The sequence below is a fragment of the Pterocles gutturalis genome, unplaced genomic scaffold, assembly GCF_000699245.1.
Source record: "Pterocles gutturalis isolate BGI_N339 unplaced genomic scaffold, ASM69924v1 scaffold16984, whole genome shotgun sequence".
NCBI lineage: Eukaryota > Metazoa > Chordata > Aves > Pterocliformes > Pteroclidae > Pterocles > Pterocles gutturalis.
The window spans coordinates 537-72,625 of record NW_010136083.1 but is presented as its reverse complement, the minus strand read 5'-3'; the positions used below and the strand labels follow the sequence as shown (position 1 = coordinate 72,625).

General features: G+C 37.1%; 1 protein-coding gene across 1 annotated transcript; it reads left to right on the top strand.

Moving 5' to 3' along the window:
• Positions 1 to 41,461: 41,461 nt before the first annotated feature.
• Positions 41,462 to 71,561, top strand: RXFP1 (relaxin/insulin-like family peptide receptor 1). Its single transcript, XM_010082175.1, has 17 exons — positions 41,462 to 41,601; positions 54,568 to 54,672; positions 55,445 to 55,550; positions 56,924 to 56,995; positions 58,584 to 58,655; positions 59,685 to 59,756; positions 60,734 to 60,805; positions 61,566 to 61,640; positions 61,923 to 61,994; positions 62,961 to 63,032; positions 63,784 to 63,855; positions 65,065 to 65,136; positions 67,269 to 67,337; positions 67,577 to 67,806; positions 69,067 to 69,477; positions 69,980 to 70,198; positions 71,260 to 71,561. Coding segments are annotated over exons 3-17 (1,884 nt in total). The 5' UTR covers positions 41,462 to 41,601; positions 54,568 to 54,672; positions 55,445 to 55,548.
• Positions 71,562 to 72,089: the final 528 nt, after the last annotated feature.

Sequence of the window (72,089 nt, the reverse complement as noted above, 5' to 3'; positions counted from 1 at the left end):
CACGCTAGTGTGGTGTGGTTTTGTAGCTGAAACTGTTCTTTCCCACCTTGCCAGTCTGTTATGTGGACTTCCACCCCCTGCACCTTCAGCAAGTGTTTTCAGAAAGTAACCCCACCTTCTTTCTGCCTTCTGTTTGTGAGCAATAGGCTCCTCTTGCCTTTTTCTCCTAAGACAAGTTTTCCATTTTCCTGATCATCCTTGTAGTTTTTCTGGGTAACCAAATCCGAGCAACTTGGAATGGCACTCAGTGAGCAAGAGGAGTTCTGAACAGCACCCTCTATAAGATTGTTAATACCTTCCTGCTATACTGTACTAGAAATAGTGCCTCTGAAGAAAAACTATAATTTCATTTATTTTTTCAAGGCTGCACATTTCATTATTAACAGGGAAACTGTGTTCCTCTCCTGCTTTTAGATGGTCAAAGTGTACACAAACTAAAACCAGCTGCAATGATATAATTGAGTTCACCAGGTTAAACGTATTTTTAAAATCCCCTAAAGCCACACAGTTAAAGGTCAGGAAAAGATGCTTTTTTCATTTACTCAAATTGAAATTATTCTGCATTTAAATCTACTGGCCAAAGAACATCATTATATTGGTTTTGGATAGAATGACCTTCGTTTCAGTCAAATTCAACATTATTTCAGTAGTGGTAACTTATAACATGCCTGAAATTTGCCACAGGTTTCTTTTGTGTTTCTGTGGGCAAATTGGTCAAAGTAACTTGTTTATACGTTCTGAAATACTGAAACTGTTGATAGAAAAGACAGCAGAGCTCTGAAGTTGATGGGACCAGCTCTCTGCTATGACTTGTTTCCTACAAAGCCTTGGTACAAAATAAGTTTATCAGTGGTATTTAAAAAAAAAAAAAAATCTAGTGCAGTTATGTGGTGCTGTTTTCTGCCAGAAAAGCCTTTCATAAAATCAACATAAAACTTGGGAGTTTTATACAGCAGAGGAAATGGCAACTACTAATTTATTCAGTTTTAAATTTGCGGTTGATTTTCTTTTAAATCTCTAAGCTGACGTTGCTTTTAGAAACTTCCAGATATTCTTCATTATATTTATTATTGTCCTCATCCTAAAACCATGTTACATTTTAACGTGCAGCTTTTACCCAGCTATAAATCAGCTAGTCACATCACAGAACTTTGGGGATACAGAGTTATTTAGGTTTCTGTACCAGATGTAACACTGCGTAACAAAACACATTGTCTCTAAAACAAAATTGTCTAAAAATTGTTACTCCCTCAAATGGACATTCTTGCTTTGACTAGTTACTGTCCAAGTGGAGGAGCATAAGTAAATCATCGGTGTTTTCTGTAACTGGCATTTGTAAGACAGGAGGAGTCACTGTCACTTAGCAAGGTGTTCAACACCTCCTCGCTGGAGATCTCAGCAGACACCTAAACCATCGTTATTGATGAAGGCAGGGCCAGCACGATATTTTGGGCAGAAAATGTAAAGCAGAGCTTGTAAGAAGGAAGCAGGGCTGAACAGAAAGTGGAGAATTATTCAAAGCATGAAGTACTGTGGATAAAGACGTGAAGTCTAGGATCTAGGGAGACAGAGGAGTTTAAAGTAAAAGGACTAAGCAGGCAGCAAGAGGTAAATATGATCGATATAAAGTGCAGACAGTAATTCAGGGAATTCCAGGTTTAGACAAAATAGATGAAACTGCAACGAGGGAGGATTTTAGCAAAATATTTCAGAGATATGATTGATCTAACACCAAGACAGATGATATAACATGGTGTCATTATGAAAGAAAAACTGGTGGGGAAGAAGAGACTAACAGAAAATTTTTCAATGTAAGTCTTAAGCACAGCAAACAGTTGAAGAGTAATAGGAGTTGTTTTTTTCACTTCCCAGAAAGGATATGGTGATTTACCTTAGTAAGAAGGCGTGGAGTGACAAAGACAGAAGCATTCCTGGAGAGAAGACAACAGAGATGAATTACACATGAGAAGAACAAGGCATTCTGGGGTGATGGAAGCACACCTCAAAATTAATTTGAAGAGGCAAGTAGCATTAGGAGGAAGCAGTTTCAAGGTATAAATAACTATGAGGCCAAAATGGAAGCAGCAAAGCTTGGAACCACACACAGGAGGAAACATAGGTTCAGCCCTGGTGGGTGTGAGGAGAGTGCACCCCTCAAACCAAGTCCAGGGGAGCAGGTCCCAAAACAGGCAAACAGCAGGTCCTGCAGCTTTCTGGGACAGATGGTTCAGAGCCAAAGAGCTTGCCTTTATGGCAGATCTGGGTGAAGGCACTGGGGACTTTATTTCTGTATGATACACAAGCCCCTCTACAGAGGGTAAAAGGAAACTGGGGAAAAAATAGAAGAAAGGCAGGGGCATGAAAGCAAGAGAGCATGGGAAAGGCGAAAGCAGAGGAGAATATGTAGGCACTGGTAAAAATCTGGAGGAAGGTTACAGGAAAGAAAAAAATGGATTAAAAAGTAAGGGAGTAGAATAAGGAAAAGAGGGGATATAGGAAGAAACAATAGGTTTCAGTGGTAAAGCTTACTGTTTCTAGAAATACTCCAAGAACTATGAGACTAAGAACAGTCTGTGATCTGGTGTTTGAGAGTGAGATGGAGCTGAATAAAGGGAAAATTAATCACTTGTGAAAAACAAAATTCTGAGTTATAATAAATGGTTTGATTAAATGTTGCTCACTAGATAACTTGTGCATGCAAGACATGCACAAGTCTTCCTTATCTATAAACCATTTTGTTAACCAATTATTAACTTCTGACTGTTAGATTCTGAGAGGCAATGTTAAAAAGGGAACAGGAGACAAGTCTTTCCTACCATGTCAGTGCCAGAGCTCTGTCCAAGGCTTAGTTGCTGACATTATAAATTGAAAGCTGGCCAAATGGCAGCTATGCCTGCTCTTTTTGCTTTCTCTCTCCCTTCTCCCCATCCTTTTTAAGGTTAGCAATCACACAGAAGCAGAAGGACTTGTTTACAGAGGCCACACTTCCATACCACCTTAGTTTCCACTCCTTCTGAGAACATTCAGTAGGTGCTGCAGAAGGTCAATATCTTCTAAGAATAGTTCAATACTCTTCTGGACCCTCTGCTGATTGTTCTGTACCCTTAGACATCCAACAAACAGCAAGAAAGTTTGCTAGAGTGCTTTTTATTTTACCTTGGGAACTAGGGTGAGTTTTGGAGTGAATATTGATTTTTACATGTATAAATCCTGCTTTTAAAACTCCATATTGTTTTTTTTGGGGGGGAGGGGAACAAAAAGTATAGATTCTAAATCAATTTATTCTTACTGCACTGACATTACCTCATATTTCAGATCGTTGTGCTAAAATGCAGCTGCTGAGGTACATGGTTTTTAATGTTAAGCTTTCCCGTCTTTTCAATGGGGTCAAGAGAAAAGGAAGAGAAAATTAAATAGTTATCTTCAAAGCCCACCTTGCATAGAGCCAATATGTGACCTGAAACCTACTTTGAAGGAGTTGATGAATAAAAATGACATCAGTTGCTTAGTATCTATTTCTTACAGTAAAAGTTACTGAGTTATATAAGGAAATATATGCAAATAAAGAATATAAGACTAGCATTTGGTATGTAGACAAACAGTGCTGTATGTGCATTTTCATTACATTGTTTTATGACCTGAAAACATAGTATTATACACAGCCCCATATTTTGGAGTATATGCCTAACTAGAAGCATGTGAACAGTTTTATAATATTTGAAGAATTCAAGAGCTAAGCAACCAAATAAACATTAGAATATACATTATGCAAAAATATTTTCAAATAAATGCTTGTTGCAACTCTCCATCTTTGTTAGCCGAGATATATGGTTAAGTGCAAGCAGCCGGATTCAGAAGCTGAAAGAAAGTGAACACTGGGAGAGAAAAATGTTCTATCTTTTATGTCCCAACCATAATGTAGTAATCAATAAGGTTATAATATAATTCTTCAAAATATGGTTATACCTTTTCTCTGGACTCGGTTAAATTCATTCAGATGAATCTTTCATTCCAAAAATGCCTTTAATGTTCCTGAAAATTTTTGGCTGAGATCCTTGGTGTTCTGTTCACTCTCGCACCAAAACAAAGTGCAGATGATAACTATCTGCATACATCAGAACTGTCCATCACCTACAACTACTATCTCTATTGTATTAAAAAACTGAACAGATGTAAGTGCTAGATGGCATTCAAATTATTATCAGCACACCTGACACAGACAGTAGCATGAACCTCGCACTAAGATTTCCTGGTTCACTTCACAGACTCATATAGACATCTGACTATCATTATGTTCAATTACCATAACGGAGGCTATTTGTTATTTTAGTGTATGAGCAAACCCTTTGCTGGTTACAAGGTGAAAGATTTTTGCCTTTCTGAGTGTCAGGATCGTGAATCATGTGGTACCAGTTGCAGAGTGCTGCAGATGCTTGTGTGATATACAAGAAATTAGCAAAAAAATCCTTCTGTTTTTTTGTCTGGATGTAAGAACAAAGAAGAAGAGGAAATAAGGTTTGAAAGTCTAAAGGTTTTTTAAGGCTTAGTGTAGACAGGAAAAGGTCCTAGCCTGAAAGGTACTTACTTTTTGTGCGGCTAGTGTGGTAGGAAGAGACATCCCTGAAAATAAAGATGAGTTCTATTCAGCTAAACAGGAAAGGTGCTCCTGCATTTGTGTTGGTGACAAGGAAAACCGAAAACAAGCCTGTTATTGACAAAGGAAATACTGTGGAAGGAGAAAGATGGGAAAAGCTGCAAAAAATAAGAAAAGGTGTCCGTGTAAGCTACTTCTATTAAGTATGCTGTTACTAATTAAGAAAGGGATATTGTTTTAAGGAGAGTTTGTACTAATTAAGAGATGTTAATATGCACTGAAAGTGATGGTGTGTCCCCAGAAGGGGAAAAAGAGAAGATTTATGAGGAAAGTTAAATGAAGCTCATGAGTACAAGAAACTTCTAGCAGGTAGTTAGAAGTTCAGAAGAAAATGGAAAGGACAGGTGTTTTCTCTTGACTGATTTCAGTCCCTTAGTCAGAAAATGCTCAGAGACATTAAACAGAATTCTTGGATGAGCAAGTGGAAGGAGCTTTACTGTTCCTGGCCAAACTTCATGTTAATTATAAGAAAAGCTTGAGGGACTGAAAATCTATGAAAGGTTTAGTGGAAAGGTTATGATGGAAAGAAAAAAAAATACCCATTCAAGAAGAGTTTTGCAAGTCTGACTGCTCAAGTCACTGAACTATTTATTTTTTTCTCTTTGCTCTTAATGATATATTAACATATTCTATGGCGCTGTGGGATCTGTATATTTTTCATATGCCACTTGAGTGAAGTGATTTAAGGGAATATCTGAAATTAAAATTTCTGTGTAAATCAATGGCCTTCATCTCCTTTGCTTTTGTAGAAGTGAAATTATTGCATAAATAGAATATACTTTGAAATCTGGCAAGACCAAGTATACGCCTAACTTATAGATGGGTAGTTCACAAGTTCAAGCCAGAATTATTCTTGTTCATCTCTTATGACGAGCTTTGATCATATAGTGTCTATATGCAGACTTGCCTATGCCTGGGTCAGGATATATGAAATCAATCTTCTTTCCTTCTTTCCTTTTGAAGCCATTTTTAGGCACTGGATTATCAGCCCTTTCTCCCTACTGATGTTCCATACACTGCTAAACTATGATGACTGGAAACAAAATGAATTGAACTGCCTAGTGAGAACATACCTATTGTTGCTATATAAATAACTAGGGATAATTGTGACCATTCTTTCAATAGGCCAAGATGTTACCTTCTGGAAAAAGTAGTTATCATTGCTATTCACCAGTGAAATATGGAGAAGAAACAGCAGCACCTCAGATAAATAATATAACTTAACAAGAGTGGTTTGATAGCTGCCCCTGGCCCTATCACAAATGTCAGTCTGTGCCATTGTGTAGGTGTGTGTGAAAAAATAAAATTTGTTCTGTTTTTATTCTAATCACTTATGAAGAAACGATATGACATTATCAGGTTTCTTTATACATCCAAGAGCATTTATCTCCTACATTATATAAATTTGTCTAGCAAAATTTAAATCTTTGAGTGTCTTTGGACTCTGAAACAAAGCCTGAATTTCTGTTTCTCTAAGCAGATGGTAGAAAGATGGTTGGTGAAGCCATCAACCATAAGCACAAGGCTTTGAGGTTGATATTTTTGTTCACTGATCCCAGTGGCTGTTCTGCAGAACATGTTACCTCCTGCCTTCCCTCCATGCAGGTCATGGAAGGTTTTAGGGAGTAGAGTGGGAGACTGACTTTCTTAACTCCATCTGAAGGAGGTGCTATTTGCCATCGTGCAACAAACAATTTTATTAACAACCCATGTCAGTACTCCCCATTCAGCCTGTTGTAGGTGACTAACATGACCGGAACAAAGACTTCTGGAGGAGGTACTTGTTAGGTGATAAGAGTAGCTATCTACTAGAGGTAAATCAAACACTTTTCCAAGCAACGGCTATTATTCGGATATCAAAGAAAATTTAACAAAGTTAATAAAAATTAACATAATTAATTTGGATCTAACAATATTCAGACAAAGACAGCGCAATTATCAGATGCTCAATATTCCTGGTTCATAATCTTTTATTGTAATTCATCTCTATTAACAGAAGTTACTCTGTTTAAAGTACATTCTGGTGTCAGACATTGGGCATTAAACAGTTATTAAAGATCTAAAACTGGGAGATAGCTGCTAAATCACATTAAAAGACACCGTCAATGACTTAAAGCAGCAATTGTCCAGACAATACAACAGAAACCTTATTGAAAGGAATGCCAGGGCCACACTGCAGGAAATGGCCACACTGATCAGAAAATTGTTACCTTCAGTCCTTTTCCTCTCTGAGAGTTGTCAATATGATTATTTTTCCCGATTGGCTTTGCTTTACATGTCAATGTACAAAAAAGTGTGCAAAAAGTGGTTTTAAAAGGCCTCGCTTTTTAATGCCCTAACTTTGCATTGAAATCCTACATGGATTTGGGATTTCTCATCCTCTGTTTCATGTTTTCATCTAAATATTTTCATTACTGGCATGTCAAAGCAAGGATACGTTGCTGCTATTTAACACAGCTTTTAACTAAGCACAAGAATAGTATCTTTATTTTAGATCCCTGTAATACTGAAAATATGTAAGCATCTCTTCGTGTAGGTGTCCTCTTTCTAGAAATTAACCTCACTACCCAGACTGAAGAAATGCTAAGTTAGCTTAATGACATGGACTATCCCTCAAAACTATAATAAAAAGAAGAAATAGTGGTTTCAATACCCATTCTGCCTTACCACAACTATTGAAAAATTTTGGAAGAGAAAAGGAATGGGATTATCTGTGAAATTCAAGTTTAAAAAAAAAAAAAAAAAAAAGGAAAGTTTTAGATTCATTTGGAAGATAAATAGTATTAAAAAGATATTTTCCTGAGAATATTTTTTAAAGAGTGCAAGGTAGATAATATTTATATCAGCTACCGTGTGAAAATTTATGCTAACATTTTTAAAGTGATTAGTATTTAACATGAGATGCTGAATTTTTTTCACTGTTACGAGTTAAGATTTTATTTGAGGTTCAGTGCAGTTTTTCATAAACCATATTGTCAGTGTTTTTATTGCAATAACCGGCTCAGACACATGGCATTCTGTATTTAGCAATCAACGAAATAATCTGTCATTCCCTATTAAAAACAGTACATGAAGATTTTTTTAAGCACTCAAGTGTTAAAATCCTGAAACAATCTTAAAGTGCCTTTTTCTCTCTCTTCCCCCACCCCCCCTTTCTTTAGGGTGAACAGGGTAGTCATGTAGTCTGGTTGAAGCTACTACTGCTGTACCCAGCAGCTGGATCACACGTAGGGCTACGTATCACAGCCCTCAAGACAGAATCATGGTGAGTTGACTTTTGATCAATAAGAAAATCTATAGAATACTCAGAGGCAAGAAAAAGAGTACATTAATTAAGAAGATTCTGTAGAAAATACAGCTATAATTCACAATAGAAGGAAAAAAGAATAACAGCACCAGCTCTTTCATGAGATCTAGTAGAATTAGAGAAATAATGTCAGTGAGGAGCGTGGAGCACTATTTTCAAATAGTCTTAGACATCATGTCAACATACTTACTATCCTGTTGCAATAATACAATTAAAAGAAATATTTCCTGAGTTCATAAAACTGAAAGTTCCGGTGCTAAGGAGTCTTCTATTGCTTCCTTAGGATAACGATTATTATGACATTTAAAAAGAAAATTAAGGGAAAATTAATTAACTCCTTATAATATTGGAAGTTTATAATTCCAGAAAGACAGCAAAACAAAATCAAGGTTTATTTCACTTCTCTGACAGAACCAGAGTATATTTAGCTATTTAAGTCTTAGTCCATTAAGTCTGGAAAAATGATGAATGGATCAATAAACACTGATTGCCCACCTCTGTCAGTGCTAACTGCCCAGCATACCTGAAGAGAGGCAACATAGTGATTTTTCTTGATGGATTTTCTTCAGTCTTAGAATGAATTGGTTGAGGAAAATGTCTGTCCAGAGAGTGCTGGGCTTTTTAAAGAAGAATCCAAACCAAATTTACTTTCCAGTTCTGCAGTTTTGATTTATTGCCCATCTACGTGCTAGATAGAATTTCATGCTGCCAAATCTGGTTGCATGATCAAAGTCATAATTGTTTAATTTTCCTCACAGGAAAAGTATTGCACAAGATGTAATCTTCTTCATTCATCTATCCCTTGTACTTAAATTGTGTGTTCTACACAAAAAGAGAGAAAGAAAAAAAAAACAAACTCAAATCTCCAGAATCTCCAGAGAACTGACTGCAGGTCTTTAAGCTAAAAACTTCCTCAGCTAAATCACAGCAGCTCATGACATTTTTCAGCTGCAGACCCAATACTGTTTCAAGCAAACCCTAACACTGTGGTTATGGCAGGTTCTCACAGGAAGCAATTGACTCTCACACCAGTGGCACTCCTCCTTTCCCCTGTTTTTTCCTACTCTTAATTTGCACAGGGGGACCCCACAGGGAACTGAGCAGCAAACCAGCATAAAACACCCGCATCTGGTCAGAGTGGAGTTTGAGCAGGTGCTGGCAGAGGCTGTGAGGGGACGTGTGTTGCACTGCAGAGGGCACATTTGCCTGAGACACTCTCCTGCTTCTCTTCCCAGATAGCCAATGGGCAGAGTTATCACTTTCTTTTCTTTTTCCTTTGTGGTTTGTTGGGGGTTTTTTTAATACAAAAAAATAAATCTTCACCATTAGAGTCTGTGTGTAGTCAGCCATGAATGCTCCAATAAGTCTTTGTGCACAGAAACCTGTACACAAATAAGAATATGATGCCATCACTCTCTAAAAATCTGTCTTGACATCCCCTAGGATTAGTATAGCTGCAACAGCATAATACATTAACTGGCAAGTGGTATCTTGATGTTGAACTAAATTTTTATATTCAGATGTACTCTGAGGGTGGCACTTCTCTTCTGTGAGTTATATTACATCTCTTCTATTTTAACCATCATTTTTGACTTGTAATGTATAGCTACCATGTCTAACAGCTAGAAATGCAATGAGAAAAGTGCCTGCACAACATGGAAATATGATTGCATACAATCCCATATATCATGTAAAGCTGCAGATCTCAGGGTAACCTAACGTGCTTCTCTGACTCTTTACTGCTTTACTGCTTCTTTCTCTCTGAGTCTAAACAAGAATCAAAGTGACATTTGAAATACAAACTATTCTGAGGAAAAACATTAGATAAAAATTATGTACTGCTTTTATCAAAGTGTAGAGACTTAAGTGAACTACATAAACTTGAATATTATGTGTTATGCTTTGTTTTTTAAATGTACTGACTGCAAACTTTCTCACTGTGGGGATGAAAGCACACAGATGTAATTAGGAAAAGATTCAGTTGGAAGCAGGTGAAGTTATATGCCCCCAACATCCAATTATTCTTAAAAAGAAAATATAAACCAAAGCATTGTTATTCTTACTTTTTTTTATTACTTGCTGTTAAAATAATTGTTTACACTGAAATATTTTAAAACCCAAACTTTAATAAGCTATCCTACTGAATTAATATTTATAAAAGAAATTTAAAGATAACATATTTGATTTTTTTTTTCCAAGTAATATGCTTGATTTAAAGGTAGTTCTGGGCAAGAGCTTGTATAATTTCCAACATAAGGAGAGTGTAACATCTCATACTTGCTAAGTAGAAATTCTTTCTTCAGGAAAATACATCTGGTACATAAGAAAGGAGGCCATAGGCAGAGAGAAGGAAAAAAAAAAAAAAAAAAAAGAAACTTTACAGGAATGCAGAGATGGTTGTTTTCATCAAAGAGATTAACTCAAGCCAAACTGAAAACAGCCTGTCAGATTCAATGTGTGATGTTAGCAACAGTATTTGGTGAGTAACAGTGTAAACACAGTTAAATTTTACTTTACACTCTTCAGCAGTCTCCAGCATTTTATAATGACTGTCTAGAGCTTCTGGAAGAGTATATATATAGAACCTAAGTACTCTTATCACAGCCCCCTATAGTCTGTAGAGCTTCCCAAAAGAAACCAAGACACTTTGAATAACACTTGTAAGTTCCACTAGATACACAGGAACACAAGCTTCCTATTACAGACATCTATGTTAGGTGCCTAAAGATGCAGTATGTGAATTACCTTTCACAGTTTCATTAATTTAGGGTTTTTTGGGGTTTTTTTTGAGAGAGAAGGAGCTATCGAAACAAGTCAGCACAAAGAAATTGTCTTCAGTTTGTTGCTATACAGGATAACCAGGGATGCTAGGAAGTCTGCTACCCACATTTTTTGTCTTGGCTGTGTTTGTTACCAATTCAAATTCTCTACATCTACATCTGAACTGATCCAATACCTTTACTTCAAAAAAATTCAGATTTAGAGCCCAGTCAGGATTATATGACTCAATTTCACCTCTAGTATCTGCAGTAGTGTTAGGAAGCCTTCTAGGTATATGCTTTCTGAATTTTTACAGGGCAACTGAGTTTCCCCTGGTGGCCTTAGTAAAAGAAACTGGTAGAGCCACATATGAGCTTCACAGGCATTGCGTGTGAAGAGTTTTTTACGTTATTGGTGTGCCGGGCCAGAGCCTTAGATCTCTTTAGAACTCTCTTGTTTGCAGCCCAGCTTTTTATGACTATTGCTGGTGGAATTTACCAACAGGGTGGACAGTAAGGATGCCAACAGGAAACACATGAAGGAATGCTGAACGTAGTGATTTCTACTTTAGCTCCCTATATAAACTGACATTTATTTAACAGGACAGGGATGTTCTATGATCTCACAAATCAGGAATACATGCTCACCATCTATGGCCACAACATATACTAAATTAGGAAACTGCATGAGGTTTAGCAGCCTCAGAACTACGGACAGGCCTGTTGCACTGCCTCCTGTGCAGTTGGTTTTAGACTCGTACTGTGAGGGAGAAGACCTGGGTCTGTTTAAGATGGCACACATCAACTGACTAGATGCCCCCTCTGATGGGGGGCAACCAACAAATGCAGTAGTTGCAAGAGCAGCTTCTTGCAGATGCCGTGGAAAGTTCACTGCACTCTTATGAAAACCACTGAACAGCGTACAACAGTAGAAGCCTGAGGGAACCTAGCATATGAGTACTGGCAAATGTTTTCTGAATGTCTGTGGCACGCTGTACCTTTCACAATGTCCATTTTCTCATCATAAGTGAGCCTAGGAAACTGGTGTCCGATATAATAATACAGGTTTAATGTCTCAGGGTGGCAAAGGAAATGAGAGATGCAGAACACCATCACCGTCCATGCCACAAGGGGAGATTCTGAATGATCAGCTACTATGCCACATGACATTTTTCTGATTTTCAAATAGAGCAAAACACATTGTACTAATTTACCTCAGAGCTTTAAAGTGCCTGCTGAGTGTACTTTTTTTTTATGCCCTTACAGAGATGGAACTGCTAATCTGTATGGGGCATATTGTACCTGGTTGAAGAGGAACTTATGTCTTTGGTGAATAATATTTCAATCTAAATGTAACTCTCTGCTTGTTAGTCTAGAAACACAGAGTCACATTTAATTGTCTTACATTGATTGTTTGAAACTGCTTATTGGTTTAATACAGTGTTTTGACAAAACTGTAGCTTTCTGCTTCCTTTCAAATAAATGGAAAGACAGGTCACTACTAACACAGAATTGTATTTAACTTTTCCATTTCCCAATATATTGATGTACAAAAAGTGCATTTATAACCTCTGAAATTTTTTTTGTTTCTTTTAAACTATACACAAAAATGGAACCTGAAAAAAATGAAAGCATGAAGTCTGACAGAGAAGCATTACTTGTTTCTTCTTTATGTATTGCTTGGTCTGTCTGGGTCCGAAGGAAGTACTAACGATTTTGAACTGAGATAAGAGTAGTGCGCCAAGAGAATGAGAGAGAGGGAGTCTGCAATATCCCTTACACTCAATTAAGCAGTTATAAAGGGTTATGTGCAACACTGAAGACAAATAAATTAGTTCCTCTATCTGTATATCTGCTGACCATTATTAGTGCAGTATTCAAGTAATAATTGCCTTGCCAACTTACTAAGCAATTAAATATTCTGCAAATAACATCTGACAAAGTGGAGAAGGAAAAAAAAAAATCATGAAACAGATTAAATAAGTGCCACTTGATTGGCTGGACTTCCTTCAGTCTCATTCTCAAGCACCCCTGCAGAAGAGGAGAGAGAGAACTTGTCTGGTCTGAACATTGCCACTAGTTCATCTTTGAAAAGCTGCAATACTCAGGAGCTTTGCTAGAAAAAACAGGGTCTGTTGACTGTTTCCAAAGGAAGGAACAACTCCCTTGAAGTCACAAGCTCTGCCTCTAGTAGTGCTTGGTAACACCTTTATCATAGAACAACCTTTATACTTAAGTCTTTGAGGTGTATCCAAGGGAAAATGGACTTCTTGCTAACCCAGTGGTATGGTTAATAGGGACAGTCAGAGCTCTTATCATGGCAAATTCTGTTTCAAAGCAAACTTTCAATAGCACTATTGACTTGATTAATGTTGTTTGTTCTATTTTTATACCAGCCTTGCCCGCTAGCTCCAAATAAATTACACATTCACACCTTAAGGTGCCCCTATCTTTTCTTCGTCTCTTGTTCACACTTTTAATTGATAACTCTTTTGAACTATTGAGTAACAATAACCACTAAGCTGTTATGTGGACTGTACTAAACTTTAGCCTGTTGTATTAGGAAACTTGCAGTTTCATATACTGGGTTGTACTTCTGCTGAAAAGGATTTAAAATTCCATGCTAAAAAACATGGAGTTCTTTGGGGCTAGCATTACCGAGTTTTAATTCTTTGAAATAAAGGAGCAGAGTTTTTCCAAATTCTCAGTGGCATCTACACAGTATCTGTGGATAAATGTGATTCCATATCACAGTGTATCTGCCATGCCATGACTGTATATTTGTACTTGACAAATGACATTTCAAGCTCGTTATAATCCAAATAAAATATTCATGTCTTAGCTGGAAAATAGTCCAACTCCGATCAGATAACAAGTAACAAATGTATATTCTCTATTCTGAGATGTAATCTAGGGCTCCTGTGTGGCATCGTGGTCCCAAATTAAAAAGTGCACTTACACCATTGGTGGATAAATGTGGATAAATGAGAAGAATTTTACAGGTTTTAAGTCCACAAGCAATAGCTGTAGGGAAGCGGGAATACAACACAACATAATTCTACAGAAATTTCCCCCAAATGAGCCCAAATTATATGTGTGCTGATTAAACCATGGTTTATTTAGTGTTTCCTGTGGTCATTTATTCCACTGATTAATTATCCTCATTATTAGAAAGCCGTGCATTATTTTGGTTTTGCAATTGTCTGGCTTTCAGGTCTTTACTGCTTCATATTACATCTTTCTCTGTTATATTAAATAGCCCATTACTACTCAGCAAAAGTAACTCTGCAGGAAGGTATGTACCATAATCAAGTTACTTTTTGATCTCTATTTTGCTAAACTACAGAGAAGGACTGACTAAAGCTCTTCTACTATTTTTTAGTATGTTCTCAGCATATTTTCCTAGTTCTTAACTCCTCCTTACACAGATGTTAATTTATACAAGCCATCAGGAAACTACATCAAGTATTCTTGTATTAGAGGGCAACAAAATGTTACTGATTAAACCCAGCTGACTTTTTTATTGCTCTGCCTTTCTTCCCCTCAGAATAGTGTCATTTACATTTTTATTCTAGATACTACATCTCTAAGGAGCTGCCAGATTTCTTCAGTTTTTTGGTTTGGTTTTTTTTTTTTTTTTTAGATCAGTATCCCAGAAGAGTTCACATACGAAACCTCTGATTTATGAAGTCTACTTTTTGAAGCCTTCTATTTTTATTTTGTACTGCACTGGCTTTTCAAGCCAAAGCTTTCCTGCAGCTGTATTTTCTCCAAACATGTCAAAAGTTTCAGACCATTTTTTTTATTGTTAAATTACATGCAGATGCTATAAAGAAGCAATAACAATCAAGCACATGTAATAAGCATGCAGAGAACAATTACTACCTGAAGGTGATACCTTCTTTGTCAGAGTAGTTAGTGCTTTTTTTTTTTCACCTCATGAGGAAATAAACAGGAGAGGACCACTTGCCCCAAAGGAAAAACTGCATGTCATCCCAGCAGAATCGCACCATTAAAAAATGCATGCTGTAGTACATATGGCTTAGAACCACATGAACTGAACTAAATGAGAATCTTATCCCAAAAGAAATAGAAAATTAACTTAAATTTAAGAAATTAAAGAATAGCCTGTCCCATCTAATGACTTTTCATAATCCATCCCTGAAGAAAACCTCTAAAAAGAATCTTATATCTTGGGTTCTTTTACTACAAATTACTCAAACATATCTTGCTTGATGATGAAATGTCCTAGAACAGATCTGACCTGTACTATTTGACAATGAAAGAGATTCCCCAGAAACAGAAAGAGCAGATACCTCATGAAAGATCTTGAACCTTTCATTCATATGAGCAGTTTTCAAAACTTGAGAATAACTACTACAAATCTACTGAATTTCTCTTTCCTTATTACTGCCTTATCCATACACACAAAACCCCAGCACAATTTCCTAGAATTTCCAACAGTTACCAAGAAGAACTTACAAAAATTTATTCAGTGTTTGACAGCCTAGTCTCTCAGTCATTTATAAGAATATTGATGTTATAATACTTCTTTCCATTTCCAAGGTTAACATTAAGAATACTCTAATTTTCCAGTCCAAGTGTATTTACCTTGAAGATGCTTCAGTAACAGGAAAGTATTTGTAAAGTTATATACTTAGGGGATAGGAAACTATTTCCAAAATTAAAGACAAAAAGAAACCACAAGCGTGAGCCAGACAGCAACATGGGACTGAATGGTATCCGATACCAGCGCATTTCTACCGCAATAGCACTGTGTTGCAGGCTGTTTCCTTTCAAAGTAATAAGCTTCTGTGAGGCTGTAGGATGAGTCAACAAAAGTCAAGTCTCATCCCCAGCTTCAGGATGGAGGTATTATTATCAACAGCAAAGACAATACTATAACAATTTGTAGTTTATAGAGGGCCATTTCCAAGTGCTGCCTGCCTTCCTAGAGTCAGATAATGGATTAGATTATTGCAGATATCTCAGAAAAGGATTGCTCTATCTGTGCTGGAAAATAGAATCGTTAATGCCTACTAGTCAGCTGCTCAAGATGGGGAGAAGAAATTCATTAAAGTGTCATCCAAATTCTTACTACTTTCAGATTTTTTCATGTCACCCAATCCATGCAAGACTTTTTAAATCAGTCATTCTAACCACTGGAAAATGAGACTAAAGGATTCTTCACTATGAGGGTCCAGAGGCACTGGACTGGGTTGCCCAGAGAAGCTGTGGATGCCCAGTCCCTGGAGGTGTTCAAGGCCAGGCTGGATGAGGCTTTGAGCAACCTGGGCTAGTGGGAGGTGTCCCTGCCCATGGCAGGGGGGTGGAACTGGATCATCTTTAAGGTCCTTTACAACCCTGACCATTCTAAAATAAATGCAGGCTAAAATATAGGGAAAAAATAATGAACTTTTATTCAGAAATTGAAAAACTATTGTGTATTTCATATTACTCTGAGAATTAACTTCACCATTTAGTAATTTCTCATTTGTTTTCTAATCTCTTCTGTTCTAAGAAGTAATATAATGGAAGAATTTTATAGTAAAGGCCAGGTAGGAATAAATAAATCATCACACAAGAAGAACTACTTAAAACCCTTCTCTCAGCAATCCATCTTTTGGCAAGCAAAAAAGTGTTATTCTCTTCTCTTTGTTGTTTCTATGTTGTACTGAATCACCACTGTTTTGGGGGTAGCCATACTTGTAATTAGAGGGCAGTATGAATCCTGTTCTGCAGCCTTCTTAGCATGGAAGAGGAAACTTGATATTCAAGAGCTGTGCTTGTGCTTCTTAAACATGCCATAATAACCATATTTAAAGAAAGACATTAGTCTGGCTCAGCAGTTACTAACAAGAAACTGATTTGCAGTTTGCTGATGCAAGTAAAAGAAAAATTAGTAAAGTTAGTGCAAACTTATTGTTCTGCTTATCTCAATCAATTGACCAATAACCTTGTACCCGGGCATTGTGCGTACTATGCGTAGAAAACAGAGAGATGGGATTTGGGCAGTGCACAGAAGCGCAGTGTATTGTCCTTGTATTTCCCAGCATCCAGAACTGATGTTTTACCCTGTTATCCCCTAGGGCAATACCCTAACTAGTGAGTCGTTAGAGAAAGGTGTAAAAGCATATGTGCTTTTTGTCCAGTGGTGTTTCATGCGGAAACACACAGTTTGATGTGAGGGAAAACTTTTTCAAGAGAGATTCAGGGTAGCAAGAACTGCTTGCTCCAGTCCAGGGACAGGATGATCCATAAGACACTTCATTCTCCTAAGCTTTTCCTGATGGCCACATCAGGAGTGTCCGTGCCTCAGGGGCTGCCATCTTCACCTGTCTTCATCTCCCCATGTGTTTCACATGGCTGTGAACTCCAAAAGGTTGCAGTGGCAAAAATTTGGGCAGTGTAGTACTTCAGTAATTACAGGCATGTAGCATCAGCTGTGGCAAAGTGTGTTAATGGAGTTGAGAAAATGCCAACAGTAGCCTACATGATAGCCAAAGGTGCTGCTGTAGTTCTCACAGACTGACTTAAGCCAGCTGTGCGTTAGCCAGGAGAAGTATGGTTGTACTGTGGCCTTGGGAAGACATCCCAAAAGCTTGACTAGTTTTACTTTTTTTTTTTTTTGAAGTGTAACTGTTGTTGGTTGTGGCATTATTGAAATCTAGCTATCTGTTGATATATTTGCATGGATTCCCACCACATTTTTAGATTGTAGGTTACAAATACTTTTTTAAAAAGGTGCAAATTTCCTGCCTGGTTCTGGAAGGTCGCCAGCGTACCTCTAGCTGTGCTGAATGTGGACAGTCCTTACACTGAATGCCTTCTGCTTAGGGTTTTGGATTTATACTCTATATTGTTGGAATTCAATTATTTACGCTAAAACTATTTCAGCACACAGTTATTGATTCATCTTTTATAATAAAAAATTTAAAAGCTTTATATATTGATAGAGAAATATAGATCTGGAGGAAGCCAACACTACTACCAAGGCATTTAAATGATGCCTGGATAAAGCAGGCATAGATGAGAAATACAATAATTGTTGCTGCTTAGAATTCTACCCATCAGTTCCTATTTATTTGTTTTAACATTTTGAACAATTACAAAAAGTCAAAAAAGGAGTAATAACTGTTAATCTGTATTTCTTCAGAGGCCTGAAGAAAGCCAATGGGTAGAAATGTAGGCAATCATAAAATGTATGTTAAATTGTGTGAGATCAAAACCAGTAGAAATGTAGCACATCTTTTAAGCAAGCAGTGAGAGCTGAAGCTAAAAAGGGCATCAGATTGTTGAAATCACACAGCATCTATACAACCAAAATTCATTGCTTAACTGCTTCCTCCAGGCCACTGGAGACACAGTTTGTTACCTTCAGGTTAAAGCAGATGCAAGTTTTATGTCACTTGACTTCAACAGGATGCACAACGTAGGTATCCATCTGCCTGAGCCCTCTGAAGACTTAATTTCAGAGCACACCTATACACCAAAATAGAGTCAGCCTCCATACAAAGCATAATGATGGCCCCCGCTGTTTCCTTTAACATAAGTGTGTGTCAGCACCTACCAGTTCTGATCATATTGCCTCCTTTCATGTCATAGCCCAACATTTAAAGCTTTTGAGCAGGATGCGGAAGATTTCATTCAGTTCTCTCTTATCTTAGGGGAGCACACAAGGGATCAAGGGGAAGAGAATGAACTATTTCTTTTATTGAAGCTACATTCCTGAACAAAAAATAATCTCAGACTGAGACAGAAAGAGAGCACAAGATACAGCATGCCACTACAATGCTGGTGGTTCAAGCACTTGTCTGGGATTTTTATCTTATTATCCCTATCACAAGGATATTTTGCAGAATTAACATGGAAATCATCCTGGGACAAAACACAAAAACAGGTTACATGCATTGTTTAAAGTTATCTCACAATCTGTTAAGATTATATTCTTAACATTGGAACACTCAAGATAATTATCAAAAACATTACAGTGTTAATCAGCCAAGCAGCTGGGGAAAATACTAAACAATTTTACATGAAATTATGATTTTGTAAATTATCACTCAGCCTTGCAAACCTAGCAGTTTCAGCTATATTTCAAAATAAAATCAGAAAACAAGAAAAAAGCTGGAGGTCAAGCTTCCTATGGCTTAGCCATGCATTCTGCATGGTTACTTTGAAAATGTTTTCTCCACTTGTATCACACCCAGTGCTTTAGAACTGATGATTAATATTGAAATCAATTCCTCATTTTGGCTCAAGCTGCTCATAGAAATATTGATTTTTTTTTCATGCACAATTTAGTTGGAGGAAAGGAAGAAAAGCTCACATAAATAAAAAAAATATCTGCTAATATAAGCTCCTTCACCACAGGCTATCAACTGTTCCCAAAACCAACATCTTTCCTAGCTCTGTCAAGCAATTTTCATTTTACGCTTCTCAAAAGCTGCAGTGTTAGATACAGATAAACATGATACTTTCTTTGCTGATTGCATCAAATGTAAAGGAAGAAGTCTAAAAAGCACCCCAAATAATGAACTCAAAGTCCCAGTGAATTTACGTCCTGGATATTTACTAACATGTGGAGAACGTTATTTTACTGGTCACTTGTAATTATATAGCAATGACCTTGGGATTTCTGAATTTCACAACTCCTTTCTGCTTTTTCTGTTGTTTTCTGTAGGCTGTTGCCAAAATACAAAATTAGAATTGTAAATTAAGGTGTTACATAAAAGCCAGTGGATTGGAAATCATACCTACTTCACGAAAGGCAGGTTCATTTTACAGAGTTTACTTTCTTCACAACAGTACAGGGGCAAACTGCAGGCATGGATAGTCTTACAAATAATCTTTCAAATGCGTTCCTCATTTCAGTGGTTCCTACTTTTGATAGTGCCTTCTCATACTCTGTATTTGCCCTGTAGTAAGCCCTGCTTCCTCATACTGTAATGCTGCCTCTCTTCCTTCTCTTCCTATGAGGCTTTTAGGGGTTTGTTTTTATTCTTTTTTTTTTTTTCTTCACTTTAGCATGTGTTTATTCTACATGTTTTATTGGTTGTTCTTTTTCTTGAACCTCAGTTAAACATTTCCTCAATTCAATTTATACCATGTAGGGAACATTGTGGGTTCACATGTAAAGGCAGAGATGAATAAGCAAGCTGTAAGCAGTCCAGAGTGCATCAAGGATAATTTCTTAATCCAGATGATAGACAGCCCAACTATTTGACCATTCTGGTACCACACATCTATTTCTGTTGAGCTCTGAAGTTGGCTTTGATAACTCTCTAGCATGAAGGTTATTCTGTCAAAGTATGACTTAATTCTCAATGATTGTATGTTTGGTACCATCTCATGTAAAAAATGTGTAAATTTATTGCTAGTGAACATTTTATGAACTTCACATCTTCCAATATTGTATATTCAGCTATTTGTATTTGGAAAGTTTGCCTTTTCTTCTAGAAGCTTAGGTGCTGTAAAAAAAAAAAAAAAAAAAAAAAAAAATTTCTAATTCCCCAAATATAACATGGAAAAAGAGACACACTGAAAAAGGAGGACATCGTATACAATTCCTATGATGTTCCCAAAAGGTACACTAACTTACCAAAGCCGTTAGCATCATGGCTACAGTCATATGCAGTCATAGAACTATTGTTACAATCTTTGATCAGTCAAAAGACTGAAGATGTCTGATTAGGAAAAGATATCATTGGCAAAGCTTATATGTTAAGTTCTTTTGAAAAAAAATGTACTTTCTACATTCCAGCGGCAGCTTTGAGTCGGGCATGCTGGTGAGCTTTTATTTGATTTAGTCAAAACACCCAGCTGGAGCAGACATCTGGAGAAAACTGGTGAAAATGAGGGAGGCAGCGAGTAAGTTTGCTCACTGAGCTCCTTCCTCCACACCAGCTGTGGAAGGACAGCTGGACAGGGTCACCAAACCACCCTGCAGCAAAGAGTACCTTTTGCAGAAGAAAGGAAAGCATTTCAATGAGCTTGGAGATAGCTAGATGCTGCTGCTTGTACTCCATTGTCTACAGCCAAACTAATGTCCCAGTGACAAGCAACAAAAGATGTGTAAGGGACAAATAACCATCCCTGAATCCTTCCTGCTCCTCTTCTGCCTTTTTTGAATGGAGAAGTGAAACTTATTATCCATGTTCCCCTCTCTACAGCCACGGACCTAGTGAGGGGTGGTTAGGATCACTCTGCATCCGGGAGCTGGCACTAAAGCCAAACTTTGTTCAATTTCTTTAGCTTAAAATAACGTTTACAGAACCAGTTTCTGCTTTTAAACACTTGGTGGATATACTTATGTACTGAAAAAAATTTCTGTACTGTCCCTGTAATAAAGCCCTTCAGGAGACAATATCTAGCTCAGGTAGTTTCTCCAGCAGAGTCTCTCCCCTTTCTCCAGAAGCAAATGCCAGTAATCCCAGCTCGGCTGTGACCGTGCTGATACAGAGGATCTGGAGAGGGGAGGGAGAAGTCAGGAGGCCCTACAGCAAAGCTCCCTGTGCAGTTAGCCTGGCCTGTTAGACCAGGTGTCCCAGGCTCTTCACGTTTTGGGAGATAAATCCTATTAAATCTCTGCAGTTGTGCAACGTTTTTTGATCTTTGTGAAAAGATAACACATTCTTACAATACTACTCGAGTCAGAAGTGTCTGAGATAGATAAAGGTACTGCAGTACAGCTTACTGCTTGGAAAGAGCTGCTGTAGATGAGGTTTTTTCTTATCTTTCTGTGCTTAGGCTGCTTATATATTCTTGTACTTTTCCTAAGAGGTCCTTTAGTTTGCTTTGCTCTGAACTGAGGGAACCAGAGTGTTGATGTTAAGTAAGGAATATATCCTCCAAAGGTAATGGTTGCCTTGTAAATTATAAATGTCTTATTCTCAGTTGCACTGTCTGCAAAGCATACTGATGGAGCTTTGAAAGCAATGTAAATTAAGTATAATTAAGCCAATTATGTTCATTTGCACAGTTAAATATTTTGGATTGTAGGATTGACATACATAATGGAGGCTTTACATTTTAAATGCCATGTTCTGAAGCCTTATCTGCACATTAATTGTTCACATTGTTATAATACAAATCCTGAAGTCTGGCCATCAAATGGCTGAGAAAGCAAGAGGCTCACTTCTTGGGGTATCATTTCTAAATATGAACTGTAGAGTCTTCATGACTGTGGATGGCAACATGGGCCCAGCTTTACTTTCAATGCTTCACTCTGCACTGCTTGTGTTTCACTAGGGCAGCAAAACAGCTGACAATCTAGTCTGTATTATTAGCTGAAAATCTACGTTGCTTAATGGGAAAGTCTTGCTTATAAAATCATCATTGCCACACCTGTTGTCTTTTGAGTCTTTGATTTGACACATGACATAAAGCATCCTTGAAACTACCCTTAATTAAACCAAGGAAAATCCCCCCATTAGAAAGAACAATGAGACCCACACTACATAGTACTTGGAACAGCGTGATAACACGTAGAGTTTGCATGCATTTGTCTGCCCCATGTAGACTTCAGACTTAGAGAAACCTTTGCTCTCACCTGTTCTGAATCTGCTTGAAGCTTATCTGTTGTAACATTGAGCGTGGTAGAGTCAGAGTTTTAGGTAAAATATTTAACCTCCAAGTGAGTAACTGCAGCCTGTGGGTAAGTAAATCTTTTTCTTCAAGCTGAAAATGCATTCTAACTTATTTATGAAATGATTTACAGCATAGGGTATTTTTATGTTTAATAGTGACGCTTACAATGGTGATGCATACAACTATGGTTTATTTACTTGTAGGATTTTCCTTCTATGCAGCATCCAGTGTGAATTATGGAAAAAAAGACTACAAAGTGCTAGAACTTTGCTAGCAGTCCTTATTTGCAAGTGTCTCATAATTACCACTATTTAGTTCTAAGCCCTGCATACTCTATTTAATTTCTAACACTTTCTAATAGAAACATGAGGTGACTCTTCTCAGTAAAATAATAGCCATGATTATTTGGATTTAGTGAAACAGTTTATTAATGTCTTCTGAAAGTTTGTGGTACTGATGGTGGTTGGTTGAATGTTTTGGGGGGGATGGTCCCGACAGATCTGACAGGTAGGTTCCTATAGCTTTAAAACTGCAATTTTAGACCAACTCCTTAGACCAGTGCCAGACAGCTGCAAAGACAGAAAGCCAAGCTGCTAGTCAAATGACACCTTCTTTTATTCTGGAGAATTCAGTTTAACCTGCTAATTTCTCATAACTCAGAGATAAAGTAGACATCTCCATCATAATCCATGCTACAGTTTTCTATTATGTTTTTGGAATTTCAATAGTAGAATTGCTGTAGGTAGAAACACAAGCAAATACTGACCATCCTAATGAAGTCAAATGCCTTCTCAAAGTTGTTTGAAACAAAGATGTAATTCTGATGTGTTATTTCTTTGCTCTGTAAGGAATTAGCATACAAAGCCTATTGTTTTCTTGAAAAGAGAGTTCTGAAACATAAAAATGCTGTAGTTTTTTGTGTTTTAGGCAGCAGAGGAGTACTTATTGCTTTTCTAATGCACAGAAATGCTTCTTCAAAGAAGTAAAAATGCTTTCAAGTAAGGCAAGCCAAAACTATTTTTCAAAAGCTAGTAATGTCCTATTTAATGGTTTGTTCTAATAATGAGCTTGCCTCTCCTCCTTTTTCTGCTCTGCATTCCAGAGTCGAACAGTGTGCATGTTTGTAACTCTAGCTTCTTGGTTTAAATATAATTACACAGAGAAAATAGGCTGGAAAGTACTGCTGCTTTATGTATCTGTATTATGAATGTATAAGCAATTTAGAAGAAGAACAATCTCAGTGGATTTTCTGTAGGGCAAGTGTTTGCAGCAAAATTAACTTTAATGAGTATACTTGCTAAAGGTCCTTGAAAAAGAGGAAGGCTAGAAAGTGACAACTCCCATTGGGGCAGAACTTCAGAAAATATATGTAGGTGGTATGTACTGTGTTTCGGGTTTTTCACTGTCTACCCTGAGGGAGAATATCTTGAGCTTTTGTAGTGGGTCAGGCTGTTTTTTGAAAAAACAAGTTGTTTAATTTATTGTATTATCAGGTAAAATTAGCATATTTCAAAAACCTATATGGTTCCTACACATCTCAAATGGAGGTGACTAAATCAGAAGCAGAAAGCCACAAAGAAAAGTATACTAGAAAAAGAACTTTCTCTGGAACATCAGTTCTGTCTCATCCTGCAATAAAGAGGTAGAGTTTTTATTTTCATTTCCTTGAAAGTGTACTTCTCTTATTCTTCACATTCTTGGTTCAGTTTCTTCCTCTTATTGTCCCACCTTAGAAGCCCTTTTCAGCTCAGGTGTTAGCCCTAGACTATCTAGGAGTTAGTTTAACTCTTGAATAGTTGGACACAACTGTGGTTTTACTTGATATGCTCCAAAACTAGTCCCCACCTTATATAAGAAATCTTTTATAGGTCCCTAATCCATTTAATCCATTTTTATCTGTACACTGCCTAGTGCTGGTGTTGGTACAGTAGATACCAACAGACCTTTTGGGGCTTCCATAGACAAGAACCTTTTGTTTTGACCCTTTCTATATTTTTTTATTCTTTTATACTAGAAATCAACAGACTGGCCGTTCATAACATCTATTTTATAGACAACTTTGCTATAGCAACAGTGTAGACTTTGCTTTTAATAATGATACAGATTTTTCCCATTCTCTAAATTCACCATTTCATGTATTTGTCCATGCATGCACATATTTCCTTAATCTGAGAGGTGTTCTCCTTAGGAACCTGATGTAGCTGCTGACATGTTCCCAGTGCTCCCTGACCCCTGTCATCCTGGCAAGCTGTTGAATATTGAGTTTAAAAAAAAAAAAAAAAAAATTAAAAATATCTTAATATCTTTTGAGGACAGATAAAATTTAGCCCCCTCATCTCAACTGACCGGCTCATTTTGAAATATATCTTGCAGTGTTGATAAGTGTTAGTCTTCACATTGTAGGAAAAGTTTTTTAACTGTGTGACTGTATATGTGATCAAGTACACCATGATCTACTGGTAACAGTAAAGTCAAGGGCCAGATAGGAATGTCTCTAAGTGTTTAAATAAGGAGAGAATCTGTGAAAAATTTTATTCCCATATGGTATATGTTTCCGACCATCCCTCTTTGCCCTTTCAGATTGTTTTCTTTAGCATTAGTCATGAAGAGTGGTTAATGTGTAAAAATAGTGACAGGCTGTTATTGGAAATAAATTACATTGTGCATTTTTCTGTATTTCAGTGAGTGACTGGATTGCTACAAAGGGACTGTGTTTATAAATCTCACTTCTCCTTACTTGAGAAACCACCAGTTTTTATCTAAACTATAGCAAATGTTTAGTTTCAAACAGATCTGCCTAAATAAAAGTGTCCTTTTCAGGCCTCTCGCAGTACTGTGACTTAAGAAAAAAAAAAATTAAGGAAAAAAAAAATTGGACTATTGATGACAATTCTCTGGACCTGGCTGTGTTTTGTGCAGCAGCAGCAGCTTTCCTTGGGGCATACCCACACGTCCCTGCCTTCGCCTGCTGCAGAGCAGACCCCATCCTGGAAGGGAGAGCCTGAGGATCCTGGAAACTTTGGTGTGTGCGTCTGTGCCAGGGAGGGGAGAGAGAGGGAGACCTAGCGCAAAGGAGAGTAAGGGAGGAAGGCAGGGGAGAGAAGGGAGCTTGCTTCATGCTCTGGTGAAGGCTGTCAGAAGCAGACCGTGCAAGCAGCACACTGGCTGGTGTGCAATTTAAGGGACAACATTCATTGACTTTATTCATTGAACTGCTGGAGGACAAATATGACATCCGACTGCTGCTTCTATATGTTCTTGCTTATTGGTACCAAGGGTGAGTGTACCTGGCTTTTCTTCTTTATTCTGAGCATTTTTGCAAGGCAGATGGCTGATAAACTTCAGTAGTGGATTTTTTTTTTTAAAAAATGATATCTCGGTGTTATTCTACAGTTCTTCGTGGCAATTATTCTTTGATAAAATCAAAGTGCAATGCAGTCTCTTAAGGTTACTAGCTACATGTAAGGATCAGATATTTTTGTACTTAATGCTTTGAGAGTTACTATTAATAGTTATGAACTGAAATTAAAAAATAAGAAACAGTTTAAACATTGCACAAATGCTTACTGTAAATATTTAGTGAAGATACATAGAACTGCCTCATTTCACGTGCTGTGAAATGCACATTTTAGACTCGGTTCAGTAGTTTGCAGTGGTACTGTGCAAGTGTTACTAGAATTGGTAGCTCTCGAAAAGTAGACTGTGTTCAGATAGCAGGAATTTTTACCCTCTGATTCAGCATGATAGACAGTATAGCATGCAAGATGGAGAATGAATTAAATTTAAGTTGTCCTTCAGGTGCAAATATCTTCAGTGTGGTGGGAGTTACACCTGACTGCTTACTTTAGTAATGGTTTCTTCATTTCATTTGAATATCCTGTTTGTAAGTGCTGCTTTCGACTTGGGTAAAGCTGTGCCTGTGAAGCTGCTGATACCGATTTATATGTTGGATTTTCCTAATGATTATCATTTTCTTTAGTTGTAATTTTTATATTGAAAGTTGCTTTTTGTTGCATGGTGTCAATATTAAAAAATAATGTTTTATTAATTTTGTAGGTGAAATAGCTACCCTTTGCAATATCAACTAATAGGAGCATAAGGTTGAACTCTGCAACTTTCTTCTGTATTCAACAGTAGCTTGCTCTCTCTCCTGCTTTTAAATTAAACCTTTTTGGGTTTCCATGTGCCTACTATGCTGCTTAACATAAGATTTATAAGGAATATTGCCCACATCAGGAGTTTGGAACATAGAGCTCCACTTACTATTATTTCTACAGTCGCAAAGATTAGTTAAATCTGTGGAGAAACTGTAAGCGTTGCTGTTACATTTTGGAGGAATACATAATATGTGAGCTGTAAGCATGAAAAAACAGTGACATTAATGTATTTGGAATTAAGCAGGCTATGATAATGAGATCTTGTCAAGCTTGTGAGCAAAGTCTGGCTTCAGATGCACCCACGTTATCCATGAGCAGTAATCCGATACTTCAAAGTAGTAGTTCAAGGAATGCAGAATAAAAAATAAAGGATTGCAACAAATTAAGCCTTTCACATTACTGGTTTCTATACCAAAACAGTAAAATGTTGAAACATTCGTAGAAGATGTGCAAGTCATTGTTGGTATCATTTCTGCTTGGTGAAATTAATCTCAGCTGTAGAATTTATAAAACCTATTGAAACATATTAAAGCTTATTTCAAAATAGGATAGCAGATGAGGACTGTGAATGACCACAGACCTTCTAGTATTATAGTTATGACAGCCATTACCTTTTTAGGCGTGCATATATAGTGTGTTATAACACTTATAAGAAAACCACACGGTTCATTTCGATTTGTTAAAGAGAGAAGCAATGCAGGGATAGATTAAAGGGGGCGTGCATGCCTGGGGTCTCTACCACTTGTTAGTGCTCTGTTATGCACAAAAATTAGTTCCTCTTTAGTTCCACTTCTCCTAACCTCGCTCAGTCCACAGTTCATAGCTGCACTGCCTCTCAGAGTTTTAGCCAGCAGTCTGGATTGTAACCACATCTACAAACTGGCTGATTTCATCTGCCTGACAGATTTAAGCTTTGGTCAAGTCTTTAGGCTGGCTGAAATTAAAACAAACCCTCCTGAAGTAAGTATAGCTGTGCTTAGAAATTGGATTTGTTGTTTATGGACTGCTAGAAGTTGTGTTGTCGAGTTTTGTTGCGGGAAGCGGGTATTGTTTGTTTGGATTATTTTTTTTTAATTTCTAGAACTCACAGATGCTCCTAATTCTTTGAAAAGTAAGAGAAATATCTATCATACAAATCTACTCTTGCCAGACGCATCCATATCAATTCAATCTATGTCATTTTAATTTTCCATTCAGCAGCTACAGGTGCACACAAAGAACTCCAATATCTCTTTTATTTTACTGTCTTCCTTCAGATTCTTCATTAAATCTTTTTATATGTAAACCTTTCCTTCCAAAATCCAAATAATCAACCTAACCCAAATAATCAAGCTTTTTATGCACCAGCAACTCTCAGCAACTGCCTGACTACTTTCCCATGCAGAACATACTGTACCAGGTTGAAGGTTTCAGTATCAGTAGTAACCTGGAGAAAAGTAAGTTTCAGACTCTGGTTGTGGAACTGGCAGCATTGAATGGGTAGCCAGGATAAATATCCGCCTGGGTAGCTCGCCCCTCCTTGCGAAGCTAGCAGGTCACTTGGGTGTGTGGCTGGCATTGCACTGCTGCTACCATGTCTTCTCTGTTAGTAAAATACAGACTGTAATTGCTGCCACAGCCATTGTGCACATTTGTGCCTTTAGAGGCACTCTGATTAGCTTTCTGGGGGCAAAAACTATTTCATCTTGTTGGACTTTGGCTAAGTGACAGGCTCAAACAATTCATTTATCAATCATTAAGAAAAACAGAAGAACATTAGTATCTCAAACTATTCAAAGTGAATTCCAAAGGGATTTGGCAGGCTCCTTGTGGAAAACAATGCGACTGTGCTGTGTGACTGTTACTATTTTAACCCTGTATGCTCTGCGCCCTTCCCTGAAGTTTTCCAATCTTATTTCTGCTTATGTCTACAGTTCCCCCTCCCTTCTCTTTCTGTTCTTCCCCTCGTGTATTTTTTTTTCCTTCCCTTACTGTCTCTTCAAAATGCCAAGGAAAACTTTCTTAAAACCCTCCGAAACTTGTTAGCCTTGCATGTGACAGCTGTTTTCAAGGCCAAGATCACTTATACCAAATGCTTTCTGTCAAATGTGGGAAAGAGACCATCCCAGCTCATTTGGAGAAGTGCAAGTTTGTGACTGTGCAGGATAGTGCTCTTGTTTACATAGTTTGTAAGAAATTCTAAGATCGCTTCCAGATTTGTAAATAGGAAAGTGAAATTACTTCAATGAAATTACACAAGCTCAAATAATCATTCTGTAATAATAATTTGTAGTTAATTTCTCTTCACTTTCATTTAACTTGGGCATTAATTTGACTGGTTTCCCCGTGGCTAGAAGAGTAATGTGCATCTTCTAGATCTGTGTGTACAACAAAAATCGATATCTTTACAGAAAATCAGGGATGGAAATGATTTCCAGAGGAAAATTTCCTCTAATGTCAGCTAGAGAGTAGTGAAAAGTCTGCACAATGATAAACTGAAGCTCTGAAAGTTAGACCATTGTCATCTGCACAGGCTGGTCTGCCCGCAGTCGCTGCATGGGCAAGGCTACTTTCACCCCTCCATTAACAGCACCTGGGGCTCCCCAGCTTGCAAACGTGTCTTCACTGTTTATAGCAGCTCTACCAGACTTGAACCATTTGCTCTGAAATTTTGTGTGCAGCGTGGACTGTTTTGTTTTTTTTTTTTCCGCCTCAAGCAAAAAGACAAGCAAAACTTTACCAAAAATCATATCAATTTTTCAGAAATTGAAAAACTGGTAGTTCACCTATTTTGAACATCTCTGGGAATCTTGCGTCAAGCAATGCCTTTTCTTAAATGAGTAAGGGCCTCTGCAGTATTCCTCTACAAAATCACTGTCTCTGAGAGAGAGAGAGTCCTCTGACAGGCCATCGCACTGGAACTAATGAGCCTGTTTAAGCCTAGTTGCAGTAGTGTAAAAATTAACCACCTCTGACAGATGTTGCTGGACGCTAAAGACCAGTGTGAAACTCATCAGAGGAACTGCCACCACTGATCTCTGCAGCAGTTTCCTGGCAGAGCTCTATGTCCTGTACTTTGAAGCCATCAAATCAGACTTTGAAATGATGGGTTCAAGGTGGGGAGGTGTAGGAAGACGAGAGGATCAGGAAGTCATATTGGTTGTGTCTGAAAGACAGAGAAGGTGAAAATGCATTGGGAAGGACTGAGTGAGGAGACTGAAAGTAGGAGCTGAAGGGAGATGAAGGTGGGGCAAGGGAGCAGAGAGTTGAGGGAAAAGGCTGACACTGCTGAGAAAGGGAAAATGGAGATCAGAAAGACTGTTAGTCTGAAAGGGTAGGGACAGAGGAGAGGAGGGAGCCAGGAGTGAACAGTTAATTAATTAAAGAAGGACAAGGAGCTCTGAGAGAGGAGAGTGCCTGAAGAATAAAGTCGGAAGATGGTGAAACCAGAACTAGGACCCTTTGCAGGCAGGAGCAGCCAAGAGGATAGGAGGCAGGTAATGATTAGGCAAGAAAGGATGGAAGTGAGGTAAGCAGCCAGGGCAAGGAAGGGGTGAGACAGCACAGAAAAAGGAGCTGTGCTTGGTGGGGCGAGCACTGTGCTGTAAAGACAGAAGGAAGTTCAGGATTGTCCTGTTGCTTACTGTCTTGTAGCAAAATGTCTCCTTCTGCTGCCTAGCACCTCTGCTCAGAGACTGGTAATTAGTGCTATGAGATCACCCCACTCTCTCAAACACTGAAAGTCTGGAGAGATGAAGGTTTTGAACTAGACATGCAGCATGGTGTCCTATTGTGAAAGGTCAGAGGAAAATTGATTTCCTCTTTTAATAGTCTGGAATGTTACCTGTATCAAAGAACATCATTAATTTTGCAAACGCGGTGCTTGGGAATCTAGATGGATGTTGCAATCTTAATTTGCCCTATGTGCACATAGTAAGTTTTTTTCATGCTATAGAACTTGTGCTTCATGTGCTGCATTTGAAGAATGAGTCAGAAATGTGTACTGAACGATGCTGCCTGTGTGACCCCTTATTCATTTGCTGTAGAAGATAAAACATGAATGAGGGGGGATTACACAGAAGGCAACAGACCTCTGCTGCGGAAAACTGATTTCTGTTCCTGTTTCTTGCCCCAGTGATGCTCTAAAAGCTTCATGAATGGATAATAATTGTATGTCAGATTTTATATTTTTTGGCTTGATAATCCTGATGTGGCAGTGTTCATTTCACAGCTGCCACTGAAATCTGTGAAAGCTGTACTTTAAGTAATCTGTGAAGCTGATTCTGAAAGTAGGAACCTAAAATTAGCAGAAACATTTGCTATACATATGCTAATGTCTCAGCTTTCCATCTGAGCTATGATGCCATCCTCTAAACTGTAATCTAAGCAATCTGTGAGGACTTAAAAATGGGAAGGCTAATTATTATAGCTGTATGTTTGATCTAATGAGGAATTTAATATTGTAACTTACAAGTGGTTAGACCGTCGACTAAGCAGCAGGATGTCAGTAATCCATTAGAAAACTAATCAAAGTGTAGGCAAAATGTCAGTAATATTATACTGAGGTGTATTTGCAGAAATGTATGACATTTAAAGATACACGACAGAATCTGGATGCATGCTGATAAAAACTGATGTTTGCACATGGGTCCCATCATAGGGAAAAACCAAGAAACTGGAAATTGTGTGAGAGCAAACACAAAAAGACAGTGTATGATATAAAGAAGTGACTTTGGACAATATTTTTTATGCAATATTATGCTCTCTACCAGCTGTGTTGCCCTCAATGCTCATGAGGCATCCAGCATGCGTCTGACTTGTGTGACAGGGTGGGATTCAGATACTGGGAAGAACGGCTGTGTCCTGCCTCACATGCCACCCTACATATGGCCCGTGATAGCATTACTCTCATTTAAGCTGTTCCACAGGGCATGAGAAAACACTCAGTGTTAGGAACAGGTAATATCATGCGCTGATTTAGCTGGAGCGGGGTCGAAAGGAAGAGAAGGAGGAGCTCTAGACAATGTGTGTAAATCCATCACTAGCCCATGCAAACGCGTTGGTTTGCCAAGCTGCATCTAAAAAAGAGACAAACTTCTGAAAATAGTTTTTCAGTGTCTTTTCTAACTTGGTTGGGAACAATTAATATCTAGATAACTTATGTGCTGCTAGTGCGCCATTTCTTAATGTACATTAATAATTGTATATAAACCAAAAATTATGTTCTTAAAAGCTATAAATCTTAATCTGCACGCACATTTTTATACAATTTGCAAAAGAATAAATAATCCATGTATCTGTAATTGGAGTTCAACCAGTTAACATTATTCACTTCAGGAAAGTCAGATATCCTACTAGCTTGAGATAATTTCGGTTTTACGGCACTTTTAACTAGAGTGTCACAATTTATATTGGTGAGTTATGTTACTTATAGTAAAACACAGAGATTGGAAAACCTGTGATTTTTAAATTGAACCAAATATTCATGAGTCAGAATCCAAGAATACTGCATTTATTTAAGCACAATTGATTTTTCACAAAACAGTCCCATCAGTTCTTGCTGGACAAATTCTCTACAATACTTTCGAATTATTTTACTCCAGAACAGAACAACAAAGGTTTCCGTTCTTATAATATTTCAGGAGACTGGAATCTCATAGATTTATAGAGCATAGCAACCTCCCAAATCTGAACTTGTAGCTGTATGTTAGATTTAAATTCTTAATAGTTATAAATTGTTCTTAGTAACAAAAGTATGTGAATAAATGTATCAGATAATCCTGTCTCAGGCTTACCAAGAAATACTATATTTTTATTGTTACAAGATTAATCTTAAGTATGCTTCAGAGCTTCATTTTAAATTATGCTGTCTTAGGTCTTTTGTAAGAGCTACCATTAAAATCCTTTTAGCCTTTATTAAAGGCACAATGAATGAAAAAAACAGATTATGTTTCGTATTTTAAATACTTCATGTAAGGCTACCAAAACACTTTTTTTTTTCCGTTTCTCTCTCTGAAGTCCTAGGTAGAAAAACCTTACCTGAAAGCATTTTACAAAGAATATTTAAGTTTGTGTTACTTGGGAAAAGAGGAAAAATATTGTGGTTTCTGAAATTGTGGCTGATGTGCAACTTGCTCAGTTCAAGTGACCCTGTAGCAATATATGAGAATAAATAGCAAAAGAAGATGGAGAAAAAGAAAACAAAATCTCCCGCTGTCCCCCTTCAGGTTCTTTTCCTCAGCCTGCGGTCAGGCTGGCTGTTCTCAAGTCTATTTTCCTATCATCAGCATTGCAAGATGTCAATTCTACCAGGTTTTTGCCGCCCCCCTCCCATCACAAGAGCATACCAAAGTTTGTATGAATGAAGTTACAGCTAAATGATACAATTTTTGGTAGCAGGAGACAGGGGGGAGAAAAGAAAAAAGGGAAGACAGTTTTGCCCTGTTTGACCCTAGGAAAGTTCGGCAGTGTTATAATCTTTTAGATTGTTTTCTGTTGAGAGGAGAAGTTAATGATAGTCACATAATTCTTTGCTATTCTGCTTATTTACAAATAATGTATTCTCAGAACATCATACAATTAGAATATCAGCAAGTAATTTCCCTCTTCGTTGCCTTTCTAATTTCATTCCCTTTTTCATCACAGCTTTCTCTTAGGCCCTTGCTACACGTCCTTTTTGTCTCATCTCCTGGATTTCTTTTTAATTCCATGCATGAATGCACATGTACACAAACTCCTCTCCTGTACGCGGTAATGTGTCATGAAAATAACTTAAATCTGCCTTTTCTTTATGGAAACCTAAGAGACATATTACAAATGTCTGTTGTTCATTAATTTAAATAGTTGAGTTTTCACTCATCAGTGCTTCACCTTTGCTTACTTGACATATGGATAACTGGGTTAACTTGTGCAAAGCAACAAGTCTGAAGTGAACTTCTTTGCAGTAATGTCTAATTACTATCATTTTGTATTTAAATTCAGAATGCTGGTTATGCAGATGAGGTGAATGATTGTTGCTTGAGGGACACTAATTTATTGATAACCAGATGTTCTTGATCCTCTTGGCTAAAGTACGTTTTTAATTATTTGGTTGCTTAGATTTTAAAAAAAAAAAAAAAAAAACAAAAAAACACAAACTTCATTAGCTTACTACTAGGCATGTTATGAGATAGGCAAATAAATGTAAGATACATTTAACAAATACTGTTAAATAAGAAAGTTTTTCCCTGGGATTGCAAAACATCAAGAATGTCATTCCTGGTGTGAAGCCCCAGAGATATTTTTTTTTCAATTTATGTCTTTAAATAATTAACTCTTACAAATGCAATGTTTCAAAGAAGGAAAAAAAAAATTATTATTTGAAACAGTTTTTTTTAATCTTTGTTGCTCAAAGAGCTAACCCAAGCGCACTGCTCAGTGGCTATGAGGAAGAATCATGTCCTAGGATGGCAGCTTTCCTCAGTTTCGATGGCAAAGCATTGTCTTTTCTGGGCCTTTCAGGTGGAATGGTACTGACTGGCACAGTGTATTTGGCATATTTACATTGGTGCCTTCATTTTCCTTCTATATCTAACACCACCTGAACAAAACCCTACCGTTTCATATATCCAGCTATAGACTTGATATTGCACCAGTGTGAAAAATAAATTAGTCAAATCAAAGGAGTTACACCAATGTAAGACAACACTAGGGCAAAGGAAAGCCTACCTTGATGGATTTTCTATTGGAAATAATGTCAGAATTATTTCTAAACAGAAATAATAGTCAGATATCATTTAAGTTCTGTGTATTTGGGGAGGAGAAGAAAAGAGGAAGGGGAGTAATGGAAAGGTTCGGCTCTGCTCACTAATTTGTGTCTTTGTTAGACATTGTGCTGAACCCTCATCCTCTGGGAATGCCCTACAAAATTTGAGTTTCCAGATAAAATTCGTTATACAACATATTGTGGCTTTTTCATATAGTATTATCTCTTTCAGCTCTTTCTGCGCATCAGAATCTTTTTATCCTAAGTTCTGTGTAAGCAGAACAAAGAGACAAATTAAGAAAAAGTATAAGAGCCAAACCCTCTGGCAAGGTGCCATGTGACCAGTTTGAATTCCTCTACCGGCAGTTTCTGTCCTTGATCTTCCAGCGCTATAGCTGGATTAATTACACTGAGTTATCTGTGGCATAACTGATAACTAACTTCAGTAATGTTGTTATGAGATTGGAGTCTATATTTTCAGTAAGGTTGCACAAATTTTCTGCTTTGGAAAATGCTTCTGAAATGAAAGTATTTTGAAACCTACAGCAAGATATAAAGGTACTATATGAAATTAATCCAAGATAATGACCAGATTGGCATGCAATATAGGCAGTCATAGTAGACACATCCTATGTGCTAAAATCCTTTGTGTTATATTGTGCTTAATGAAAGCAAACATTTTATATAGTCAGTCATAAACTTATGTGTGTAGTTCAAGTACTACATATTCCTAGAATGACATCTAATATGTTCTACTAAAGATAAATGTAATGCAATAAAACTGAAAATGTAACTCTGGTTGCAAGAGCGACAGCCAAAATATAAAAAATTGCTGGTGTTTTATAAATGAAGGTGTTGCAACCATTTGGCATTCTGAATAAATGGCACTGTGCCACTTGCACCCAATAAAGTGTAAAATTACAAACATGATTCATACACTCTACAGATATTTACAAAATGCTGTAGCCATGAGTGCCGAACAATTAGCAAAGAGGGAGAGGAGCAAATTACAGAAAAGGCAATGTAGTGATAACAGTTTAATTATACTCCTGTGGGGATCCTGTACAGATGTTTAAATCTTTTAAGCCGGTGATGCTTTGCCTCAAGGATTAATGTTAAAGTACCTGTAGTACTGGAGCAAGGTCTATTTTGATCTGCAAGTTTTGTCCAAGGGGTTACTCTGAATATGTACATTAACAGCATTAAAGTTCAGGTGCATAAACTTTTTTTTGTTCTCGTGTGAAACTAGAATCTATTTTCAATATGTTACTTATGGACAGTTTCTAAATGTTAATTAAAATGTTTCAAATATTATGGGATTCCCACTATGTATTCACAGAAATCACCAGAAAGTGTTTCCTAAAAGAAGGATCGGGTTTAGGAGAGCATTTATAAAGTTATTTGCTGGGAAAAAAATGCATTCCCACTGATAAAGCTGAAATGAGTTAAGCATACAAAAGTTAACTTCATGTTTCTAACCTGAAATACGCTGGACTAACTTCATCCTAGTCTATTATAAACTGCTCCAAAATTCCCTTGTTTAGTGGGAAGAAGCTGAATAATACAGAAAAAAACAGGACAATTAATGTAAGACTGAGCTAAATACCATTCACTTCTAGATATTATTGTAATGAACAAATCCAGACAACAAATTACTTATTTTTTTAAAAATAAGTTTTTAAGATGCCATATCTTCCTTTTTTTCCCCCCTGCAATTTAATGATCCAAATGCTTCTGATCAGAGTCACTCAACCACTTGTTGCTACTATTTTTTGTCAATCATTAATTAACCATCTTTTAAGTTAAAGGAATTCATAGTTATAGAGTTGTTTTATAGCCTTGTTCTGATGATTTATCTTTGAAAATAAAAATTACCGTCCTATGAGGTCTCCTCCTCTATACTACACTAAGGGTTTTTCAAAGACAGTTCACATGCCTTTCAAATCACTTTCAGCAGAAGAGGAAATTTTTAATCTATTGTCATCTTGAAGTGTTCAGGCTGGCACAAAACTGAAGGGGAAAAAATCGATTTCACCTTTAATGTTTTCTTTTTTACTCTTTCTGTTTTAGTTGAAGAAAACATTCTATTTCAACAAAAGCATTTCAAATGAAAATTTTCAGTCTTGTCTTGCTCTAGCCCATTTCCCACAGTGTCTAGAAGTACAGCAGCTGAAACAGGTTATGGGAGGGTGGTAAAAGTCCCACCAATTGATAGATTTGAATTAATCTCTGTGAAAAACTTTGGCTTTTGTAGGTAAAATAACTTTCCACTGTAATAAGTACAGGGTGGATTCTTCAGTACCATAATCATTCCTTGGTCCTTGTCATTTGAGGACTCTTTTAAAAACAGTTGGATTTCCTCAGCGCCAGTACTTTCAAACTGATAACTTACTCAAAGTGAAGAAAAACATGTTAGCACATTTGGCTGCTGCAATTTGAGAGTCATTTTGGACTCATGACAATGGGTCTTCATGGGATTCAAATTTTTGAAAATGCAAAAATATTTTCTTGATATTATGATATGACTTTATTCGAACCCTTATGCAATACAGTTGAGACTGGTGTGACTAACCAGTACCAAGCAATGAGTAATGCTGCTTTGATTAGTTTAATTGCTTATGACTCAGTCCAATCGGCACAGTGTTGTTCCCATTATGGAGTCATAATAGCTTGTTTTATGGGGGCTACAAGTAACTATGTTAAGTTCACATTCTTCTAGTGCACATATCCCATATTTGGTTTCTCAAACAGCATTTGTGATCCAATTTCTCCTTTAAAAATTTTGAGCCATTTTTCAAAGAATGCACAAAAAGAGTGACCTTTGCAAATCAGTTTAGTTGGAAGGAAAGCCATGGTCTCCTGGGAATAGCTTCGTCTTGGCTTTCCCAAATGCATTCCCTCTTGATTTCACTTTATCAGAGCTTAAAGAGGGGCTGCCATGTTCTCTCTCCAGTGATTCTGCACCCATGCAACAGAGGAAAGAGCCTTACAATCTTATACTAGATGACAACTCAGCTCTTGCTTATTCCTTTAAAAAAGGAAAGCAGTGGAAAAATTTGCCTTAACTTTTTTCCTGCTAGTCCTTAAAATATATCTATTTTCTTCAAGCTAAAGGAAAGATCACCGATGTCTGCCTTAGCAAAAAGTGCCTCAGAGTAGCAGGTCTGGACAAGCTTAAAAGGTGTATGACATGAATTCTTGTTTTCTTTGTGGACGTTTGAGAAGAACTGGAGGATAGAGGGGGACCTTAAGTACATGATAGTCAGAAATATTCAGTTTGCAGGATCACGAACATGCACTACTGGGTAGAATATTAATCTGTACTGAGACAGCAAATGCCTTGTCAGAAAGATGCTTGTTTGTTTTTTTGCTGTTTGTAGTGATACCAGTTCACCTATTTCTTTTCTATTTGTTCTAGAAATATTGCACATATTTTAATATCTGCTCTAATCATTATGAGAAAAAAATGTTGCTGGTACAGTATAGCTGAAATGTGTGAAATTATCTCTGTCACAGGCAGGCAGGAGATCATTTTCTGTATGAGATAAACAAAGACATTTTTACTTTAAAAGCAAACCTTCTGGCATAACCAAGTCTGTCACAGATTTATACTTTTCATTGAGACCTAAACAAATACATCCTGAGTTCCATCTTTTCTCTGGTTTCTACCTTTGTAGCTAAATTATTTATATACAGTTTAAAAATTTTTAGTCTTCCTTTATCTCCCAGTCTACGTTTGCCATATTTCTGAAGGACATCAGGTTTTTTTTTCTGTCAGCTGTGTAAGATAACGATATGAGCCCAAACTTGCTCATTATAAACACAAATAGTTTATATCAATCAGGCCATATTAAGCTTCAGGTTGATATGGTTTGCTGATGGTACTTCTTTTGTGTTATGGGGGTCTTGTGATTTTATAATGTTAGTTGGGCGGTAAGAAGCAAAGCTGAGACGCTCTATCCTAGATGAGCTGTGAATGAGAACCTATAAAACAAGAGGTATCTTTGAAGCTTGATGTGCATATGGAACAGAGACATAACCTACGGATTAATAAAAGGAGTATAAAAGAACATTTTTCTGTTCCTTTATTTAACACCAACATGAAACAGCCAGAAATACAACGTGATGAAATAATAATTAATATTTTTAGAGCTATTCTATCAGGAGGTTTTGCTGCTAAAAAAATGGACAATGAGACAAGATACTAGAAGAGTGGTTCAATTTTTTTCATAGTGGAAAATCAATAGCAGGTAAAAAAGTCAACACTCTTAATACTGAATCACAAAGATAGCATGATAGATCATTATCTTGGCATGATAAACTCCAATGTTGGTAAAGTCTGTATTTGCAAAATAAGGAGCATAGTTTTTAGTTGCTGTTGTTGCAGTGTTATCTTTACCCATTTTCCTCACATAAAAGACACCGTTTTAATTTTCTTAATCCAAAAGAGAATAGTTTCAATATTATCTAGCGTTTTACAATGGATTTTACTGTCTTATCTCCTGCCTGACTTTGTCAGCTTTGCCAAATATTTCCTCAGAGGCTTGGGAGGGTTTCCATTCATAAATCTCCTGCAATCTGTAGGGTCCAAACTTCTGTCTTTTTTTACATAAACAAAGTGATGTTAACAAGTCAATGGACAAAGACCAGTGTTTTCAATGATTTGACTAGGATGAAGTTGTTAAGTGTTGGTGCCTTGTTATCTTCTTTCCTAGGCAGATATTTACATACCAGGGTAATCCGACATAGCGCAAAATGAGTAATGCAGAGATTCAGAATAGATATCGTCAAGGCTATAAATTTACAGAGAATTCAAAGCATTAAACACAGTGAGGGATTATGTACTATTTCACAAAGAATTATTTCTAAACTATGACAGTAAATTCATTAATTAGTTCAGAGATTAATGCTATTTAACTAATTAATAGTAATTTCTGGAAAATGCTACGAAAATCCATTGAATGGTACTGTGAGAAGATAAATGCCATCATTTGAAATTTAAACTGCATGGCGATCAGCTCCTTTAAGCACAAAGTTCAGCTCAGTCTGAATATGTCTCTGGTGTGTAGGGTAAAAGTCTTGACAAAATGTAAGGGGCTGCTTGGTGGTGTTCTTTTTCATTTGTGCTTATTTTTTTCCATATTGTTGTCTTTTACTAGTGGTTACTCAGATTGTGACTGATAACTGTACTGAAGGGAGCCTCAGTTGCCTGTGACCCCTATCTTTTTCTAGCAAGAGACTTTAGACACTAAGTATTACACATATTCTGTTTGCTTGACACTATGCCTGCATATAAGATTCTTTTTGCTACCTGTTTTTGTGTGGAACACGTTAAACATAATGTTCTGAATACAAGTGCAGAGCAGCAGAGAATTTTATGAACAATATACAAGTGTGAATTCACCCTGGGCTTAGAATATAGCCTTATTTTTGGTGCCTATACATAAGAGGGATAAGGAACTAAGGCAAAATCTCTTCAAGCAGCTGCACCGGTTATACAGTGGTGGATAAAAGCAAATCAACGTTTCAAAATCATACAGTGATTGTTAGCTGGAATATGTGATTTTCTATGCAGGACACTTCTGACAGCAAAGATAATTCTGTGAATATTTGTCTCAATTTCCTCTGGATACTGCTCCTAAATTACAGTTTTCCACAGTAGTAAACATTGTCAAGGGTTTCACATGTGAAAGTTCTTCCAGAAGAGATTTCTTATGAATCTGAAGTACTTAATTAAATTTCAGGTGATTCCCTTAAAACGAGGACAAAGATCAGATGTTGGGTAATAACATATTCCTTGTCAATCTGAGAAAGTTCTGTAAAAGATTTATACTTTGTCTTATGAAAGTAGCATGGAAAAAGAGTCACATGTTTCAGAAGTGGCAATTTACTATTTGAACAAGCATCACATCACAGCTAATGAAGTTTGTATAGAGTATTTCAAGTGCCCTAAGACGGCAATTAAACTTAAAATATAATTTGTATTGGAATGTTTGTCGTCTTTTTTCTGACAGCGTCCACTAAGTCAAATGCTAGCCATAATGAGGAAGTGATATTCCTTTTTGAAAGTGCTTCAAAAACTAAATTAGCAGGCCCTTGTAGAATAGTACTTCACTAGGTAATCTTTGGGAGCACAAAGAGCACTGGGGGATGTTCTGTGCTGATGATGCTTTTCTCCATTTCCAATATATTGGAGACTGAACAAATTGCATTCTAGAGTAATTTAAAACCCTATTCATTGTGTGCTCCTGTGAAAAAGTTGATCTTGTACGAGAAATCTGAGTTGGCACCCTGAAATCTGTCACAAAAGCAGTAGTTGCGCCTTGCCCTGGAAAAAGTGGTGGTGGCGGGATTTGTCCCTCAGGTGCACTGGAGGGACTGGTAAGGCATCATGCATCTGCAAATGTGGGTAACCGGAGCTGCTGTAGTACAGAGAACTGCAGAACAGAGGACAGGTAGAGTCCTCCAGCTGCCCTGGCTGTCCCTTGGCTCCATCTCTCTACCTTTCCCCTCAGCAGCTCTTGAACTAAGTCCTTGTATTCTGTGAAATTACATCCTATAAAGCATGGGCTTAACAGAACAGCATCTGTGTATCTAAACTTCAGATGGGTAGATTGTGAACAGTACCTCCAAATTTTTTGGACCAGGATGACAACTCTTCCAGAGGATTCATAATGGCACCTTCATGTTATCTTACTTATTCTTCAGCAAAACCACATCACAGATTTAATTTTACTTTCTTGTTCTTTGATCCTTGATCAGTTTATGTCTAGCAATTGCTTTAAAATTAGAATACATTTTAAAACATATAATTTTGAGTTTGCGTAAAGAGGACTTATCTATCTGGGTTTAAAATTTCAGCACAAATTAATACCATCCATATCTGCATAGCTTATCTGGTATATTGCTATAATAAATTAATTTCTAGTGCAAAGTGAAACAATTCTTTTAAATAGTGGCCTTAGGTAATTTGTCTTGTATGATTAGCATTCTCATCTTATTCCTAGCAGGCGTGGGGAGGAATTACCTGGTTGCTTTATATCAAAGCAAATTTTAATAAGCTGACAATACATTTCTTGACGAGTTAACAAGTACTTAATATACTGTTGTAATTGCATGTCCAATGAACTAATATGTATTTATCGGTCGATATTCACATTCAAACGCAAATGAGTATTTATAAAAACATAATCTCAATGATCTTTAAGCATCAAGAGCATGTCTTAAAGTAAGCGTATTCTTTTTGTTTCCATTAGTCATCTGTGACTCTTTGGAAGATCATGTTTATGGAGTTGGGGTGAGGTGCCCCCTGGGCTACTTTCCATGTGGCAATATCACAAAGTGCTTGCCCCAACAGCTTCACTGTAATGGTGAGGACGACTGTGGGAATCGGGCCGATGAAGACAACTGTGGTACGTGCCTGAGACTTTTCTTTGTCTAGCACCTGAAACCCATGCACTGCGCACACTAAATAGAAAGATAAGAGACCATTAGGTGTAGGAAAGTTAAATGTTTTGCAGAGGATACAGCAGCTATTCAGTTTAGCTGATAAATCTACCGAACAAACCATTTTCCAGGAAGGAAGAACCACGTTTTGTTTGTGTAGGGTATTTGTTTGTCCGATTTTTATCCCTGTTTTGTTTGCGTGTGTCATTTTGATATGTACAAATGGACATAAGTGATCCAGCAAAGACCTCTGCTGAGGAAAGGTTGACAAATGTGCTAGCAGAGTTTATATGAAGTTTAATGTGACTTTTAGAGCTGGGTGGGAAATATAATTTAGAAGAATTTTCAAGATTTTTCAGAAATCTTTGATGTCCTAACTCAGGAGAAAAACTGTGACAGTATGAGTGTGCTGTACAAGCTGTGCTGCTACCAGGCTTCGGGGTTTGGAAATGTCCAAGTCTGAGGGAATACACACCGTCGGGCCACTGCTGCCTGCTGTTGTCATCCTTGTCACTCACAGCCCCACTGCATGTGAACTTGACTTGGTTTGTAGGTTTTATCCCAGCTGTAAACTGAGTAGGGCAAGGGCATAGGCTCTGCACTGGCACTTACCTGTCCATGCTGCTTGTCTGTGAGCGTGGCCCCGGCACAGCTTCGGTCTGCTGAGCAGCATCTCTCACACAGCACCCGGACACAGCTCAGAGGGTGGCACAGACCTGGAACAGTCTGGGAAAGGCTTCCCGTATTTTATGAGAAGAGAGCTTAGCTATTTGGTGGTAAGCTATGACTGCAGGGAGAGAAGATCAGCCTTTGCCCATTTTATTTACTGGTATTGTCAGCTTACTAACAGCCTGGATAGTTTCAAAGCTACTCTTCAGAGCTGCTGAGCCCTGGCAGATGGGAAAACTAGACTTCCTCATCCTTAGTAGCTTGCCTGCAGCCGTGGAGGGCAGCCAGATGCATGGTGCCAGGCCTTGTATGCTGCCGCCAGCTCCCCAGAGCCCAGCAGGTGGATGTTCTGCCTGTTCCAGCCAGGCAGACCAGGCTGAAAGGGGGGGGGGAAGAAAGAAAGAAAGAAAGAATTGAAATATTAAGTGAAACTTCTAAGCTATAGATACTAAAAGAAATTTTCTGAGTGAAATTTCAAACAAAATATGGTAAAGGTATCTTTCATGAGTGTTCTCAGCAAAGTCAATGAGGTTTTGAAAGTAGTTGTTCTCATTTGTATGTATGTGAAGCTGATTTTTGTACTTATGTGTGGTATCTTATTCTTATGCCTATCAAATTTTAGTGTCTTACTCCATAAGAAAGTAACTTTTATTTCTAATCCCAGCTAATGGACCTGCAGCTTTTTCTAGTTTTATGTCATTTGTTGGTGCCATAAACATACTTTCCATTGCTAGTGATCAAAATCCTGAACAAAATTTGCTCTTGTTCTGTTATTCCTCTCTACTTATCTTGCCCTACAGTGGCAGAAATTGCTGACGGTGGTGCACCCTTATGGTTAAGAAGTCCAAGCACTGTAAACAGTTGGTTTATCCATGTTTCGTTTCTGTATAGTACCAGAAAGTCCATTGTGCAAGGACTTGCTCTAAGTGCACAGCTTGATCAAATGGCAATTAGGATGTACAGGACAGTATAGCCTGCAAGACAATCCAGCTGCAATATTGCATCCTCTTCTGGGTATCGTAATTCAAGAATGAGTTAGCCACAATTTCTGAAAGCCTGAATTATAAAAGATGAAGAGTCATTGTATTGGCATACTGGGAAAACTACACTATTCGTGTTTTTCTCATATCTGAAGAGTCATTGTATTGGCATACTGGGAAAACTACGCTATTCGTGTTTTTCTCATATCTTGACCCTGTATTCTCACTTAGACGTGTTCTCATTTGTATGTATGTGAAGCTGATATTTTCTTTGTCTTGGGAGCTGATCAATGAATCCATGCATGCCATGTGTAAGGCATTAAGGTTATATTCAGCAGTAATGTTTTCTCAAAAACCGGTGCTGCAGTCAAACTGTTGTTCAGATAAAGGAAGGGTCATTTCCTTGCCTGAGAATATGGAACGTCCTGAAGAGATTTTCTGCAGTGCCCCTACACTGTACTAAGTGTGGGGATCTTTGCGGGACAGCTCTGTTTTGTGACCATTCATCTTGCCTGAAATCCAAGAACAGAAGCTTCATTGATTAGCTCCCAAGACAAAGAAAATATCCAGCTACATTTTTGCTGCAGTGTCAGAGGAACACTTTAGTATGCCTGTGTTATGCCAGCAGTTATATCTGGTCCCTTCTACCCATTTTTTTTTTTGTATGCCTGTGTTATGCCAGCAGTTATATCCGGTCCCTTCTACCCATTCTTTTTTAAATTTACAACTACTTTTCAGTTGAAGCCATTGCTCCTGGTTACAGAAAAGCAATTTGAAATTAAATTATTCCAGTGTAGTAACTGTTCCGTGCAGTACCATTGGAAATTTTAATCTTATCCACAAGGTACTCTAAGTACCTCAGCTTTTAAATTCTTACGCATTTTTGTCTTGCATAAATTTGAATAAGAACTTTTGAGGTGGCCAATCTACAACATTCAACCCAACAAGTATGGGGAGGGAAAAAAATCAGTCTAGACTTTCAAATGAATTCAGAAATACTTTTTTTGTTTTCTTTTAAATGCATGTATCTCAAACACAGCTAGGTAAAGCAACTGCTTTAGTAATGATTTCTTCAGTAATGATAAAGCACAGTCTTAAGCCTACAGAGAAATATTATACTGAAGACTTGCATATATCTTACGTACATAAGGAAACACAAAGCAAAAATCTGTCATGGACAGTAGTTCTTTCTGTGATGGAAAGGATGATAGTGATGAAGAAGAAAAGGAAAAAACAATCCACATCTTTTGAAAACCCTAATACTGCTCTTTGAGGGGAAAAAAAAAAAAAAAAAAAAAAGGAAAACAGGTACTCTAAACATAAGAAAATCCAAAGTCCAGCTGTTCAATACAAGCCCCTAAGTGTGCTGAATATTAACGATGGCTGCAATTACTGAAATAGCACTTTCAAGATACATCAGTGAATGAAACAAGCAGAGAAGCAACTAGCATAAAAAGCACAGGTAGATCTTCCAAGGGAGTTACTCTGTAAAAGTCTTGAAACAAGAAGTGAAAGGCATCAGTGCAAAAGAGACCAATGTGATAGGAGCCTCTGAAAATACTGAAACTAGTCACTCTGACTATCTTGTAGAAATTCTGTCCATTTGCTCTTTTAATGAGTAAATTTCTCTTGTTCCCTACTTCATTCCTGTTCAGATATTTATTCTTGTAATATTGGAGACTATTTGCTATATTAGTCCTGTTTTGTGCACTGCATGCCCGGTAACAGCAAAACATGACTATAAATATTTCAAACTAAACCAAATCCTCACTGAGCAATGTGTTTTCCAATGTGCTGTAATCACCAGTCACATCCAACCCAGACACGTACAGATTGGCTCCGTGGTGCCTTCTCCAAATCTGCTTCCTCTTTCACTTCCACCATGCTCTCCGTGTCCAAATAATAAACATAAAACTAAGGTCCAGAGAAGGGAAATGACCTGAAATTGGGATCACAGGCAGAGTTGGGAGCAGGCTCTAGGTCTCAGACTGCTGCATAAGTGCTTATCCAGGGTGTGGACATCCTTCTGGTCAGATCAATTTCAGCATTTCTTCCGCTTCTGGAAAGGGGTGAACTGTAGCCAATATGTTACAGTAGTGTGAATCTTTGAGAACTCGCACGCCTTTGTCACCTAGTTGGGTTTCCAAACCAATAAAATACTGTGTGTGATATCCTGGAGGGGAAGAGCTTGAGGCGATGTAGTAAGCTGCAATAAGAGGAGGAGGCTAGCAATTTATCAGGCACAAAGTGGTGGGAGTCTCTCTTTGAACTATCACTAGGAAACCTTAAATGTGCATGGAAAGCACAGTCTTACACTTTGAACTTGAAAATATAGTCCATCGGGTAGAAGCTGGTGTCCCTGCAAATTTGTTGTGAACAGGATATTTTTCAGTGAAAGTTACTTTATTTAGTTTCATAATTTGTCATAAAAGCTTATGGTTTTGAGGACTTTCCTTTTTTAGGCTTGAGTATGGCAGTAAATTGTTCTCTGCTGTTCTGCCCCATGCTCATCCTTTCTAAAGCACTGAGTTCTTAAAAAGATGAAGTGCACTGTTAAAGTGCCTATGTCACGTTTCTCTCGGAGTTATTTTTATATCTATATTTATATTTTTATTTGGCAAAACCCAAAATGAGTGAACAAGATAAAGCAACTCCGGCATCCTTCTGTGCCCAAGCTTGATTTAAAGCTCAAATTGGCAACACAGGGCGAGTTTGATAGTGTTTTGTCCTACTGAGACTACATTTGATTTCAAACACAATGGCTTTAGCTTAATTTTCCAGGGAAGAGATTTTCCTGTTTATTTACAGTTTTAAGATTTGATTCTATAGCTACTTGATGTTTTTAGATGGGAGGTTAGAACATTTGTTTACTTTGTTGCCTTTTTTAAAAGTGAGCAGGAAGCATAAATACTGGGCATAATCACAAGTTCTGCTCACCTAATTCTATGGCAGTGTTGACGTGGGAATTGTTCCCAAAAAAAGTAGAGTAAAGAGTATTTCTTACATTAAAGACATTACTGCTGCAATGCTACTGTTATTATATTTAAAAATATCTCTGGGCAAAGCTCTTTGAAGCCCAATGGCATAGAAAAAGTGCCAAGTACGTATTCCCAAGTACATATTCATGGAAAGAATAATTTTTAAGATCTCTGCTTTGACAGTGACACTTAATGATAAACAGAACAAAATTAAAGCTAACAACAGTAGATAAAAATGCCAGTTGATTTGCACAAAGCAAAAATAACAGGACAACAGTATTTGTGATTTAGTTTTCGCTAAGTCCATATGTGTTTTATTATCTTAAAGTGCCTGTTTGTTTAGAGGAACAAATTATGATATGTGACAAATTGCAAAAACATATGAAAAGTTAAATCATAACATAAATGTACTCTACAAATTTGGACAGAAGACAAGTAATGTTGCCAGTAATCATCTATGGATTTTTTTTTCAAAATATCAACTCTCCGAATAGCTTTAGATAAAAAAATTCCTTAATCTGCTCCCTAATTAAGTATTTACATTTTAAGACTTACACATAAGCACTATGTATTTTCTTTTTTGAAGTTCTCTGATATGCCATCTACTCAGAGGGCCGAATGAGCAAACTTTCGTCCTAGATAAGGGTCAGCTTTCTCTGAATAAAATATTCCTACTATTACATTCAGTGATAAAAGTGTGGTGTTATCAGTCTAACAACTTTTGTGTAATTATCCCTTCTAGATACATCACTAGGTCTGTTATCAATTTGTAGTCATATCATGCTAATTACAAAGTGCTACAAAAATTCTCAGAGCAGTTAAATTTTAAATCACTGAGAGACTGAATATTTGGTTTTCCTTTGTTACAATTGACCCTAATGTTCCAGCCATTCTGCTGGATAGTCAGCATTTACATATTTACCATAAGGTAAATTAGCTGTGATGCTAATATGATGCCATTTCTTGGAGAGAAGCCTCCCAGTAATTTGCAGTGTAGTTTACCTCAGGTTTCTTGTTCTAAAACCACCCATCAGCTCTCAAATTTAGTTTGGTACAAAATGGTAAATGGAGAAATATAGAAACATAATCAGATCTTAAAAGATATTGAGCTTTTCTCCTTTCAGGGGAAACTCTGGACTTTACATCCTACCTGGCCAATTTGAAATAAAATTTTATGATATGTCTTGAAGTCCGATATTAAGCCCTACTGCTTTGTCTCTGATGTGTTTAGCACTATGTGTCAGCAGCCTGTAGTTACAGGTTCTGAAAATCCCTTGGATGTAAAGTACAAGTGCACTAATTTCTTTATAAATAGCCCTTCTGCTTTCAATTAAAAAATTTTTTTCTAACTTCCATTAGGGTTTGATAGTACCCAAATATGCAGTTAAAATCTATGTAGTTGTGGGATTTATGACATTCTGTTCTAATTTAAAATGCAAATAATAATACTGATATCAAATCTTCAGTCACACCACCTGGGCTTTTGACCACAACATGTCTTATGAAGCAAGGCAGGGCTTGGTGAGAGCTGACCTGGACTGACTCCGCTAAAGTCAATGGAAAGACTCCCACTGTCTTCAATGAGAAAAGAATCATAACTTACCTAAATTAGGAAACTAACGAAAAGCTCAGATGTTTCAAAAAACAGTGTTTGTGACTCACGTGCTGGCTTTCCTAAATTGTACTGGATAAGACTGCTTGGAAGCAGTGATTTATATATTTTTTTTCTAAATTAGATGAAGAAGTCTAGGTTGTGATCTCCTGCAACATGTCACAGAAACAGGACGTCTAAAATACAGTATTTTCCCATGTAGTCTGTGATATGTAACTCTCATAAACAAATACTTTCATTCTTCTTTTCTTCAACTTAATTGGGAATTGAGTAGATATGGCTCACGCTTTGTTTAAAATCAGGGTTACTGTCATTTCAAACTACAGAATAGCTCTTATGTTCCATCTCTGAACTGGTTGTTGAAATAGGTTCTTCATTTGTTGCTAGTAAATCTCTAGAGGAAATGGTGATGTGCAAATAACACTGGAATAACTCATATTTAGAATAAAAACTGTTTTAGCATAATAATTGTTAAAAATGCAAACACTTCAGAATTCTTATCCATTTCAAAACCAAAATCACCTGCATTGAGACTAATCACTTGCACCTCTGCAGACCAGACTGTTACACCATGAATGGGGCATTAAAAAAAACAGCGAATATGGTCAGGTAATTGACTGTCACTCTGCTCACTAGCAATAATGAAAGGGGAATGGAAAGAAGACCACCGTAGGGTGTTTAATTTTGTCTTTTTTTCAAAAACAGGGTCTAATAATTATGTAGTAGTTAATTGAACAAAGTAGCCTGAGCTATTTTGAGAGCACAAGTTTCCTCAGTGTTTAGAAATCTGGCTTCTGGACAGTTCTGCTGATAACTCTGCAAAACTGGTTTTTTGGCAGTTAAGCAATGGTTGTAGTGTGTCTGCATTTGTTTTTTAATCACGGTGCCATAGCCATGTTTTTCCAGTCCAGTGAAGCAAGCACAGGCATGCAGATTTAATTTAAGATGTTTCTGACTCTGGAGGAGTTCTTCACTGCCTGAATGTATTTACCATTGTGTTGCTCCCAGGCCTAAGAGGTCTCTGAACAAAACGCAGCATTCAGCTCCTCAGATGTAAGTTAACCTACAGATGTTCGTTAAGCTCTGTCCAGCCTCCTAGGCTGGAAATCACAGACATAGGTTTCCAAAAGAGCTGGGGCAGGGAGAGGCTGTTTGAAGTCTTGCACCTATTTCCCTCTAAAAACACGGGCCTCATCTGTCACTCAGTGCCATGCAATCACCAGGTGACTGGCTTGCATTATTTAATAAGTTATAACTTACTAGCTCCTTTTTAAAAGGGCCTATAAAATTCAACAGGATGAAAGTAGTAACAATCTATATAGGTGTCGTGCTGTTCTCATATGTGTTTCTTTGAAAGTCTGTAAACTTACAGAGAATTATTGCAGTTCTGTAAATTAATTAAATCATCTTCTAGATTTCCATAGCAGAAATCTAAATTTCCATGGGATGTTTCAAAACATCTATAGAAAAGATATATGTTTTAATATTACAAGATTGCTCATAAGGGATGAGAAATTTCAGAGGGTCTGAGTTTCCCATTTTGCGTCAGAATGTAACAGAAGAGCTTGATGACTTTATATTTCAAATTAATACTAATAGTGAATAATGTTATAGTTAGTCTCATCTTTTCCTAGCATGGCATTTTTTTCCATCATACTTAAAATGTGAGATTTAAATGTATGAGACTCCATTCAATTTTGAGCCCTAGATAGTAAATTCTGTTTATGAGGCAAAAATAAAACACTTGGAAGTCAGAAGCATGCTCAGAATGTAGCAAATACTTGGCAAAAAAACAGTTTTTCAAGCTTCACATGGAAATTTTTCATATATGCAGTTGTATATAGCCAGATTTTACTCTCACTGTCTTTGCCATTCATCCAGAGTATATGGCACTAAAATAATCAGGTTTACATTGATGTGCAAATATCAGCAAATGGAATAGCTTTGCTGACAATCTAGAGGCTTTTAAATAATTTTGTTATTGAGATCTTTAAATATTGTTGATAACTAGGAGGAAGTTCTACATCTCACTAGACTTTTATCTTTTCTGGTCTCCATAGTAATGGCTAGTGCTAAGGGAACTTTCAAGCAACACGTGGTTTTATAGATGTATTCTTACTATTAGCTTATTTTATTTTGTTCTGTCATATTTATTAAAAATTGTAAATGCTTAAAAAAAAAAACAGAATAGAAAAATGGATTAATCTCTATAGATTAAAAGTATTGTTATACAAACAAGAAAACTCACCTATTCAAGTGTTTTGCAGGAATAAAGCTACAATATTGAAGAGATATTTATCTTTTGGAAACTTGAGCCTGCCTATTTTCTTAAAAATTGCACTGGATTAAGTTGTTTTAAGATCGAGAATACACTTGTGTAAGCAGATGATCTAGCTCTTCCAGAGAAGTGTAAACCTTATTTGAACTGATTTGATTCCTGACTGTTTTTCTGTGACTACATTGTCACGTATAACTAGGCCAGCTACATTTCAGTTAATCAGCAGGCACAGGACACGGTCAGTGTGCAGTGACACACAGTGTGGTGTGGGGTAAATTGCCTTTGCCTTGACTGGTAGGTGGCCAGTTATAGATTCTTCATTTTTTCCACTTGGGTATCTAAACTGGGGCTGTGAAATTCACTCCCAGAGTCGAATGCTCCAGGCACTGCAATATTCCGCTTTGTAAAATCAGAGTGTTGTTTGGATCTTGGTGTAAGTTATTAGACAGTATCAATATGTCCTGACACTCTGGAAAAGGGCAATTATATTCCTTCATCTGTAAACATTTTAAAAGGACTTGCTTCTTGTCTGGAGGAGACAGGTTTCCCTTGTTATACTAAAAGATATATTTGTGAAAAGCCTGAAGTCATTTCTTACAGCAAGAGAAAGTATACTTAAACAACTGGCAGAAAGAAATACGTCCACGGGTTGTGACCACCAACAGCAAAGACAAACTCAAAGGTGGCACAGTGTCTCTTTTAAATAGCAGGTAGCAGTGCTTGGGCATTTAACTGACAGCATTTCTCTGGATAATAACCTATAAAGACATGGCTGAGAGAAGGGGAAAATCATATAAATAACATCCTGTTCATAAGCTCCATACTAAATAAGAGATGTGTCTTTAATTGGGCAAAGCTGATTATTTTCTTGGATCTGCCACTGAACAGTTTATTCAAATCTGTAGTTTATCAGGATTCACATACTCTTTCTCATTCTCTTTCCCATCAGAAACGGTAATTGACAACTTCTAGCAAGGAACAGTTTATTAATCTCCAGTCAGATAAGTCCAGTTTACAATTACTTATTTCACTTATCCCACAAAGGGGAAGATTTGCTGATGCCTTGTTTTCTCAGATCTCATTTCTTACAGAAGCACAGACAACATAATCTATTTTAGAACTGGCTCGGGAAAAAGCAATTTCTCATCTGAGCTGTACTCCCCCAAATGATAGATTTGGGATTTCAGGACCGGTACTATTACCAGTCATTTTTTACAGTGTTTGGAGAACCTCGTCTCGACAGAGGTAAACAGGTTACAAACCTACCATATAAACTCTAAACGATCACAAAATAATTTACAGTTCTGGCATTGAATGCTTCACCAAACAGTTGTGCTAAATACATTTATTTGCACAATACATTCTTCTGGGATTTGACAAAGCAGTTTGTATAAAATAAAGACTGTCCCAGGCTTGGGTACAAAACTTGGCCCAAAGCAAACATTTCTGAAGGTCAGAAAACTTTGAGTAACTTGGTTTTTTATATTCAGATATGCTTTGTATTTCTTCTAGAAGGCAGGAAAATCAATGCCATGAGAAAAGCCTGTTATTTTAAATGAACTGACCAGAACCTCCAGACAACTGGAATGCTTCCAATACAAAACAATCCATCTTCTCCATTCTCTGTGCTTTTTTTTTTTTTTTCCTTCTCTTTTATGGTAACCTAAAAATGTGCAGCTGCCTCTCAACTTCCTTGGAAATGCTGGTGAACTTCCCCTTTGTAGTGAACTGCTCCCTCATCCCCATCAGCATAGGAGGCTCTGCTCATGAATTTCCTCTGCAGAGATGAACTGCAGTGATGGTCACCTCTCAGACATGCTTTGTCACATGGCACAGCACTTTAAAAATACTAAAAGGTGGAATAAAATGTTAGCTATCAATTCTTTAGTGTCAGAAGGAGGGAAATGCAGAAAAATGATACTTTATATGTTCATTGTTTTACAGGAAGATTAGGATTTATGACTTTTGACTATATATTCAGAACCTGTAGATAAGTGGTTAGTTGTCCAACACCTTCTGTGAATGTAATTATGAATTCAAAAGTCAAAAAATATCTTGAGACTGTATCACTGACTGCAAAATACTTATTTGGTATGATTATACTCCATTAATAATCTCATTTTTAATACATCTTTACAAATTATACTCTATGAATAATCTCATTTTTAACACATCTTTACAAATTCCTGTTTAAAAATCCTCAATTAAAGATTCCTTTCTTCTTAAATCTCACCTTCCTGGTATACATTGTATTCCCACCAGTTTCTTCAGGTTCCAGTTGCTGGGTCCAGTCTTGCAAATGAAAGACAATGGATGTGCTCCAGTTAAGTATTCAGAAATAGTGATAGGGGAAACCTCATTACAGCCCTAACTACAGGGCAGTAGGTTTGTAAGGCACTTGCCACTTGGCAAAGGATCTGTTCTCATCACCTCATCAATTACAGATTCCATGTTGCAGTTTTGTGAGCTGGTCCTGAAACTGAACTTCTGCTGAGCATTGAAAACAGTCAGGAGCAATATTTCTGTAGGTTTGCCAACACTTTTCATTTTGTCCAAAGTGGTTTAGGCTGCTTCTGAATATCAGCTTAATGGTGTAACCTGGCAAAACTGCTCATGGATCAGAGCACACCAGGTGCTCTGGAGGAAGTTAGTAAAATGTGTTTAAATGCCTTCTCTGGGTGGGAAGCTGGCATTTGTGCAGGGCATAAATTAATTCACACTAATTTTCAAGTGAAGAAGGCACTTTTCAAGTCTGCCTTTTCTCTTAATGGAGCAATTCCTGAAGACAGAGATTTTGGGTTGCTTTGAATCTTATCTCTTTTCAATTTATGCATAAAAAACGAATAAGCAGATAAAAGACAGTTTGCCTGAAGTTACTTAATCTTTCATAACATTTCTTGACTAGCTTGTAGAGCGCATCTTTTCAGCTCAGGCAGCGAAGAGGCAGGCAGCTCTCAGCACAGCTCCATCTGCTGACGCTCCTCCGTAGGCAGGCCTCAGGAGATGCTCTCAAGGTAATTTCCCTGCCTAGCTGCGAAAACAACGGAGTTGTAAAGTGACATGAAAAAGGAGATACCGTTTCAGAATGGGAAAAGTTGCAAAGAAGTAAATACATGTATTTCTCTCTGCCTATTTTGAAGCCAATAGATATACTAATGCTTACTTGAATGTGCAGATTTATAGAGAAATGTTTGAGGAACGTTATTGGAGTATAACTAGGCTATTACCATGTGAAAGAGGTGGGGGGAAGACTGTTGCTAGCCTATCATAAAAGTGAAACTCAGACTGTAATGACTAGCAAAGCAGAGCCATCCTCAGAGTTCTCATATAAATGTTGTTTGACAGTAGATATCACTACAAAGTAATGCTTTCAGTTATCACTGATGCTCTGACTCACCCGTTAAGTGAGTGCCATGCTAAGGAGCATTGCTGCTGCTGGTGTATCCTCATTACATGAGGTGCTTTAAACTAAAAGGATGTGGGTGTTGTCAAAGCTGAAAAGAGGTCAGGCTCAAATTAATAAAACTAGAACTGGGTCACAGCTTTTAAAGGCAAGTTCATTTTTTTCTTTATTTTTCTTTATTTTCCTTTTTTTTTTTTTTTTGGGTGTTGCATATTCGTGCCCTGTTTTGGAAGTGGTTACCTCAATTAATTTACAGATGTCAGATATACAACAGAATTCAAAGAAACAAATCTGTAGTTATTTCTAGCACCTCTGTATCTGGAAATCCCCATTTGTGGGAAGGAACTGAAAGATCTGCCCTTCAGTTTTCACATTTGTGGCCAGTATATCTGCTCCAGTATATCTATGCACAGTGACCAAACTGGTAATTTGGAATAATGCTTTGTTTAGAAGCATTATTATTATTATCGAAGAAGGTGCATATTAAGCTTAACTTAAACATCCTGACTTGAATTTGTTACACCACATCACGCATTCTCTTGAAAAGCAGTGCTCATTTGGCCTTCATCTAGATTTCCAGGAAAGAAATTACAGGCTGTGATAGCGTGAGACAGCCCTCTGAAAGAAGGAGCCAGAGTCGTAGTAAACCTTTGAGGTTTCCTGGACAAAGTGACAAACTGTCACGTTTAAGGAGGTAGGGAAATATGGTTGCCTCTCCTTTTCAGACTCCTGTGTAAACAAAAAGTTCTCAAGTGAAAGATTATACTTTTTTCGGTGCAACTGACACAGAAAATGTTGTTGTTGAAGGTAGAATAAGCTGTTCCTACAAGGCAGCTCAATCTCTGTACATACCTGTGATTAGACAGCTGTATAAAGATAAGGTCATCTAATGGTCTGTGAAATGTTCTGGAGAAATCATGTTACTGAGCTTAAAACTGAGGCAAAAAAATGATGCAACTAAATTCATATTCTAATGTGTCTTCTATTTGTGGTTTGTATTTTTTTTTATTAGAAGACAACAATGGATGGTCTCTGCAATTTGATAAACATTACACAAAGGACAAATACAATAAACTGAAATCTTTGTATGCATTTCAGACAAAGACACCTGAGTGCTGTAAGTAATTACAGATATTATTTGTGTGACTATTACTGATGATTCCCAGAAAGAAATACATAGCAAATATCCTGTCAGAAAGAGAAATATAGTGTATTTATAGTAAAACAGAACTGCCATCCAACCAGGAGGGCAATATAAACGTATAGCTGAATATATTAATACAGCTGTAAAGACCATGCAACACACATCTTTAGGAGTGAAATGAAGGCAACATTCCTCCAAATTCACTTCTTCATTCATCAAATGACTCTTGCAAACCCCCTCCACTTCTGCGGGCACTCATCCCTTCATACAGATATTCTGACTCTGCTGTTTACTATGAACGCTAACTTAAAGCACAGCAACAGGGTGGGCAAGGGAGCAAAGACTTCTTGACCCATTTTCCTTCCATTTTCACCTGGACAGAATTGTGTTTGCTCTAGTAAATATAAGAGGATTGAATAATCTAAAGAAGAGCCACAAAAAATCTGAAAAACTGCTACCATGCCAGATTCCTGTATATCGAGCCTAAAGCTCAAGCGTTTTACAAACTCTTTCACAGAAATAAGGAAGTAACATATTTTTCTGTGTCCCTTTGTATTTATTGTCAGGGTCTTCCCAGGTCTAAATCAATTACGTAAAAAAATTGTGCCTTAATTTCTGATTAACACAGCGCAATATGTTTGCCTTTGTGCTCACTGTTCTTTTACACCACATTTCTTTTCTCCCCATCCCATCACACCGCCCGAGTCTTGCCTTTTGCCACAACCATATTCTTGTTCTGACGCAGTGGCTGGTGCTGTGCCAGCAGAGTGTACCTGCCAGGGGCTGGAGATCTTCTGCGATGCTGCCAAATTGCGTGCTGTCCCGGCAGTCTCCTCAAACATCACCATAATGTAAGTAGAGCAGAAAAGTGGCCTCATGCTCTGTTCAGGCTTGATTATCAATCCTACAAACTTTTTACAACCACAGCCTGACCGGTTGGCTCAGCTGGTGCTTGTGAAAGCATAGTCTCTTTCTGTTAACAAGTCCTTCAATGTTTTAAGTACAGATTTTCCCTGCGTACAAGGACAGAAAACAGAGTAAAAACCTCTGTGTGAAGTGATCATTTCACGTTTGTAACAATGACTGGAGCTAGCAACTGTTTCCAGAAATATAAAGAAATCTTCAAAATAAATGTTTCCTTTTAAGACACCATGCTTAGGACCTTTTTATTATTCTATGATCCTGCCAATATTCCTAGTCTGTATTCCTAGTGGAATTCCTAGCTACCTTTTGCTTCAGCAAACCTTTTCAGTTCTCATTTGATGTCTCTGAATACACTATTATTTAAAGGGTTTTAGTCTGGTCAGGGTCATAATACAGGTCTGTATGTGAAAGCCAAACTTTTTTAAGAGCTCAGGGAATCATAGAGAATCATAGAATCATTAAGGTTGGAAAAGACCTCAAGGATCATCAAGTCCAACCGTCAACCCAACACCACCTAACTCACTAAACCATGTCCCTATGGTTGATATTGCACTTGGTCTGTACACCACTGTCTGAGAGGCCCTTCTCTGTGTGGTGAGCGGAGGGAGGGCAGCATCACGTGTCCCTACTTGAGGACCTTCCCTGCAGAGCAGGGGAACAGACCTTTCTGGTCAGTTCCAGTTCGTGCTCACATGTGGCTGAGCTTCTCCTTGTTCGGGCTGTGCTCAAATACCACAATACTTTATAACGAAGATCAGTGCAGAATGTCAAATACATATTTAAACAGGCGGCTGGCTGAGGGTCAATAAAGACTTAAAAAATAATGTCTCAGTGGTAGCTTTAGAAAAAGCAGTGAGTCAGTTCATCTGGCTTTTGGGATGGATTCTCTTCTAATCCAACCATGCCCTGAGTGATTTTTGTTCATGTCAGGACTCCTGAGTTGGTGCCCAATGGAGATGGGGGGCATAGGGACACATGCACTGGGAAATAAGCTCTATATGCATTTGAGGTTTGAAATAAATCTGTGGTTTAGTTTATACTCAAATCTTTTTAACTCCTAGATTTAACTATTATTTTGTCAGTTTCCCTGGGGACATGAAAGATTTTTTTTAATGATAAAGTAATTGGCTTACTGCTTAAACAGATACAAGCATTCAGACAAACAGAGGTAGCATATTCAGACGGTTTCATGTTGCTTTTATTATTTAGCCATGTGAAAGCTGCCCTTACTGAACAACAGAAGTGGCAGTGCTGTAGGAAGCTGGGGTAGGAGTGTCACTGTGTGCATTCATTCCTACAGGTCTCTTCAGAGGAATCTGCTCAGGAAACTTTCTGCTGACATTTTCAAGAAATATCAAGACCTTAAAAATCTGTAAGGGACTATTTACATTTAAAATCTCTGTTTAGTGCCTTAAATATTCATCCTCTCCCTCTCACATACACACAGGTCTTAACATCTAAGTGACAACCCTCAGTTCATACTCAAAATTCAGTTTTGTCTTAGCCTTCAGTACGTCATCTAATTGTGTAAACTGTTTGGCTCAACTAGCTTGGCTTGGCATCTCTCATTTTACAAAACCATAATTTTTGCTTTTTTTTATTTTTTTTGTATTGACTGTTCTATACCAGAAAAATGCTAAACTTTTATTGTGTCTGAAGGAAATTACATTTATGATGAATAGTAATATGCCAAAAGACATTCAAGTAACTTAATCCATCTACTCCACAAAATGAAAGTTTGAAAAATTAAACTTCCCGTTCTCATGGGGAGCTAACTCACATGGCACTTGGTTTTACTCCCAATTATGTCTGCTACCAATGTGATAATGCCCCAACTAGTCAAATTGTTACAGCAACACAATACTGTGCTGTATTGTATGATGTCTAACATATATGTTGTTCAAAAATCATAACCTTTAACAAACTTGGTTTATATAGAATTAGTGAAATTAAGAATTAAATGCAAAAGTCTAGAGCAGGGCTCTTATGTCACCAACTCAAGGCACTTAAGTGCCTAGAAAATTTACGGGACTGTAACTTTTTATGGAAACTGTGCTGTACTTCAGCACCATCTTGTGTTCACAAAGTGCCATTACTAAACTATTGAAATATATTTTCATTAAAAGAAATAATCATTAATAAATATTAATATTGGTGTTAATTAGGATTACTTCATTTTACACATTTATGATGTATAACTGTACATTTTCTGAAAGCTTTTGAGCAGTATTGGACACAAACCCATTTTGTAAAAGCCAATATCAGTTTCCTTGCTGCTTTTTAAAGAGGAATGCATCTGGATGATTTATTGACTGTACTGTAATTTAAAGGATTTGTATTGAAATATTTCACAGATAATAGCACTATAACGTTTGAAAATTATTTTAGAAGGATTTAACATTTGCAATGGATAGTATTTTTAACTCATTTAGTGAAAGTAGATGGAGAAAAATTGAAAGAAAAAATAGTACTCTTTAGTTTACAGAAAATTACCAGCATTCATTTTATATTTTTATTATATCTTAAAAATACATAATGTGAAAGTTCTCTGATACCATAAAAAGAAAATTTAAACCCATAGGTTAATTTCACATTTGCCATGCAAGATTTCGGTTGTAGCAGGTTTCTGGCTAAACATAAAGAACCAGGTGAGAACTGCAAGGCTAGGACCTAAAACAGGAGGTCATATACAACCACTTTGCTGTTCATCTCAGGCAAACCAAGTGTCTCTTTGAACGAATTTGGTAATGCTGCTGGGTTGTATTTCTTTTAAAACACCTTTGCAGTCTTTGCAGCTAGAGCTGTGAAATTGGTATTGTCAAATTTAAGATGTAACAAGTTCGACATCTTCTTTTCAAGTATGAGATGCGCATTCAGTTTAGTTGATAGACTTCTAGTTGGTTATTTGGGCTAGCTTTGACTTTTTGCTTACAGAATTAATAGCTGTTGTATCTTTTTAGGTACCTTCAGAATAATAAAATCAGAGCTGTATCTGAACGTGCTTTCAAAGGTTTATACAACTTGACTAAACTGTACGTATTGCTTTTGAATACTGAAGTAAAGAGCAACGGGAAGAGTTCTGAGGGTTGCTATGGATGTCTTGCTCTTATTTGGTTCAATGTTAGGAAGTTGCAAAATGGTCCAAATTTTAGCTTGGCGTTTGGATTGAGAAAGCGAAGAGCTATCGGTGCAAGTTTACCTGACAGGACAATACTTTGAAAATACAAGTAGGCTCCATATTTCGCTTCTGTTCCCCAAATCTGCAGCATGGAGAAAGGTGACAGTATGGTAGTTACCTGCATCAAGTCAGACAGAATGAAAAAAGAACAAAACAAAAGCAAGTGCTTGTGATGAATCAGAACTCTTTAACGTTGTATTTTGGTTTACAGAAGCAAACTAAAGGAACCAGGATTGGTAATGAAAAGAACAACACTTCCTTTAGTTTGCAGCAGCTTTTTGAAAGATGCTTCTAACTTTAAAGAAGATGCTCAGTGAAATAGATGATACATAAATTGTGTTGTTCAGTCAGCTTTTTGTTTCTGTAGTGTTTTAAAAGGAAATTTTTTCCTGTCACATGAGTGTGGTTGATTATCTGTTATTACAGCCGCTGTTACTACCTTCCCAGACAATTTATAGTGCACCCCTCCCCTTCCACCCTTCATTTCTCAGGCTTCTTTTTTCCATGGTTCTGGTATCTACATTTGACAAATGTCCTTAGCTGAGACTGAACGGGATCCTGGAACATTCATGGAATCAATCACCACACAGAAGGAAACTGGAAAGCGCCTCAAATATGATACAGTGAAAGTATTTAGCTTGCTGTGTTTTCCTATAGATAAGACAAAAAGTGCTACATAATTGCTCTGAAAGTCCTCACTACCGAGAGTCCTGCCTTGTTCTCAAAGAAGGGCTTGAAAAATAACATAATCAAAAACGATAATTATGAAAAAATGTTAGCAGTATTTTGATAAATTATGAAGGAAAAATCTTAAAACTCATTTTCATGCATCTGATGCTAATTAATCATTCCATTTGTTTATCTTTTGTTGGTCTTGCTTCAGATACCTGAGTAACAACAAGATAACCAGCTTGAAGCCTGGAGTCTTTGAAGATCTCCACAAACTTGAATGGCTGTATGTTGTTTCTTATTTGGATGTTTATTTTCTCAAGGAATAATTAAAGACAGAGAAAGAAATATTTTGATTGCTTTCATTTTTGTGCATAGTAGTACTTTAGACTAGACAATAATTGATGTTTATTTTCTCAAGGAATAATTAAAGCAAGAGAAAGAAATATTTTGATTGCTTTAATTTTTGTGCATAGTAGTACTTTAGACGAGACAATAATGAAGAAACTCCTGTTACACTGTGTGAGGTAAAAAGACAGTTCACTTTGGTGAGAGCAGGAATTAGTTCTTGGGCATTAATGGCTCCAATGACTGATGACTTTTACAGTACTAAAAGGAATTAGTTCTTGGGCATTAATGGCTCCAGTGACTGTTAACTTTTACAGTACTAAACAATGTTTATTAATAATTGCTTGTTACAAATTAATACAGTAGATAACTCAGATACTAGCAAACAGTAGAAAGATAACTTTTTGGGCAGGTTTTTCACTGTAAATAGTGCTTGAAATGTCCCAGAAAAAATGACTGTCATAATCTGAAATATTGGTTTATTACTGCCTTTCAGACAGATGAAAATGAAATATTATTTTGACTCAGCAGAAAATAAGAGCATGCCTAATTTTTTCTGTGTGTGTGTAAATGTTGGATAGCCGTGGGACACTGTTATGTGGTGCTGCTTTATTTTCACAGGGAATCCATTCAAAGTGTCTTGATCAAAGGATTTTAAAAATGTGCAAGAAAACACTTTTTTCAAAGTTGAAAGTAATGACTTTCTCTAAGTTGATTTTTTTAAATTAAATTCTTCTGAAAGGAAATTAATTTGATGAATACCCTGAACTGCTGAGGAGTAGTGCGTTAATTTTTTAAGTAGTTTGAACGGACATTTGAAGAAATCCACTTCAAAGTATGTTACTTTTTATCATCTGTTCAATTTAAGACTGCAAACAATTACAAAACTGATACATGTTCTGCTGTAATTTATAGGATAATTGAAAATAATAGGATAAATCAGATCTCTCCATTAACATTTTATGGACTCAAATCGCTTATTCTCCTGTAAGTATTGAATAAGAACCAAAAGTGTTATTTATAAGAACAGAACTGAAAGGGCAGATTTATATAAAAAATCTTTTTATAAGGACTCTGCTTGCTCACCGTGGAGTGCCGGCAGTACATCTGTGGCTTTTTCTTACTCCTGGGTGTGATGTGCTGGAGCAGGAGAATTTTGGCAGCAGTGGACATGCAGTGTCTGGAAAAATATAGGGAAATGAGTGGGAAAAATGCTAAAAAGACAGTGTCCCTGAGAGGGCAAGGACATGGCAGCTGCAGCAGTGGGTGCCAGTCGTTCTCCAGAGCTGCAGTGCAGGAGGCAGGGGTCCCAAAGTTCCTGTCCCCAGCGGCAGCCTGGCCTCCCTCCCCAAGACCCTGTCTGTAACCTGCCACTGCCCTCTCCAGCCCCAAACACGAGGGACCCCCTTCCCCTGCAGCCTGGAGGGAAACCTCCCTCCATCTCCCCCTTCCTCCATCACCAATAGAAGTTAGGTGTTATGACAGAATAGTCAAAACATGTATTGACTTGCTATGCTTTATTTAAAAAGCAGTGAACATCTTTCCTTTACCTGGTAATTAACAAGTTAAGGATAAAACACTGCTCTGCAGAATGCCACAGGGAAATATATGGAAGTTTAAGAAAATAAACTTCTGAAGCTTTGTCTGCCTTTTTTTTTCAAAAGTACAAACATAAGTGACATGATTTTTTTTCCATACTGTAATTTTTGGCAAATAACTAGCTATACTATTTTTTTTTTTTTTTCAGAGAGATGATGAATAATTCTCTTGCTCGTTTGCCTGATAAACCTCTGTGCCAGTATATGCCAAGACTAAACTGGCTGTAAGTCTACCTTATTTCACTAGAAAAATATTATTTTGTTGTCTTTGTATGGCACTTCCACGCCACTTTTTCTAATGGGATGCTGGATCTTACAGAGTGCCTGCTGGGTGACTGCAGGGTCGATGTCCTGAAGTCATCAATTAGGTGTGCAGAAATATTAGACGTCTGGTTCCCAGTCTCTTTTGTGCAGTCATGAAGTTCTGGTAGTATTTCTCTGTAATTACCTTAGAATAACTGCCTGAATTTCTTTTCGGTAATTGATGTTTTGTTTTTATATCCTAGAGACCTTGAAGGCAACCATATCCACCACATAAGAAATGTCACTTTCATCTCCTGCAACACTCTCACCGTACTGTAAGTAATAGGATATGCTAGCCAGCCAGAGTGAGAGATGCTTGTGCTGAACAGTCAACTGATTCATTACAGCTAATATAAAAGTTTCCTGAGGATCATGGTTATTTAGACATTAAGGAGATTAAATTAAAATGCTTGGTTTTAAATGACCGCCATACAGAATAACCACTGCTTATGTTTATAGCAAAGTTCAGCATTGATATATGCAACTAAACTTCACTGAAGCGATTTTGGCTGGTACTAAGAATTAGACATTTTCACTCTAACTTTTTACTTGGAAAGAAGGCAAAAATCTCATCATAAAAGTCAACCAACTTACAAAGTGTGTAGCTCATATCTTCATTTTAAAGAGATTGGTTGGTGGGTTGGCTGGTTCATCAATTTTAGAATTTTCCCCAAAGTTTGACTGATTACAACAATGATGTAACCATCTTTAGAAAACCCCATAAAATCCCTTAAACATTTTGCCAGATTAGTAGGGTCCATGGTGCCTGTCACTTTCCATTTTTAACTCTTGTGTAGTACCCATATTCTTGGCTTTCTCTTTGCTTTTAAAATCCAGGTTGTTCATTTAAGGAGAAAGATCAGTGGCAGATGAAATACGGGTGAAGGAAAACTTACACAGCTATGTGCCTGTACCTGAGATGAGGTTAGGGCACAAGCCTTCTAGCCCACTTAATCTTTCTTCTGCCTTCAGACAATTTATACTGGCCTCCTATGGGTGTGTGTATATTTATATATATATATACACACACACACACACATATATATATGCAAACACATGCATGTATAGGCAATAGAAGTTATTTATCAAATGGTAAGCTTCTATATCTGGTTAACTTGTTAACTGAATTAGGCAAATATTTGAAGATGCAGAAAAGAGAGAATTTTAAGTTTATAAAAATTTTTTTCCAAAACCAAGTAGATGTCAAGAAGCAGCAACATAAGTTTGTTTTATTCTTTCAGGGTGCTGAGACAAAATAAAATCAGCTCTTTAAATGAAAACAGCTTTTCCTCTCTCCAGTTGTTGGATGAATTGTGAGTTGATTTCTTCTCTTGCTTGTATAAGAAGTCACAAAGTTTTATAATTTATATTGCAAACACCATTTCTCATAAATTCTATTTCATATAACATGCTCTGGAAATAGCACCCACCCTCAGGGGTTTTTTTCTGTATATTTAACATGGAAGAAATAGTCAATGAAATACATACTCTGTGAGTATCAATAATATTGGGGATTTTGTTCACAAGATCATTATGTTCCCTGAATAGAATCATACTAATTAATCTTAGATCACCACAGTGTCTTTTAGACTGGTTTGCCAGTTTCAGTCAGACTGAGACTTTTACTCCTCTGTCCCCAGTTATTATGATCTGTGTTTAGTGAAAGTAAGCAGACACACAGAGACGAAACCTAAGGGAAAGATGTAACACTGGCTAGCCCATGTGAGAAAATTCCCATCATGAAGCAATAAATTTAATTTATTTCCAAGCTCCTACAACTCAAGTTAAGGGTATTTTACTTTCTTTTTGATGTAAACACAATAATAATAAATTATGTAGCTAATGGCATATCTGAGCTGACTAGACAAAGAGAAATCTGGTGGGTCTAGCTTCCCACCTTGCTTTAACAGCATTCTTTCATAGTCAAAGTTTATGATAACCTATATAATAAATAATATTTGGCAAACAAATTAAAATTTAGTGTCTTGAAACTGAAAAACTGTTTGGTAAAATTACTGAGCCTAGTAAGAACTTACTGTATCCTACCTGTGGCTGTTTCTGCAGAGATTTGGCTAGCAACAAGATTGAATCACTTCCTCCATATATATTTAAGGATCTAAAGGAACTTTCACAACTGTAAGGATGCTTGATTATTATTATACGTATATTACTCATTTGATATGATGCTTTGAGTCATGAATGCTGAGAAAGAAAAGAACACCTTTGTTTGTATGTCATTTAAGCTCTACCTGAAAAAAGCAATTCTATGTAACATTTTGCCCAGAATAGTTTTGTAAAAGACATGTATTTTCATGTCCCAAAAGAGAGCAAGTTCAAATTCTACCTACTTCTAGGTCTTGTTAGAATATATAAAATGAGCTACGTTAGCTATATAATAAGAAATTAATAATTTGATTATAAAGTTTAATGTGATATCATATTTTGGCTCTAAAAATAGATCATAAACATGTAAGAGCATCATACAGATGCCTTGTTTGCAACTGCTTTTTTTCCTGTGAATGAGTTCCAAAAAAGCATAAGGTATTACAAAACCAGAAAGACAGTCTGGACGTCTTTTCCCATGACACATATATAGGCAAATTCTCACACGCTGCTTTAGGAAAGTCCCAATCTTTCCTGCATAATCTGAAAGAGGCACTAGTCCCAAAATTGAAGAGCTCTCCAGAGGAGAGCAGGCAGTACATGGAATAACTTATTTTTATATTTTCCAGAACCCTTGGGATTCATCACAATACACTGGTGCCAGTGTGAACAGCCGCGTTTATTGAGTTTGTGCATTTTAGTTACAATATCAAAACAAAAACATAAGGAAAAGTTATAGGGATAAGAAAAAGGGAATTGACCTAGAAACAGTCTTGTACAGAGTGACAGCATCTAATGCTAATGTCTATTTTTACATTCCACTGCCTCTCTCTCTTGTTGAACTCACACAAATGATTATGAAAAAATAGATTTTAGCAACTAACAAGTTCAATTCTAATTTATTTCTAAATGCATACAGTTCAGCTTGGTTCTTTTACTTGAAAGACAAGTCCAGGAAGTTTAATAACTAAGTACTTCTATAGTCAAAACCTTTAAGCATCAGGTTGGGGGAGGCAGTTGTGTGTGCGTGTTCGTGGCAATAGCATGCCTGGGAAGCATCTGACCACTCTCTCCACTGGCTTAGCAAGCTGAACAACACTAAATTAATGTTGCCAATTGCAGTTGTAACTGCCAATTGTATGAGTCCTTCCTACGGGACTGGAAAAGCAAATGGATTATGTAGTTTGACTGGATTTTTAGAACAATCTGTAAGGAAGATACTTGTATCTGTTGTATTTACAGGAACCTTTCTTACAACCCAATCAAGAAAGTACAAATAGACCAGTTTGATTTTCTAACTAAACTCAAATCCCTGTAAGTATCAAGTTTTTGTATTTTAGCTATATTTTCTTTGTGATTATGCACACCTCCTTCAGAAGGACATGATCCAGAATAGGTTTTATAAGAAATTGCCCTTGAAGTAGTTCATAGTTTTGTTGTTGATGCTCAACAATTTGAGCCCAGAAAATAATTACTAGCAATATTCAAATTTTCCTTCCTGAAAATACCAGTCTTGTAATGGATTTTTTTCCAACAAAGAGATCATAAATTCAGCTTAGAGAAGGACATAATCTTTTCTGCTATTACAGATCAACGAGACCCTCATTCAACCTTGCACAATTTGTTCACAGGGCTTAAGGGTCATGCAAGGTCCAGTTGAGGATATTAGTGCCAGGGGCAGGCACTATTAGCATATGTAAAGACAGGAATTACAGAGGAATTTGGTATATGTACCGGTTTGGGGACATATTTCCCTTCTTACAGAATCTACTAACATTCATGAAAAGAATAATACAAACCAAGTACGATTCAGCTGCCATGTCAGAAGGAGGCGGGACTTTCACAATTTTTTTGAAGAGTTTAGGGGAGTTTTTGTGGGTGCAGTAACACGGCAGCTTGAGCTTGAATTCTGCCAGCAGAGCTCTTTCTAAAACTGTGTGATAGTGCAGTGACAATCCTGCAAATCTGAAACTATCCTGCAGTAAATATATGCTCATGGGCCACCCCATATCTACAATAAGCAGCTTGTTAGAGCACAGCATTGGGTCATGTCAGTCATCATTTCAAAATGGTTGTGGAGATCCAAAAAGAGATGTCTCCATGGATAGAGAGTGATAGAAGTTTATGATTTAATCCCTGAGCTGTAGCCAGCAGTGCAGATGCCTTTGTTGATCACTCCAGATTGCTTACAGGGGTTTGGAATCCAGCATCCAAAATCAAGTAAATTTGATAAATGGCTGATGAACTGAAAATACTAAATCTATACAAGTTTCATGAAAACAAGCATCTGAGCACAGAAAAGAATAATTAATTACCTCCCTAACAGTCAGGCTACAGTATATATTTTATCGATTATTTAACACCAAAGAACTCATGTAATTGACTGACCATGACCTTCCATATTTTTAGGTAAAGGAAGTTGTTAAATCTTGCGAGATCTACAGGAAACTGTATGTTTCAGCACTCAGTTTGTAGACCACGAGTTGCCGCTTTCCTGCCAAGAATAGCTGGGGAAAGCACACACCAGGGTTCATTGCAGTGCTTGAATGAAACTAACAACCTACCATATTTGGGGCTTTATTCTTGCCTCCTAGCAAAACTGCTCACCAGCCCAAAGTGACTAACCAGTAAGACTGGTAGCTTTCTCCACTTTTGCCTAAATGCACTCAGAACTCATGGGAATATCTCACTCAAAGCATTGAATGGCGAGTTCAAATCAGGCTCCCCACAAGGAGAACCAAAGACCTTGACAAGTTGCAATTTAGAAAACACGTTACATATCTAACCAGCAGATGAGATGGACTACAAGAATGCAGAAACTGAAGTTCAAAAAGAACAACTTACACAGTTACACTTGATTTCCCCTGCAGTGCTCGATCAGAAATAGTGCTATTTTCAATATATTAAAAAAAAAAAAAAAAAGAAATCACATCTGTGTGTCATGAGAAAGCCAGTGTTTTCCCTGACATGCCGTGTTCTGTGTCCCAGCTTCCTGCTGCCCTTGACATAATGAAGACTGAATTCCTGCAGCAGTTTGTTTGTCTAGTAAAGCACTCCCTAGGATAAAAAACAGAGGAGACATGTAAAATATTGATATTGGAGCAAGTTATTATTTTCACAGAGATGATGAAAGAACATCATTAGAACAATGTTTCGGAAGGGCACCATAATAATGGGAGATTGCACTGCTGAGAGCACTAAAAGAGCTGCCTTTGCGATTTTGGAAAAACAGCAAGTTTCTTAGAATTAACTACGATTCATTTTATTTCACTTCGGCTTTTACACAGGCTTTCTGTTCAAGTGTCAAAGGGATGACAGATTAGATGCAATTAAAGTTCATCTCTAGTTACATATAATTATACAAACACAATTAAACCCACATAAAGTTTGTTCTTTTACTACTGGGTTTCTATTGCCTTTTATTGAGGGTATATTGTTTACAGCAGCTTGGAGGGCATTGAAATTGCAAACATCCAGAGAAGAATGTTCAGACCCCTGAGAAACCTTTCCCACATGTAAGTAGATTAGTAGTCCAGTTTGCTTTCTTTGGCCTGAATTTTACAATTTACAGAATAGTGAATAATTAAAAACAAAAGTATATGAAAAGCGACACGTGAGCTGTTGTCAAATTTGACAGTTTTTAATTAATAATTATTCTTTCAGTATATGTTTTCTGAGTAGTTACTAGAGAGCTTTGATATTCTGGTAAAGAAGTTAGAACCATCTCTTGTCTATTTCTCTTTCTCACAACCAGATATTTTAAGAAATTCCAGTACTGTGGATATGCCCCTCATGTGCGCAGCTGTAAACCCAATACTGATGGGATTTCATCCCTTGAAAATCTTTTAGCTAGCATCGTACAGAGAGTGTTTGTCTGGGTTGTATCTGCCATCACCTGCTTTGGAAATATTTTTGTTATCTGCATGAGGCCTTACATCAGATCTGAGAACAAGCTCCACGCCATCTCAATAATGTCTCTCTGCTGTGAGTACTCCACGCATAAAAGAATGTTAGTTCAGTCTGCTCATAGCATGTATGATATTTGTTGTTATAATATTGTAACATATCTCTAGCACTGGATTAACTGAACTTCCATGTTGTTGCGAATGATGATACAAAATGCTGTGTACCTTATGCATCAGGAGGTCTCCTTAGATGCTGCTTTTGTTTTATACCAGCAGGCAGTCAATAAATTCCAAAGGTTTCACATTTTATTTTAATGCTGCGCGGGTATTGTGTCAAATTCACACTTTCTTCTGCAAGGAGAAATAAACTTCCAAAAATTTTTAAGTCCCATAAACCTAAATTTTACTATGCATTTTTGAGTAAATAGCAATTTGCACATGTAAACTTCTGTTCAAGATAGTTATTCTATTTTTCGTATGAGCAAAAGGTTATTTATGTAAATATAGAAAATCAATCACTCCAAGCTCCCCAATATTAAGATTCTTTTTTTTTTTTTTTCATTTTAGTCCTAAAGGCAGGACAGGTTTATGGACAAACTATTTGGCAGTACAGTCACCATAATCTCAGGTACCCTGTCTCAGTACAGGAGAATCTACAAGTATTTTACAAATGCTAATAGTTGCATTTTGAAAGGCAATTGTCAACAGTGTATACAATAATTCCAAGGTTTCTAAACATAGCATGTCTGTGATTTCAAAACTCTGTTCTTTAACCATGGGAACAATCAGAACACCACACAAACTTCCAGCCAAAACACCTGAGAAGCCTTCAGCTCTATGTTGATGGCTCCTCTTCTCTTACTACTCTTAGAAGACTATGCACATCAGTTTTGAATTAGCATAAGGCGGACAAAACGAAACTAAACTTTGAATCCAGCAGAGATGCCCTGCTCAAAACAAATTATCTTAAGCCAAATGTCAATATCAAAAGGAATAAGATGGAATAAAAAAAGACTTGCAAGAATATTTGCATAAATTAAGCCATATCTTTTTCTATTAGCAAGCCAATTTTATCTGAGCTTCAAAATATCAGGTTGGAAACAAATATCAGTCCAAATGAAAAGTTAAAAAAAAAAAAAAAGAACAGAACTGAATTGTACTGCCTTAATTGTAATTCCAACTACAGCATTCCAACTTTAATATTGATTTTATATTTACATATTAGCTGACATATAGATGTGTACTACGATGTACGTGTGTATGTCTGTTTTCCAACATACATATACACAGAGAACGGGAAATTCAGATGTGTAAATAATGTTAAGCACTATGCCCACAGGTGCTGACTGTCTGATGGGAATATATTTATTTGTGATTGGAGCTTTTGATCTTAAATATCGCGGAGAATACAACAAGCACGCTCAGTTGTGGATGGACAGTATTCATTGTCAATTGGTGGGATCGCTGGCTATTCTGTCTACAGAGGTGTCAGTCTTACTGTTGACTTACCTGACTTTGGAAAAATACATCTGCATAGTTTATCCTTTTAGGTGTCTGAAGCCCAGAAAATGCAGGACAATTTCCATTTTGATTCTTATCTGGATAATTGGGTTTGCTGTTGCTTTTATCCCACTGAGTAATAAGGAATTTTTCAGGAACTACTATGGCACCAACGGCGTCTGTTTTCCTCTTCACTCAGAGCAATCAGAAAGTTCAGGAAGTCAGATTTATTCTGTTGTCATTTTTTTAGGTAAGTTGCATTTCTTCTTTATATATGATTAGAGCTGCAAATTAACTTGATTTTTAAACAAATAAGATAGCTTTTCTGTGATGCTGTGATACTCCAGTAAGCACCTAGACTTCTTCCAGACCGAATATTTTACTACATCAGACAGATATTTATGTATCTTAAAATTCATGAAGGGCTGAGAAAGTAGAAAGAAATTAATGACTGTTCAGTTCCTGAATGAATAGACTTTGTCAGGGAAGTAAAGCAATTATAAGACCAGAGAAGAACTACGTAGTTTGGATCAGATGGCAACTATTTATCAGCTGATGATGAATGAAATAAATGGCTGAGAAGAGGCAAAAATTCAGTGTTCAGGTGAAGACAGAGTCAGATTGTCTGGCCACTTAATTCTACACGACTAGCAGTCTAGAGGAAGGACTTTTTTACTACCCAGCCTTCAAACAGGTGATGTGAAATTGACATTATGCTGTTAAATCATAACTAATTTTAACTTCTTAAACAGGTGTAAACTTGGCAGCCTTTATCATAATTGTGTTTTCCTATGGGAGTATGTTCTATAGCGTTCACCAAACAGCTATTACGGCTACTGAAATCCGGAATCATATTAAAAAAGAGATGATCCTTGCTAAGCGTTTTTTCTTCATTGTATTCACTGATGCACTATGTTGGATACCCATCTTTATTTTGAAACTCCTTTCTTTACTTCAAGTAGAAATACCAGGTATGTCCTTTCTTTCATGAGGCTGATTCAACTGTATCTGTAGAGTGTTTTTTTTTACTTTAGAAGAAAAATAGTTGAATATATTGAGCTATATAACTATAATGAACTTTGTTATATGTCTATATATATGTGTACACAATATCATGAACTATATAGTTTTACTACTGCATTGAAAGATTAGTCACCTTTGAGTCAGCCAAAAAAAAACCCAAATTCAAATTGTTCAAGTCTGTTTCCATAAAGTATCTATAAAATGTACAAAACATCTTTGAAAACCAAGGCTGAATTGCATTGACCTTTCTTATCTTGGCTTTTCCTGGTTCTGTTGCCTAAACGTGGCTCAAGACATACACCGTTTCCTATCTTGATTTAGTAATGATTCTTGCCCTACAATAACTTTCTTTTACAAACTGTACTTACAGTTTAATACATTAAAGTCAGATAAAGCTGTGCTTACCTTCTTTATGCTATGAATATATTCACATGTGAAACCAGCTTAACTTAAAAGATTAAAAATGGCACCTTATTTTTCATTCAGCAAATGAATGTTCTCTATTAGATACACCAGATTTAACAGTAATTACTCATTTCATAAAATTAAACACATCACAGATACTTGTCTAAGTTTACAGAAGTTTTAAGCCCTGTTTGACAGCATTTATTTTTCTTTAGGGATACACTGTGACAACTTTTGAAGTAAGCATCTGCTTTGTTTCCAAAACTGTAGCCAAAGGGGCAAGTTTTGGGGCCAGAAAAATAAGCTTACCAGGGCAAGTAGGGAGCTATGGTACAGGAAAGTAAAAAGGATAAATGGAACTACTAGGAGAGTAAAAAATGTCAGGTTTTGCAGGGAGTCCTGGAAACAGAGGGAGGTAAGAGGGCAGCGCAAGCATAAAAGTGAGAAGAAAAAGTACCTGTTGTGACATGAACTCAGCCTAGGAGAGCACGACCATCTCTCTTACCAGGAAGCTGTGCTGCACAGGCATCAAGTGCTTGCATTAATTAACAGGTAGAAACGCTGGAAAGTATATTACAGCTTCCTTTCTTTTTCCTTCCTTAAGGTACCATAACTTCTTGGGTGGTGATTTTTATCCTGCCAATAAATAGTGCTTTGAATCCTCTTCTGTACACCTTGACTACACGACCCTTCAAAGAAATGATGCATCAGGTTTGGTATAATTACAAACAAAGAAGATCCAAAAGAGGTAAAAGCAGTCCGAAAACATATGGTCCATCGTTCATTTGGGTAGAGATGTGGCCAATGCATGAAATCACACCAAAGCTAACGAAACCCGTGCTTTGTACAGACTCTTCTGATGCTTCGTTGACTACACAGTCAACAAGACTAAATTCATACACGTAAATACATTTTGAATCTTCACAGCGACATCTGCACTGTTAGCTTCACATCTGTGGGCTTACTGCTTTACAGCAATGAGGAGAAATGAGGGGGCTCATGTGAACCGAAGCAGGACGAAGAGGAATCAGTGTGTCTGTTTGCAGGTAGAACTGACACAACAGTAATTTTACCATCTCACAACAGTACCTGACATTTTGACAACTCAGCACATTCAGCACTTTTAGAATGAGAAGACAGTTGTTTGGTTCTTTTCCTGCTAGAAGCCAGGAGTGTGGGGAAAAAAAGAATTGTTATTTAAAACATCTCACCCTGAAAGCAGAAAGTTTCAAAATCATCTGTCTTCGGGGGAAAGAAAAAAAGTTATTTTCATTAAACATTTTTTTAAATTCCCCATTTCAACAGCTGAATTTTTTTTAAGAGTTTCCTCATTAAGAATTTTTTTTTCCCTCAAAATTTCTGACTGGCTCTATTTAGGCTACGTCAGCTTTTAAAAGCTTTAGAGAGCAACAGCCCTAAGAAAAAATAATTAAA

Excerpts from the sequence above, each read along its gene's own strand:
- RXFP1 (XM_010082175.1), top strand. Across the intron at positions 56,996-58,583 it reads TATCAAGACCTTAAAAATCT|GTACCTTCAGAATAATAAAA; the intron begins GTAAGGGACTAT and ends GTATCTTTTTAG. Across the intron at positions 60,806-61,565 it reads CTCAAATCGCTTATTCTCCT|AGAGATGATGAATAATTCTC; the intron begins GTAAGTATTGAA and ends TTTTTTTTTCAG.